Below are 64,834 nucleotides of genomic sequence, written 5' to 3' on the forward strand. Positions count from 1 at the left end.
AACTGAGGGAGACTGTTAAAGAAAAGCATAAAGAAGGCCAGGCTCAGCTGCTCTGCTCAGTTGTCCTTGATGAGTTTGATGGTGGGGATTTGGTTACTGAGGTAATCTCTATTAGGATTGTTCATGTTTCAGGGAGAATCGCAGGCCCAGTCAGTAAGGAGTCCATAAGCCTCAGGCAAGTTATCTCAGCACTGGAGAGTTACTCAGCCTTCAAGGGAGAGGTCACATGTGCTATATGACTAGCTCATGATCCACCTTGGGCCCCACCCTGACTGCCTAAGGGGAGTTAGCTCCTGTCTCAACATCACAGAGAAGTAAGAGTTTACAAGAAATTATATAAAGGAACAGAAGATCTCTTTAAATCTCACCGCCTGCCCAAAATATGTATGTGAGTGTGTCTGTGTTTTGTTTTGTTTGTTTTGAGACAGGGTCTCATGTAGCCCAGTCTGGCCTTCGATTTACTGCTTAGCCAAGATTGACTTTGAACTTTTGATTCTCTGAGCTCTACTTCCTAAATGCTGGGATTAACTTGCTGTGAACATACAAGGCAAAAAAGGTATTCTAGCAGCTGCAGTCCCAGCTGAGGGTGTGATTGCCTGGATGCCTAGACCCAAAGTGTTTTCTTTTCTACTTTTTTCTCTCTCAGTTCTAGGGATGGAAACTGAGGTGTCTGGCACCCAAAGCAAGTGCTCTAACCCAGGCCTAGGTTCTTTTCTTTCTTTCTTTCTTTCTTTCTTTCTTTCTTTCTTTCTTTCTTTCTTTCTTCCTTCCTTCCTTTCTTCTTTCTTTCTTTTTTTCTTTTCTTCCTTTCTTTCCTTTTTGCCCTAGGTTCTAAAGATTGCAGTTAGTTATGTTCCTTGTGTTACAGTTTGCAAACTTTGTTCGGGGAAGAATACACATGGAAATAAATCCCTGTGCTTTCCCTCTCTACAAATTGTTCCGGTTTTCATCCCACCACAGCAAGCCTACTTTATCTTTCTAGGAATGGATTCCATGTCAGACTGCATTTAAAAATAAAAACAGCTGGTGGTGGCACACGGTTTTAATCTCAGCAGTTGGGAGGAGGAAGCAGAGGCAGGTGAATCTCTGTGAGTTTGAGGCCAGCCTGATCTACAGAGCCAGTTCCAGGACAGCCAGAGCTGTTACATAGAGACCCTGTCTCAAAAAACCAAAATAAGTAAATAATAAATAAATAAAATATTTTTATATATATTTGAATTACAAACAAGATTGATTTTCATGACGATCCCAGTTCCCTTCTCCCTCCCTTCCTCCTCTACCACGCCCCCAACTAAAATCCTGTCATGTCCTTTCTTCTAATCTACACCTGACTCAAAATTTCTGCTTCCTCATGACCTCTGCATCCTTCCTTTTCTTCCCTTCTCACTCTCGTAGCTTCCATAAATAAAAACAGTTTTAGGAAAAAGAAAATAAAAGGCCTCATCCAAAGAAAATGAAGCAAAACAACTTCCTCTCAGAGTCAAATCACTGTGCACCTTAGGACTGCTTATATTCTAGTAATTCTTCAGGTGTTCATGAAGGCTCTATGCTTGGCCAGCACACTTATAAACTCTCTCCCAGTCCTTAATCATTACTGTAAAATCAACTTTTAGCAAAAAGCCCTACCAAGTCAGTTTGGCCAGAACCCTTTGTCCTTGACCCCTGGTTATCTTTAGCACCTGATCGGGCTTTCTTGTCTGCCTTCATTCCCTAGGCTGATGTCTGGCTGATACCTTGTCTGTCTTCAGCAAGAATGCTGTTGGGTCAGTATAGCCCGAGTTCTCCCTTACCCCTGCGGTTTTCTCTTAGGAATTTTCCATCCTCTGATCTCCACCCTCCTATGTACTCCCACTGGCCCAGGCTGTCTGTTTGAAATTGAGCCCATCCTCTGTTCCCTGCTGCAAAGTGCCATTGCAGTGGTCCTTAGCACCTCCTGTGACTGACTTCCCAAATGAAGTCTGCCTCACTATGCTGCAGTAAAAAAAATATTATTTGGGGTTGGCAAAATGGCTCTGCTGGTAAAGGCACTTGTCACTGAGACTGATAACCAGAGTTCAATCCTCCCTGGAATCCACATAGTAGAAGGAAAGAATTGACTCCTACAAGTTGGTCTCCACCTTGTGGCATGCATACATCTATCTATCTATCTATCTATCTATCTATAGATATAGATGTGTGTGTGTTTTGAGACAGAGTCTCTGTGTAGTCCTACCCATCCTGGAACTCTCTCTGCAGACCAGGCTGGCCTCAAACTCACAGAGATCCACCTGCCTCTGCCTCCTGAGTGCTGGGATCAAAGGAGTGCTCCATCATTGCCCAGCTGTATTTTTAAAGTATTGATTTCTTTTCTGTTACAGAATTACCCATGAGGTTTTATTGGTTTTTTTTTTTAATGAAGATTCTTATTCAGTGGTCTGGAACAGGACCTAAGATTGTACATTTCCAGTAAACTTCTTGGTTCCAAAGCCTGAATGTTCTTTGAGTAGCAAGAAACAGAAAGTTCTCAGAACTATATTAGCTTTTCTATCCACCCAACAGACCTCTATTACCTGAGCTAGACCTGGACCCAAAGATTCCCTCTGCAGCTCATGTTGGCCATGTTCATCCCTGGCTTCAGCCTCCCAGTATGAATAGGATTATGAGTGTGAGCCACCACATCCAACCAATTGTGTGATGGGTATTTGTGTGTATGTATGTACATATATGTGTGCTCATGGAGCCTAGAGGCATTGGATACCCCTGGAGCTGGAGTTGCAGCCAGTTAAGAGTTACCTGGCATGGATTCTGGAGAATGGAATTTGGGTTCTCTGCAAGAGCAGCAAATGCTCTTAACCACTGCACCATCGCTCCAGGCCCCTGAACAGACATTTGAATGAAATATTTCCCCCACAATGATTTTATGTCAAAAAACTGATGAATTCTAGACTTCATGGTATTCCCACACTCTGAAGTCTCAGGCTTTATTTACATCTGTTTGTCTCGTTGTCTTGGTCTATCTCTGTCTCTCTAAGTAATATTTAAACTTTGGGGTATTTAAGAATACTTCATGTAAGGCAGACCTTGTGCCTTGGCCAGTCCATCTTGGTAAGAGCCAACCACAGAGGGATTGCAAAATTTGCCATGAATGAATGATTTAAAGGTGGTTAAGGTGACAGGTTCCCCTAAATTTAGCATCTTGATGAATATCTCCATATTACACCCTTCTACACTTTGTGTAAAATCTCAGTTCACACTTGAGATAATTTTCTTCTCTATGTTAGGACTTTCAAACAGCTCCTTTCTCGGAGTTCAGACTGCCCAGCTGACTTCCCCCTGAGTCTCTAAGTGTGTTCATTCATACCTCCACACTCAACTATCCTAAGGAAGGGCTCAGCCAACTTGCAAAGGCCTAGGTAACCATTTTGGTCTGTAGTTTTCTTTGTTGCAGTTACCCAGCTATGTCTTTGTAATTTGTAAATAGCCTTAGACAACTTGCAAATACATAAGCACAATCATGATCCATTAAAGCAGCGGTTCTCAACCTTCCTAACGCTCTGACCCTTTAATACATGTTGTAGTGACCCCCAACCATAAAATTATTTTGTTGCTTCATTATAACTGTAACTATATTACTGCTATGAATCATAATGGAAATATCTAATATTCAGGATATCTGATAGGAGATGCCTGTGAAAGGGTTGTTCAGCCCCCAAAAGGGTCACAACCTACAGGCTGCGAACCACTGCATTCAAGTTTCATTTGTAGTCCAGGGAGATGGCTCTACTCATAAAGACACTTTGCTGCCAAGCCTGATGAGCAACCAGAGGTTGATCCTGAGGACTCATGCCACAGTAGAAGAGAGCTGACTTTTGCACTTACGAGTTCACTCACTTCTATACTTGTCCTGTGGCACATGCCTCCCCACCCCCCACCCCAAAGCAAATTTTAAAACATGTGAAAACATTTGTAATTTAATTTACAGGAAACAGGCAAGGTATAGCTATTAGGGCATCTGTTAGTACTTAGAAGTACAGTGGACTGATTACAACTCCTAGTGGGCCATGAGACCCAGTCAGGTAGGTAATGACTGGTAGACTGGCTAGGCAAACTGGGTAGAAATGGAATGCCGATGCTGTTATTTAGGGCAGCTTTATTAGGCCACATAAAAGCAGATAGTGAGCAAAGATACCCGTCTGCAAGAGGGAAGCAAGCTCACAAACAAATGTCAAGACTAACCTGATGAGGAGAGAGAGAGGCAAGTTCTTGCAACTTTAGCTGAGCTTCCCGGGCCTGGCTCTCACATAATCCCTGCCTATTTTTGTACCAGATAGCTCTTGTGAAGCCAATTGGCTTGCATTTCTGTTTCTTGACACCGGATAACTTGAGCAACATTTTCTGTGCAACTTTGCAAATGACTGGCTGTTCGCTGTAAACAGCCATGTATCCACACCGTTGGGTTTTGCTAGGTGTGGTTCCTTCTCGATTCTATTTCGTAGGCCCCCTCCCCACCTCCATTTGTGTTCAATGATTCTTTCTCTCTTCCTTTTTGCTTAAGAAGCATATTTGTTTGTTTGTTTTCCGAGACAGGGTTTCTCTCTGTGTAGCTTTGGAGCCTATCCTGGCACTTGCTCTGGAGACCAGGCTGGCCTCAAACTCACAGAGAATCACCTGCCTCTCCCAAGTACTGGGATTAAAGGCATGTGCCACCAACGCCCGGCTAATAGATATTTTTGTATATGCTGAAGCATGAAAGTTAAGAGAAAAAGAGTTGGTTGGAAGACAGCAAAATGGGCCTGGAGGGATGGCTCAGTGGTTAAGAGCACTGGCTGCTCTCCCAGGAGACCTGAGATTGATTTCCAGTACCTCCAAGGCGGCTCACAGATGTCTGTAACTCCAGTTGCAGGGTTCCAAATGCCATTTCTATTCTCTGTGGACCCCAGGTACTCAACCAGTGCACATATACAAAGGCAAAGTACCCATATGCATAAAATTAAAACATGAAAAAAGTACTATATATGCAAGTGTTGGCACAGGCTTCTTAGGGGGCAGTGACTTCCAATACCTGTCTCTACCCCTGAATATGCTCTATTTTACATTACTGAAGCTATTACAGATTTGCTTTCCTGCCTCTTTTCTACTGCTTCTGATTTTTTTTTTTTTTTGAGACAGTTTCTCTGTGTAGCCCTGTCTTAGAACTCCTCTGTAGACCAGGCTGGTCTCTAACCCACAGAGATCCACCTGCCTCTACCTCCTGAGTGAGTCCTGGGGTTAAAGGCGTTAAAGGCGTGCTCTATCACCACCTGGCAGATTTTGTTTTTTAACTACAAGACTTCCTGTTGTTGTAGACCAGACTGATCTCAAACTTTTTGTTGTTGTTTTGTCTTTTGAGACAGGGTTTCTTTGTATATGTAGCCTTGGCTGTGCAGGAACTGTCTCTGAACTCCAGCTGGCCTAACTGTAATCTTAGTACTCTGGAGGTGGAAGCAGGAGGATCGAGAGTTCAAGGTTATCCTTAGCTACTTAGAGAGTTCAGCTACACAAGACCATGATGAACAAATAAGAACTTTAGAAAAAGTACATTGCGAAATTTTTATTGGCAATTCTAACATTTTAGCCCAAGTGGCATGCCAGTATTCCGGCTACTGCATTCCAGTCTTGGCATCATGTACTTTGAGGGGTTATTGCTTTTATACAAGTGTTATTGCTCACTATCTCTGAAACATTAGCTGCTCTAAGGAACTGGATCACAATAATGAAAAAGATGTTACTAAAAGTCAAAACCTTTTGTCAAAAACTTTTTAGAATCATTTGTCCTCGATTACAATGATTTTTGTGGAATCCATGTAGTAACATGCTGATGAACACACCTTGGACAGAAATAGCTATATTTTTATTTCTCCTACTCTTCAGGGTAAATGTGGAGTACATTTATTATTTAAAACATTTTAAGTGTATGAATGTTTGTCTGCATGTGTACTGCTTGTATACCAGGTGCTCTTGGAGATAGGATGACGTCATCTCCCTTAGAACTGGAGTTACATGTGGTTGTGAGCCACCATGTGGGTGCTGGGAACTGAAACCAGGTGCTCTGCAAGATCAGCAAATGGTCTTAACCACCGAGTCACCTCTCCAGCCTTTCATTTTACTTTGTCTTTTGAGACAGGGTTTCTTTGTATATGTAGCCTTGGCTGTGCAGGAACTGTCTCTTTATTTACTTTATTGTTGTTGTTGTTTTTTTTTCTTTTTGAGATCGTATCTCTCTATGTAGCCATTGGCTAGCCAGGACCTCACCATGTCTGCTCCCAAATGCTGGGATTACAGGTGTTGTACCATGCTTGGTGCCCCTATTTATTTATTTATTTATTTGATAATTTATTTATTCTTATTTTATATTCACTGGTGTTTCGTCTGCATGTGAGGGTATCAGATCCCCTGGAACTGGAGTTACAGCAGCTGTTAGCTGCCATTGTGGGTGTTGGGAATTGAGCCTGGGTCCTCTCTTTATCTACATTTTGCCTTGGGGCCTTTTACTTTTCTGTACGTCCTACTCTGTTGGCTGACAACTGCCTGGCTGCCCCCCCCCCAGTGTCTCCCTTTCTTTCTCCCTCATTTCTCTCCTCTCATCTTCTCAGGCTAAATTTTCCCTCCTGTTTATTCTCTCTGCCAGCCAGCCCTGCCTATCCCTCTTCTGCCTAGCTATTGGCCGTTCAGCTTTTTATTAGAGCAATCAGGTGCCTTAGGCAGGCAAAATGAAACAATAACACAGCTTTTCATAATTAAACAAATGCAGCATAAACAAATATAACCCATACATTAAGCAAATGTAGCACACCTTTACAGTTAAAGTAATGTTCCACAGCATAAACAAATGTAACATCTTTACATAAATATTCCACGACAAACCCCCTTACCTGATAGGGGTGGCTCCAGTAACCTAGACTTATCAGCTCAGCTACCACCCAGGCCCACAGCCAGGCCTTGGGTTGGCCCACCTAACTTCCATCTAGGACCCGCTGGAGCTCTTGAAGGGAATGGTTCTGTGAAACAATACCTGAAATATCTCCATGACTGGGGCAGCAGTGCTGATATCCCAGAGGAATTCCAGTGAGGATCCAGTGATGATGGTGTACCAGAAACCAGAGGCCTTGGACCAGACCAGTGACTCATTGCAACATTTGTTAGTAAAACTGTTTGGACAAAAGGGTATACTATGTAACACACCACTTCCAATGCCACCAGGATGAATGAAGAGGTGTTAGAGAGAAGGGAAGGAGAGGCAAATAGGGTTTTTGTTTGTTTTGTACTTGTTTATGCTTGTTTGCTTGATTTTTAAAGATTTTCTTTTCTGGCGGAGCACTGCAGGGGTGTGAGGATAAGAGGGATGGGGATGGAAGGGGGTGTGTGTTTGAATTTGTGGACTAAAGGAATTAGGGTGCAGGATGTGAAATTCCCAAAGATTCAATAAAGAAATTGTGTTTTAAAAATGCACATGGAAAAAAAAAAGTATTCTGGAGAAAGAATAAAGCTCCACAAATATTGATGCCCAGGGCTGTTTTTTGTAAAGAGTTAAAGTGCTGTTCTTTCAGACTGCTTATTTTGGTAAACTCAAGGGAAAAGCTGTTCCCTCTGGATCATCATTATCTTTCATCAGGGCTTTTCCTTGGTGGGTGGGTGTTCAAAGTCCTCTCAATTAGCTGCTCCCTATATAAGCCTCCCCGGACTTTGAGCTGGGTATAACAGATTGTACCAGTCTTGAGTTTTACCCGCTGGGGTTGTGTAGATGTGTCAGCCTTCCTGAGTGGGACCAGTTCCTGCAGAAGCCCAGCAGAGAAGGCTTTATGGATGTTGATGCACAAGACACATTCCTTGACCTTGGACAAGGTGTATACTTTTTGGGGGGCTTACTTATTTTATGGTAGCTGACTCCTAAGGTGATTTATCTCTGAACTATCTTCTAGCTTTCAAATTCTGATTCAGGAAGAGTGTTTAGCTACTTGAATTTAAAAAAGACGAAGGAGGAATGAATGAAAAAAAAAAAACCTAAAATTCATTCTATATATCAAATACCGTATTAGTCCCTATCTGTCAGGAGCAGATTACCATGACTGAGGGGCTGAAGTTGTAGCTTTGTTTGCTTGGTTGGTTTCGTTTTTGTTTTTAGAGAGAGGAAACCTTCTCTGTGTAACAAGCCTGGCTGTCCTGGAACTCACTTTATAGACCAGGCTGGCCTCAAACTCACAGATATCCCCCTGCCTCTGCCTCCCAAGTGCTGGGACTAAAGGCATGTGCCACCACCACTGGCTAAAGTTGTGGCTTTTTAAAAGCCACCTTTCCCCAACCTTTCCTTCCTTCTTCCCTATGCTTTCTCAACTTTTTCCAGGAACTTCTTTCAGTTTGTCCACATGAGGGGGCAGCAGTGATGGCTATGAAAGGAGATTTTCAGTAAATGTTGCTCCAACTGAAGCACATTTTACATTTGCCTGTGGCTTCTTACTCTGAAAAAACCTGGGGCTCTCTAGAACATTGTAAGGGGTAGTGTGGGAGGAACTGGTAGATGACTCTAATAGTATGTATGAATGGTGTTTTCATCTGTGGAATGAGGGGATCAAATACTCCCGTTTTTGTTTTTCTTTATCAGGATGCCTGTAATTATTCTGTTTCTCTGTCATCCCCACAGCTAGGTAGCCTGCTTCATATTCAGCTCAAATATATGCAAAGCCTGAGACATACTGAATATTTATCTAGTCAACATTCATTCATCGGGAACCAAATGAAGTTCTATTGAGCATACAGAGGCAGGCAATGTCTCTGTTTCTGATACTTATTCTCCTCAACCACTTAATATCTGTGTGAAATGGGTATCAGTAGTGAAGTTTTTGAAGAAGTATAGAAATTGAACGATTTAATTCCCAGGTTCATAATAACAACAGTAAGTTGAAGTCACAATTTTGCTTGTTTTTTTGTTTTTCGAGACAGGTTTTCTCTGTATAGCTTTGGAGCCTCTCCTGGCACTGCTCTGTAGAGCAGGTTGGCCTGGAACTCAGAGATCTGCCTGCCTCTGCCTCCCAAGTGCGTGGATAAATAGCGTGCACCACCACCTTACAGATCGTTTTGCTTCTTCTTCTTAAGGCATATATTTTATGTTATGACTATTCTTAAAAAAACAAAAAACACCTTAGTTCTGTATGTAGATGGCCTTAAACATCTGACTCTCCTATGTCCCCTTCCAAATTGTGGGATTACAGGTGTGAGGCACTATACTAGGCTTTCTCTTTGAGGCAGAAGCTCCATACAAAACCCAGGCTGTTCTTGAAATCATGGCAATCCTCCGGCCTCACCCGACCCAGTACTGGAATATAAAACTGCGCCACCTCGGGTGATTTGATAGGCTACTTTTCTAGGCTTCAGTTTCCTTCTCTGTAAGTAGAATTCCTTAAAAGTATAGAATTGGCAGATTCACCAAAGACCCGGAAAACCAGGAAGTAAATTTCAAAGTTAATGTCCTTAATATTAAAAGTTATCCTACTGTTGTCTGAAATTCAAATTTAACTGAGCACTCCCGTTTGACCTAGCAGCACGGTACCTGTAAAGGCAATACATGTACAAGTAAAGTCCTCATTACTATCCAAAGCAAGTAGTGAGGACTCTAAATTTTACGTTTTGCTTTTTGTTACTATTTCCTTATTATTTGCGAGACAAGGCCCATGATAAATGTTACTTTAGTAAAAACTGGAGCTGATTCCAAAGCCCCCCGCCCTCCAAACAAACAAAACGCGCTACAAGAGTTTGCACTGCGTTTCGGGGAGACGAGGGTAGCGCTATCTCCAATAAAGCTTTACGGTCCCTGCAACGCTTTCAAAGCCTGACCAATGGTGGCAAGCCTTCGGGGGATGGAACGAACCCAGGACCGCGCTGTCCGTCGCGGCAGGCCCGGCACACGCCTCGCGGGAGGACACCCTCTCTCGTCCCGCGCCAGCTTGTCCACTCAGCAGCCGCGCCGCGCCTCTGCCGCCCTCCCATAGGTCCTTCCGGGGACAGGCGAAGGCTTTTCATTTTCCCGCCTGCTTCGCCCGGCTCCGGGCCCTCGGCGTCCCCCACCCGGCCTTCCGAGCCCGCCCCGCCCTTCCGGACGCCACCTTCCCCCACCCGCCTTCGGGATAGCCCGGAGGGGGCGGCCGCCGCCCTGCGAGCAGGCAGGAGGGAGGCCTGGGCGAGCCACGGGAGGCGGGGCGGAAGGAGGGGGCGGGGCCAAGCGCCTTGGCGCCGCGTTGCCATGGCAGCGGGGCGGGGAGGAGGGAGGAAGCGGGCGAGCGGGAGGGGGATGTGGTGCTGCGGCGGCCGCCACCGCAGCTGCCGCTGCCTGCTCGCGGCTGGGTGTCCCGGAGGCGGCTTCTGCGAGCCGCGGGAGCAGCTGCGGTGCTCTGCCATATTGTGTGTGGCCCGGCCCGAGCCCGGCCCTCTCCTCCCCTTCGCGGCGGCTGGAGCTGACGGTGAGTCCCCGGGGCCGAGCGGCGCGGGCGCGGAGGGAGGCAGCGCGTGCGGCCGGCGGCGCAGGGCGTGGGGCGCGGAGGCGGCTGTCCCGTGACGCGCCGGGACATTTTTTTTTTTTTTTTGTCCCGTGAAGAACTGACTGGCGCCCGGCGCGGGGGTGTTCCCGGCGCGCGGCTCGGGCGGAGCGTGGGTTCCCCGGGGGTGTGGAACTGAGGCGAGCACGGCCCCCGTGAGGAGTTAGGAGTTTCTCCCGAGGTAATGACCGCCCGGAGGGGGCGTCGCGCGGCCCGAGCCACGGTGGGCACGGCCGGGCAGAGCTCGCCTGAAACCTGCGACCCGAGAGTTGCTCTAAGCGCCCGGGGAGCCCGCGCCACGTCGCCGCTCGGGTTCCGATCCGAGCGGGACGCGCGCGGCGTGGAGTCCCGGTCCGCTCCGGCCCGGGGCGAGAGGGCGGGATGGCCGGGCCCGGAGAAGTAGTGCCCCGGAGGCGCCGCGCGCGACCCGCGTGAACTTCGGGCGCGGGGCCCGGATGTGGGGTAGTGGTGGCCGACCCCGGCCCCGCTCCTCGCCCTGGTGCCCCCCGAGGGGAGCCGGCCACCGGCTGGCTTGGGACTCGGGCTGCTGCTGGAGCGTTGCAATATGGACACTTCCTGTTCGCCTTCTCCCGAGCCGAGGCTGCTTCTGCCCCTGCCCTGGGGTCGTCGGCCCCTCCGGGAGGGTCCGCGGTGGTCGACGGCCTTGAGCTTGGGAGCCGGCCCGAGTGCAGCGGCCGGCGGCCTGCGGCCCCGCGCCGGGTGGGAGCAGGGGGTAGGTAGTCCATGTGCGAGGTGCTAGCTCTTCACTCCAAACTCCGCCCCCGACTACCCTCTTGCAAAAAAAAAAAAAAAAATGCCACTGTTGCGACTGCACCTCACGCGACTTGGGGGGCTGTTTCATTGGGAAACCACACTCCTCTTGCAATTCTTTTCTGCTTTAAAGCCTTCCTTTTCACCTTATAAGTGGTGCGCGGTGGGACGGGGGGAGCCCTAAGTGCGGAGAAATGACAGACTTTTTTTTCTTCCCTACTTGCAACTCCGATGTGTGCGGTTAATTATTTCCAGGTTAGTTGGTGCTCTTTCTCCTGTCTTCTGATTGTGACAGCCACGTGGCCGGCTGAGTGCAATAGAGTGCTCTAGCGGCCAGAGGGCTTGAGGCTTCTCCGGTAGCAGGGGCTTGTAATGGTTTAGTCTTGGGTTCTGCTGCATGCAGACTTCTCTCGGTGCGCTCTGATACGGGGTAGTAGAAAAAGCCGAACCGATTGTTTGTAGGTGTTTCACCTGAATCCTGTAGGGGCTTTGCTTGCATTTCCTCTGGTTAAGGTGTGTATTAACATATCTGCCGTTCTCTGCAGCTTTGATGATTCGTCTTAAAATTTTAGCAGTGTTAGGTATCATCAAAGAGTGATGGGGAGTAGTAGAGCAGTGTCTTTATAGAATTACCTGACTCTGAAGTTATTTGAATTTCAGAACCATTAACGGGAGATTCTAATGAATGTGAAATGATCACATTCCGGTGTTTTGAGTTTGTGAAAAAAAATCATTTTTTTTCTTTTTACATAGATTAGCGATGAGATACCTTTTTAGGGATAAATACCAGTTTGATTTGTATACAATCAAATTTGAGATGTCAGTTAATATGAAAATAGTTCATTTTAAATGGAAAATTGTCTTTTAGAATATATAAAGGTGAAAGTGAAAATAAAGATAAATAAACTTTTGGAGAGTAAATTTTTAGAATGTCTACATTTCTAGATACCAATATGTCAGTTTTTGATTGCTTTGACAGTTTGATTTGTTTCTGTAACATGTTTCTTTTATACTTAGTTTTACTTGATTGCTGACCCATAGGAAGGAAGCACCTTAGATTTGTGCAGAATTGTGGAGGGAAATCATTCCAACTCCGTATACTGGAATTTCGACTATCCTGTAATGTTTGTGCGGAGTGAAGTTAATGAAGGTATTGAAGAGGTGCTGTAGGGCTTGCCCCTGTAGAAAACAAAGTAGGATTGAAAAATGAGTGTGTGCTGACCTCTGAGAGCAGTGCTTAGTTGAGAAAGAAAACTAAATGAAGAGATATTTATGTAAAGACTGAAAACATGCTGCAAGGTAGAACTTATATCATTTGTGATTTGATATAATATGAATCTAAAATGAAACTTAAAAATATCACTCAAACTGGAAGTGGTCTCTCTCTCTCTCTCTCTCTCTCTCTCTCTCTCTGTGTGTGTGTGTGTGTGTGTGTGTGTGTGTGTGTGTGTGTGTGTGTGTGTTGAAAAGACTGACTATATGGTACTGTCTGGCATTGAATTTGGAGTGACTCTCCTGCATCTTTTTTGTTTGTTTGTTTGTTTTTCTGGCATGGTTTCTCTGTGGCTTTGGAGGCTGTAGACCAGGCTGGTCTCAAACTCACAGAGATCCCCCTGCCTCTGACTCCTGAGTGGTGGGACTAAAGGCTTGCTCCTGCATCTTTTGTGTTATTCTGAGACAAGATCTCAGTATGTGGCTCTGGCTGGCCTGGAACTTGCTATGTAGATCAGGCTGGCCTGCCACTCTCAGAGAGATCCATCTGCCTCTGCATCTTGAATGCTGGGATTAATAGTGTGCACCACCAAGGATGGCTGTATGTGGTTTTGTTTTGATTGTTTGAGACAGGATCTTATATAGCCCAGGCTAGCCTCAAACCTGCTGTGTAGATAAGAACAACTTTAAACTCCAGGTCCACCTGCCTGTTTCCCAAGAGCTGGTTTTACAAGTGCACACCACCACACTTGGCTTGTATATGTTTTGTTGCAGTTTGTTTCAGCAATTAAAAAGAATAGTTATTTTTGAAATAATATTTTTATTCTTTAAGAATAAAACGAAACTCCCCAAATCCAACCCCCACCTCTATACCCACTCAAATTCAAATACTCTTTTTTTAAGCCCAAGAATGATTTTGAGTTTTGTTTGTTTGTTTGGTTTCTCAGTATCTAACTCAGAGTTGTACCTGCCTCTGCCTCCAGAGTGCTGGGATTAAAGGTGTTTTTTTTTTTTTTTTAAATGTCTATTTTGTTGTTGCTTTTAGATTGTGTAATTTAATAACTGGGTTTTATGTAAATGCAAAGGTCTTCCAAAAATAGCTTTGAGAGCTCAGGACTTTACTGATTAGAGAAGAAAAAAGATACCTAGATGTAATCTTTTTCTTGGGTTGAAGAAATTCAACACAAGCGAGGAAAGTTTACAGCTGAGACTGGGTATAGGTAGAAGCTGTGGAGGTAAATGGAGAAGGAGACTGTAGAAGGCTTGGGTGGGTAGGAGAGGCTTCCTGGAGAAGCGGAACTTCCGTGCTATCTCCATCATCTTCCTATAAAGTCACCCAAATGGCCACACCCCTTTTTAAAAATCTACCATGAGGTTTTTTCTTTCACATTTTGGCTCCAGTCTTCTTCCATTTTCATCTTCCACTGTGCTGTAGAAATGGTTAATTATTTACATCTCAGCACTGCACTACAGTGTTGACAATACCTGTTTATCTGTTGGAAATACACTTGGACATTCGAGCTTTGGGCCTGGTTGAAATGCTGATTGCTCTGTGAGCAGTGGAATCAAAGACTTTTAGACCCATCTTTACTTTCAACTGTAATTTCTTTTGCTTCTGTGAGAGCATGTAATTCTACAGACTGTAGCATTCTCTGCTGCCTTTTGACTAAACAAAACAAATAAATATTGAGTACTTAAGCATGTGCCAGCCTGTATTATAGGAGCAGCGAATAGTATTAAACAGAGGAATTCCTTCATGTTTTATTACCTTTTAGGTTTTATCATCCTAATTAGATTATATGCTTTGACCACTTATTAGGGCCTTATTTAGATCTGTACTCTCTGCCTAGTCTGAATGAAGAAAAAGTAGGATTTGGGTGTGAGATGTGAAGATAAATAGATCTGTCTTTATAAGTAAAGGTGGGAAAAAAACCACTTCTGAATTTAAATGTGGTCTCATTTCCTCCAGAAGGAGCTGGAGGAAATCCTCCTGAGGAAGACTCATTTGAATGCAGTGTGGTGCAGCCCTCAGAGGAAATGGGAGGAGCTGGAAAGAGTATTATTGAAGGAAAAAGTTATAATGGGGTGAAGTTAGGGAGGTTGTTTATTGGCAGAACTGGTGGCTTTAGTCAGCTGAAAGAGTGGGAGATAGATGTCAGGGTGAACATGACCTGTGTGTAGGAATGGCCCGTAGGGTGTGGGGTAATACAGATGTGGCAGCTAGTGGTAGGACTTTTCATAAGAGGTAGTAGGTGAAGTGTTGAGGACTAAGAATGTTGCTTGGGAAACTAGAATGTTGTGGGCTTTGCTTTGGTGGCATAGAGGTTTGTAATGAATACTGTATCAAGACTTGTATCCTGCCTATGGTATTACTTTACGGATACTTTTAGTTCCACTAAGCAGAATACTGTCACTGTCTTACCACCAAACAGAGACCAAAAGAACATTCATCCTCATTTAATTTTTATTTAAACAGACTTGGTTTTAGAATAGTTTTTTATTTTTTCCCTGAGACAAGGTTTCTCTGTAGCTTTGGAGCCTGTCCTGGAACTCACCGAGATCCACCTGTCTCTCTCTCTGCTTCCCAAGTGCTGGGATTAAAGGCCGGCACTACCACCTCCTGGCCTTCTTGAATTTTTTATCTTTTATTTTTTTCATAGAATAGTTTTGCGTGTGCAGAAAACCTGCAAAAACCTCACCCAGTTTCCTTGATTGTTAGTGTCTTCCTTACTCTGGTACAGTGTCACAATTAAGAAGCAGGATTCCTATATGAGTATTAAATATGTCATTCAGATTTCTCTAATTTTTCTCTGATGTCTCCTTTTATCCCATAACTACAGTTTTTCAGACTTTGGTGACATGAGCGCTTTGAGATCTAATCAGAAATTTTGTAAAATATCCCTCAATTGAGATTTACCTGATGTTATTCTCATGATGAGACCTGGTTTGTGGGTCTAGGGAGGAAGATAAAAGGTAAAGTGCCTTTTGAGTGTATTAAGGCTACATGCCAACATACCATAGAACAGATAACCTTCATCATTGTTAATCTATGCTTGCCAGATTTGTGTGTGTGTGTGTGTGTGTGTGTGTGTGTGTGTGTGTGTGTGTGTGTGTGTGTCTTATCCACTTCTCCATACCAGAGCTACTTCGGAAGCAAAGTATTAAGTACAGCCCATGGTCACAGGCCTTGACACAATTTTGATCGATTTATTTTTTTAAATTTCCTTCAACCTAATTTTCTTTTACAGCTTAAAAAAAAAAATTAAACCTGGACCAATGCTTTTGAGCATCTACTAAATTTAGGTGTTAAGACTGGGGTTTTTGATTAAGAAAGACACTGTTCTGCCCCAAGAGTAGGCCTGAATTCATCAGAAAGTAGGATCTGCTGCCTTACTGTGTGTTCTGATTTCATTAGCATTTATAAATACAATGTTATGGAAGCCCTAAAAGGCTAAATAAAGCTCTTTAAGTGGCCGTTTGTAACCTACTGTGCCATAAAAATAGCTGCCCTTTTGCTATCAGCTTCCCAAATAGTTACATTACTGATAGGTTAGCAGAATAGTTTAACTTTTGTCAGCTATCCTGTGGCTTTTCATTCTTCCCAAGTAGTTACATTACTAATAGGTTAGCAGAATAGTTTAACCATTGTCAACTATTCAATTTCAAAGCTTTGTTGTTTGTGTTTGTGTTTTTGAAAAGGCTCTTACTGTGTGGTTCCAGTTGGCTTTGAAATTGGAGTGACCCTTCCTGCCTCTGCATCTTTTGTTGTTGTTTTGAGACAAGGTGTCCGTTTGTAGCTCTGGCTGGAACTTGCTATGTAGATCAGGCTGGCCTGGAACTCCTAGAGATCCTTTTTTGTGTATCCCAAGATGGCCTTGGGCTCTTGATCTTCCTGCCTCTATATGCTGAGTGCTGGGATTATGCGTGTGTGCTACCATACCAGAATAGAGTTTCCAGGTGTTAAAGAAGGTAAGGATTTTCTTGCCTTTTAAAAATTTTATTGTGTATATGTGTGTGTTTCTGATCGTATATGTACACATCACTTGTGTAAAAGTGCTTGAGGAGGCCAGAAGAGGGTGTCAGATGACCTGGACCTGGAGTTAGAAGTAATTGTGAGCTGCTCAGTGTGGTTGCTGAGAATTGAACCTTGCTCTTCTGCAAGAGTAGCAGAGACTTCTAATTACTGAACCATCTCTCTAGCAATTCTTGCCTTCCTGATTGATAATGCATTGGGTTATTTTTACCCCCAGAAGTCTGTTTGGTTTGTTTGAAAAGGGCTTCTAAATGATATGTGAAACTATGTGTCTAGGAAAACACATTGGGAAAAGGACAGGAACACATGTACAGACAGAGGTCAGAGGACAACCTGTGGGAGTGGGTTTTCAAGAATCAGACTCAAGTTATCAAGACTGTGGCATGCAGGTGCTTTCACTTGATGAGCCCTCTTGATTTCTTAAGACAAGATCTAGTTGTGAGTCCAAACTGGCCTCAAATTTACTATTTTGATCTGGTCTCAAACTATTGGTTCTCGTGCTCCAGTCTTCTGAGTGTTGGAATCACCCAGCTTTGAAGTTCTTTCTTCAAGCTGTGGATTCATTGAATCAAATTTAATCTTAGATTTTGCTGTGTTGCGGTGCTAATAGATAATCCCCCACCCCTTCCCTGAATCAGGCTTTCTCTGCATAGCCCTGGCTGTCCAGATTTTCATTGTTTTGTTTTTGAAACAGGGTCTCACTGAAGCTCCAGCTAGCCTGGAATTCTACCTCACCTCCTAAGTACTAAGAATAAAAGTGTGTGTTACCATGGGTGGCTAATGTAGTTAGTTTTAATTTTAAACATAACCTTAGAGGTAAGGAATTTAGGAGACTGATAAAAAACATGCCCTTGTGGTTTATTTTAAAAGAAATAGAAATAAAAGGGAGAAGTTTCTTTTAAATTAAGATTTTACTGCTGTGTGGCTTTGTTTCGTGCTTAAGCATTCACTTGAATGGTATCCTCCAACCCCGACAAGCACACACATTAAATCAGAGTGTGGATAATGTGGCTCTGGATGAGCCACCTGATGTGGGAATTGAACTCGTATTGTCTGGAAGAGTTGTATGAACTCAAAAACTACTGAGCATGTCTCTCCAGTCTAAATGCTTCTTTTCTTTATGCTGGTTGGACATTTATTAATAATCATAGCAAGGATTTCTACCTCTTATTTGTCTGCTGTGTTCTGGCATGGTGTTATGCTACTAGACACATAAGTATATAATTCTCAGCAACAGCCCTGCAGAGAGCATTATATTTTTGCATATGTAAAAAAAACAAATAATGAGAAATTATGTAAGTGTAGTACTGGGTATTTGAACACAAATCTGTCATAGTAAAAATTCATGGTTTCTTTATATTACAGTCTGAAATCTTTCAAGAAAATGGGTTATTTGTCAGAATGAAATGCTTACATATCGATCTGTTCCAAGCAGGAGCAGTAGAGAATGCTTGATAGAGATAGGCATGTTATTTACATGCCTATGCTGGCTGGAATACAGCCACTTTTCTTGTTCTTGTGTGTTAAATAATGGGTGCTGTTCCCTGGGATTTGGGGAGGTTCAGCTATCTGTCAGGCTGTGTAGGTGAGTTGGTGGCTGGTGGGTTTGCTTGACTCCAAATCTCTCTTTCCAGATACCTGGCATGACATTCTGCTATAATTATTTTTTTAATATTTGCTTACTCCATTACAGTTACAGTTTTTGATGGAACATAAAAATGAATGCATTGTATCCTGCCTACAGTGATTTATAACTTAATGTCTGACTGCCTATCCACACACATTTCTCCTTCCCAAATTCTGTATTTTTTGAGGCAGGGTGTCATATAGCCCAGGCTGGCCTTGAACTCTTGCCATGCAGGGAAGGGTTGACCTTAAACTTGTGTTTTTCCAGTGTTAACTTGCACATGGTGGGATTCTAGCCCTGAACCACACTCCCAGCCTCAGTTGCTGCTTCTCTGTGATGATTGAAGAATCAGAAATTTGCTGTACTGGGTGCTATCTTGTATAGTCCTCTGGGATCATTTTAACTTTTGGAATGATCACATCATTTTATCCTAAAATCTTGGTGAGTACTTTTCCCCTAAAATTATTACCGTTTAATGTTTTTACAGTAGTTATATATCAAAAAGCCCAAATTAGTTATTTTTCTGTTTCTTAGTTAGAGCTTTTGAGAAAATCTAGTAAAGGGTTCTTTGGAGAGTGACTCTAGGGTTATTTTTTGTTTCAGATGTTTTCTTGACTGCTCTAGTTATTTTGTTTGTTTGTTTGTCCTGCTTTCCTGTAGATCATGCTGGCTTCAGACTCTGCCTGGCTCTTGAGTGCTGGGGTTTAAGGTGTGTGCCATCACCGCCTAGCTGCCCTAGTTCTAATACTATTTAATAGCTAACCCTCATTGTATAAAGCTAGGCACATTCTAAACTTTTACACAGAAATAATTATATTTAAGTAGCTCAATATAGATGGGACAGTGTTTGGGGAACTTGGAATTTATTTATTTAGAGATCATTTGATTCATACATGCTTGCATATCCTCTTAGATATTTAAGATGCTGAGGCAGGGAAGATCACTTAAGTCCAACAGCTGGAGGCTAGCCAGAGCAGCATATTGAGACCCTATCTTAAAATAACTAGAGACTGGAGAGATAACTCAGTGATTAAGACCACTTACTGCTCTTGCAAAGGACCAAAGTTTGATTTCTCAGCACCCACCTCAGGCGGCCCACAACTATCTGTAACTCCAGCATCCAGAGCTGTGATGCTTCTGGCCTCAATGGATACCAGTACACATAATACATAACTCATACACAGACACATAATTTAAAATGAGATAGATCCTTAAGGGTAAATAATAGTATGAAAATATGAATTAAATGATTAGAAAGCTAATGGGTAATTTTTTGTTCATCTCTTTGTGTAGTCCTGGCTGTCTTAGAACTCTCTCTAGACCAAGCTAGCTTTGAGCTCAGAGATCCACCTGCCTCTGCCTCCTGAGTCCTAGGATTAAAGGTGTGAACCAGCACTGCCAGGTTTGGGAAATCTAATTTAAAAAAAAAAAAAAACAAAAGTTCTTGCGGGGCAATGGTGGCACACATCTTTAATCCCAGAATTCAGACATGTGCACACACACAGAATAATTTGTTGTTTTTGCAAGATAGGGATTTTTCTCTGTGTAACAGCCCTGGCTGTCCTGGAACTGGAGTCGTAGGTGTTTGTCAGCTACTTGACATGGATGCTGGGAACCACTCACTCCTAAGAGCAGCATGTGGTCTTAACCACTGAGTTGTCTTTCTAGCCCAGTGGAGAGTTCTTATGTTCAGAAGAACATAGAGGTTAAATTGTGTACTGATTACCTAAAATGGCAGATGCTTGCTGTAGATTAGGAAATGAGTTATATGTAAGCAATTGTAGCATAAAACAGCCTCTGTACTCCATCCCCAGCTCCACAATGGAAAAGGGGGAGCATAGATTCATGGTTACAGAGGGAATGTGGGGACTAGTGACTGGCTTTCCTTAGGAGGTAAAGGGATCTACTAACTCAAGCAATCTGGCTTGGCAGAAATGAGCCTTTACACCCTGAACCATCTTGGGAGAGTCCAGTTCTATTTGAAAATATATTCCAGTCATCTGCCTGCTAGCCTGCCCTCCCTCCCTCCTACCTCTTGATACATTTTCCAAGTGTTACTTAGTATTGCAGCGCAGTGCTGTGGTAGAGCACTTGGCTCCACAAGAAACCTTGACCAGAATACCTCTTAAAAGAGAAGAGAAATTTAGCAAGTGCCATCACAAAGCAGAATGGGGAACAGTGCCAAGTGTAATGTTCTGTACTTGGACAGCAAATTGCTCAGTAAATGTAGAGACTGTGTTTCAGCCTTGACTTTTGTTTCACAGTTTGATTAATATATTGCCTTTGTTTAGCCAAAATAAAAGGTAAAGTGACATAATTTGGATATGCCTTTCCCTTTGTGCTTCTCACCTAGTTTGACAGCAGGTTATACTTGAGGAATTCTGCTTAGGGATGTTGAGTCTATTGTTTTCAGATTTCTTTCCTGATTGTAGCGATTTGTCTGACTTTATCTGAATTAAGTACCTTGTAGGGTATAGAACTTTAGTTTTTATAAAATAATTCAGTGTCTGTTGTTTCTTTTGAACTACTTACACTAATAACCCATAGAGGAATATAGTAGGAGAGATTGGAAGTCTGTCATAGTTGAGGTAGGAATTATAAGGAGTTGTCATTGTTATTCTTCTGTGAATTATGTCTACATGTGTGTACTGGTCTCTACATCCAGAGGCCAAAGGAGGGTGTTGGGTATCTCATTCTATCACTTCTTCCATATTATTTTGAATCATCCTGGGACTAGGTTGGCAGCCAGAGAACCCTTTTGATTCTCTGTCCAATACAGTTCTGAGGTTGTAGGCTTGTGTGGTTATACCAGCCTTTCTTTACACGAAAGCTAGGGATTTGAACTCAGGCCATCATGTTTGCGTCGAGTGTAACCACTCTTAACAGTTGAACCATCTCCCCAGGACTGTGTCTCATGTTGCTCAGACTGGCCCTGAATCACGAATCCTCCTGCCTCTACTTGAGTGCTGGATTACAGGTATGTGCCATAATGCCCAACTATTTATTAGGCTGGAGCGTTGAAAGATGGTAGGGAAAGTAGACAACCCAGCTGTTAAAAGTTGTAGTAGCAACCTTACAGAGAAGTGTAATATATAATATAGTTTGAATTTACTTCAGGAAGAGAGAAGCATTATCCTAAGGATGTAGATACTGAGTTGGGTATTTTGATGACAGCATGTACTCTCCCCCCCCCCCCAGCCTTTTGCATTGACAAAGTAGTGAAAGCAGGATGGCACCTAGGGCAGAAGCAAGCGTGGGCTCTGTAGTGGCACTTCAGTGAGTTGCATACCACTTAATCACCCTGTATCTGTCTCCACATAAAAAACAGAACCCAATAATAGTAACCATCTGATAGGGTTGTCACAAAGATGGCGAGTTAGTTTTAGTAAAGATTTTTAAATGATAACTGTTATTAATGACCATCTACAAGTGTTCTCTATTCTCTCTCGTAGTACATGCACACATGTACATTTATCTACAGGAAAGTCAGTTAATATTTGGATTTGAGTATATGTGTTTAAAGACAACATCTTGCTTTGTTAAGCCTGCTCTCAACTCTTCTGCTCCGGTCTCTTAAGTGCTGCAATAAAAGGTAGCATGTACCACCTGAATTTGTTTTGATTGTTATTCTAGAAAAATTAAATCATACCATTTCTGAGATACCAAAGCAACATAATAGCAGAACTGTTGGAAAGATGTCTGTTAGACCATTGGGTGTGCTGGGGTTTGTGTGTGTGTGGGGGGGGGGAGGTCTGAAGGGTCTCTTCCAAGTCTGGTCATTAGAATGTTCTCAGTTTTTAAGCTGACATGTGAAGGGTAAGAATTAGAAGACAAGGTTAGAGTTGGGTGTGCTGTGAATGGTTTAAAGCATAGAAATTCAGGGAAACTTAGTTTACCATTATCTTAGTTCCTGTGTATTGGAGTTTACATTTAAATAAACTACATTTTTAGCTGTCTAGGTAATAAACACTTAAATTAGTCCCATTGTTTAGACTATAGTAAACCTTTTCAAATTGTTTTGTTTTCAACTTAAAAAAATCAACTTTCTTTGTTGGGGGGTTTCATTCAATTGAGGGTTTTTGTGGTATTCTTAAGTGTGTATCTATGTGGGGGGAGGGGGTTGTGCACAAACCAGAAGACTGTATAGAATCCCGCTGAAGCTGCCTAATGTGGGTGCTGGGAATCAGACTCCTTCGTCTGGAGGAGCAGTATAACTGCTGAGCTATCTCTCTGGCCCTGTGATAGTGTTAGTTTTTGAGACAGGGTCTCTCTGTGTAGCCTGACTGGCCTGGAACTCGCATACATCTGCTCACCTCTCCCTCCTGGCAGTGGGTTTAAAGGGGTTAAAGACATGTACCATCATAATGGGACCCTGTAGTATTGTTTTTTGAAATCATTATTTATGGGTAAATCAGGGATTTCTTGTGGTGAAATGTTGTGGGATTTCCCATTTAAATAGATTAAATACTTACAGCTCTTAATGTTTTTATTTTAAGAACATTTTTAATTAAAAATTTTGCTTTATGTTTATGGGTGTTTTGCCTTCAGGAATGTCTATGGATCATTGTGTACCTGGTACCTACTGGAGTCAGAAAAGGGCATCAGATGTCCTTTCTTTAAAAACTTACCTTTCATTGTTAAATGTTTTTAAAGCAGAAAATAATAGGTTGGCTTGCTGTTTGTTAGAGGTGTTTCATGATTTACCTTAACTTCCCCACTAGACTAACAACTATCACATGGTTTTGGAGATATCCTGAATCCATGTATAGGAATACCATACCGTGTGCAAATTATTTACGTAGAACTGGAATATAAACTCAAGGTTACAAGCTGTATCTGGGTGAATTAGGGAGGGAGAAAGGTGGATTTAGAGAGAAGTTGTCATATAGCTTTTTCCTTTTTCAGTTTTAGTGCTTTCTGCTTTTAGCATTGTTGACAGTGGTTTTATTTTACCCTCATTGCAAAAATAGTTTGAAGCTAGCTTGAACTCACAGAAATCCTCCTGCCTCTGCCTCCTGAGTGCTGGCATTAAAGCTGTGTACCCCCACTACCTGGCCTTAAGTATCTTGATAATAGACATGTAGTTGGTTGTTTTGTGGTTTATTTTTTGCTCTTTACTCTTTTGGGGGCCCACCACCTAGCTCCCAAGTACATAACACATGAAAGCTTACAAATACTTGTAAATGCCTGGCCTTAGCTTGGTTTATTTCTACCCAGCTTTCCTTAACTTAAATTATCCTATCTACCTTTTGCCTATGGGCTTTTTCCTTTTCTTCTGTAATCTTTCACTTGTGGCTGGCTGGCTGGCTGGCTGGCCCACCCCTAGTGTCCTCCCCTTGTTCTCTTGCTCTTTGATCCCTCCTCCCCCCCATTTCTCCTCTTATTTGTTCCCCCTGCATTCCAGCCCTGCCTATCCTTTCTCCTGCCTTGCTGTTGGCCATTCAGCTCTTTATTAGATCAAATTAGGTGTTTTAGACAGGCAGACTAACACAACACAGCTTCACAAAGTTAAAAGAATGCAACACATTTTTACATCATTAAACAAGTATTTCACAACATAAACAAATATAACATAACTTAAAATAATATTCCACAGCTGGGCAGTAGTGGTACATACCTTTAATCCCTGTACTTGAGAGGCAGAGGCAGGCAGATATCTGTGAGTTCGAGGCCAGCCTGGCAGTAGATTCTGAGTTGAATGTGAATGAATAAAATTCTGCACATTTTTATATAACTGTTTTCATTATATATCTATTGTATTTGTTGATTTATCTTCTTACTGAGAATGGTGTTAATAAATAAAAACTCAACCTTTTTTTCTAAATGTCCTAGGTTGTCTTTTTTTTAAAGACTTATTTTATATGTATAAAGGTTTGCCTTTGTGGTTGGTTGGTGTGTGTGTGTGTGTGTGTGTGTGTGTGTGTGTGTGTGTGTGTGTCTGCAACTGGAGCTATAGGTGGTTGTGAGCCACCATGTGTCTTCTAGGAACAGAACCTGTCTTCTGAAAAACAGCAAGTGCTCTCCACTGAGCTGTCTCTCCAGCCTCTTTTTAAAAAAATTCTTTTATGCCTGAGAATGTTGACATCGGGCAGAGCTGTTAAGGCATTAATAACAAAATACTGAAATTCTGAGATTTAAATTTTTTTAAAAATTGCTTTAATCCCAGCCATCAGGAGGATTCTATTGAGTGATAGGATTGACAGAGTCCAATCATAAGTGCAGTGAATGAGACAAACAAAATGAGGAAGTTAATGTTGCATTATGAGGATGATGGGGAAACAATTATTGTGGAACTCTTCTGAGAAGTCCTGTGGTCATGGCTGCCATACTGGGGGTGGGGGGGTGTCACTGGTTCTGAGGGAGAGGCATACTTACATGAATCTTTTTTATGATTTCAAAACAAAAAATCATCTATCAGTTGAGGAACTAATTCATGTTATAGAAAAAGCTTTGTGATAGAATAAGAGGTAGCTTTTGTTTTGTCCTTGAGTTTTCTGTAAGTCCATGAACTGACCGTGACTAAAACTAGAAATAATCTAGCACAGCATTTTCCTCAGAACTTTGAGCTTAAGTTTAAACAATAAAGATAAAGAAAAACTGGAAAAACTAAAAAAGGCCAAAACCAAGTCTGTAATATAAACAGCTTTTAAGGTGCACCTCCCTTCAGTTTTTACAAGTTCTTTTGTTCATTTCATACTGTTTTAGATGTTCAATTTCAGTGGCTACTGAATAGTAGCCTGAGTAGGTAACTTTGCAGGATACACAATTTAGTCGTTTCCCAATCTTTAATGACTCTTTAGATATTTGTGGGGAAGGAGGAGGAAGAAGGAGGCTGTAGAAGGGTTATAGTTGTATATGGTATAATTTCATATATTTTGGGGCAGAAATAAATGTTGATTTTTTTGATTACTAATATCTATGCTTGTATATACCATGGACTGCCATGAAATATTTAGCATTAGATTTAGTTTTGTTTTCATTCCCTCAATTATTAATGAAGTTGAATATTTTCTCACATATTTCTGCTATTGACACTTCTATCTACTGTGGCAGACTTAGTACTTGGGTAGAGAGTGATTGTGAGTACTCTAAAATGATTGTTTAGAACAGTTCTGTTTCTCCTTGAAAATACAATGACTGCCAGTCTTGCTAAGAAAATTCTAGTCTTCAGTGTCATCCTTGCCTTTTCTGCTTTGCTTGCAATGTACTTCCTGTAATGCTCTAGCATGTTTGCGGCCATTTATACTCCGTTCCAAGATAATGGTCTTTTAAAATTCGTATCCATGTGGTAATAATGCCAGCATTGTAGCAAGTTTGAGGGATACACATGTCACGATACAATGTGAATACCAGACATCATGTTTATGAACCAAAAAAGGACCTAATAAAGGAATTTTTATGAAGGTGCTTTGAAAGAAAATCATATTTTCCCTGTCTAAATTAGTTTCTGAAATGTTTAGCAAGTTTTGATTTTTGAGTGCCTGAATTAATGAACTTGTGTTACCTGTGGCAGAGAGGCCCAGGCCCACCTCACAGTAGCCCCGGGAGGGAGTTCCTTTTCTGCTTGCTGGCCTCCACTCTCAGGTAAAGACTGGTGGGTTGTGGTGAAGGAATGGTTTACAGGGAGATCAGACACGGAGAGTCACAGCTTGTACCCCCTGAGTTTGATAACAAGTTCATTAAATATTAAGACAGAGGTGTGGGGTGAGGAAGAGGCAGTAAACTATCCCAAAACTTCTTGAAAGAGTCACTTTTAGGTGTCTTTACAATGCCTGTTCATACAATCCTGTGGCTCAAATGATGTAGTTTACAACAAGATTTAAAGATTAATTGATGCTCAGACTTGAGGTTTAAATATTAAGTAGAAATGTATGAGCTGACCAACTTTCTTTCATAATTTTCTTTGTAATTGAAATTGTAAGTTGATTTTATCTTCTTCATTGTTAGTTTTAAAAATGAGAGAGGAGTGTTAATGTGAAAGTCTGGGCTACAAACACTTGGGGATGTGACTGACTTGGTGGAGTGCCTGCCTGCCTAGGTTACCCAAAGCTCTGGGCTTGGTCCCCAGCTCCTCATAAGCCAGGTGTTACTACAGGCATAGATAGGCCTGTGAATTCCAGCACTCAGAAGGCTGAAGCTGCATGTTCTGGCCTTGAGTGAGCAGAGTTCGTTTAGTACCGTAGCACTCTTGCTTGAGATGTTTGTAGGAAAACTTCCCGTTCTCTCTATGCAAGTTTGGCTTTATTGATTGTATTGAAGTTTCTTGACTGGAGTCAGCTGGAAAGACAAACTAGGTACCGGGGTGAGGGGATTGGTACCCACAGGTGATGTTTATACACTGTTATCATGGTACATTGTGGTTGGAGTTTTGGTTCTGAGTTTGCCTGCATGGACATTCACTTTGTTTTCCCACATCAGTCAGAATGCTTAGTCCGAGCCCTTTTCCTCATCTATAAAATACATTCACAATTGTCTCAGTGTTAATTGATGACTGGCTGACAAGGTGTCTATATAATGTCTGGCCCCGAAAATATCGGCTGGTATTATCACTGATGGAGAAATTTAGGATCCAAATAGACAAGTTCTGCACTTCTCTAGCCCACTGACTGCTCTAAGCAGAATGAGCTCTGCAGGTTCTCCTCCCTGTTTCAGTTAACTGAGCACGAGCCAGTGGAATGGGTAATACACTTCATTGGCTTTAGAAATAAGACATCCTTGTGTACACTGAAAATGAGTTACTTCCCTCTGGTCACTTATCCTGTGGGAGGAGTAATTTTTTTTAAGTATATTTAAAAAGCAAAACAAAAAGTCGTTTGAGAAACTAGAAATAAATGCAAAAGGGTAGTTGAGGAGCTGCTTTATTAGTAATACAGTGGCAGTTCAAACTCCTATGATAAAGTGATGAGACTTGCTGAGGGTGAGATGATTTTGGGATGCAGAGTTAAAATACCGGATTTATATTTTTTCTTTCTTTCTTTCTTTCTTTTTCTTTTCTTTCTTTTTTTTTTTTTAAGAAACAGCAAATGTTTACTGAATTTAACTTAGCTGATAGTAAATTTAGGGAATAAGAAATGTTATTTTGTTGAACTTGTAGAAGGAAAAAAGTGGTTACCAGGTATTGTAGCAGGGGAAGGGACAGGAATATTAGTCAGAGGGTGAAGAGTTGCAGTTACACAGGTTCTCTATCATGCAGCATTGTGATTGTAGTTAACAAAAATACGTCTCAAAAAAAATCTCAAAATTGCTAAAACAGTAGTATTAAATATGTTCTTACCACAAAGAGAGATAAGTATGTGAGGTGATTTATTTATGTTGGCATGTGCATGTGTGTATATTTTGTGGCATGGTTTTATTACATAGTCCTGGCTGTCTTAGTGACCACGGCAGATGTTATAAAGGAAAACATTTAATTTTTCATTTAAACATTTAATTTAACATTTAAATTAATTTAAACATTTACAGTTTAGAGGTTCAGTCCATTATCTTCATGGTGGGACATGGTGGCATGCAGGCAGACATGGTGCTGGAAAGGTAACTGAGAGTTCCACATCTTTGTGGGGGGTCACAGGAAGTAGTCTGAGATACTAGGTATGGCTTTAGCATGTGTGACGCCAAAGCCTGCCTCCACAGTAACACATTTCCTCCAACAAGGCAGCATCTACTCCAACAAAGTCACACTTCCTAATAGTGCCACTCCCTGTGACCTTATGGGGGCCAATTACATTCAAATACCACACTGGCTGATCTATATAGACCAAGTTGTCCTTGAACCTGGAGTTATTGTACTACCCCTACCCCCTGAATGGTGAGATTATGGGGATGTACCACCATGCTCAACTATTTAGCCTGTTTTAATCATTCCGCAATGTATAAATATACAAGTTATGTGATTATTCTTTGTCAATTAAAATTAATTTGAATTGTTTTTTTTTCTTTAGTATGGTATGAAAACAAAACTAATTTACTTTTTAAAAATTTATTTTATATGTGCCAATGTTTTGTTTGGCGTATGCATGTGTGTGTGCCACAAGTGTTTTCTTATAAGAAGCCATCTCTCTAGTCCTAGAAGTATTTTTTTTTTTATGGTGAATATTTAAGATTTGGAGATTTACCTGGACTTATTGTTTCAAATTTGAGTATTTTAAAGATTAAGCAGTATGTATGGACTATTATAGTAAAATACAGATACTTAGGATAAGTATCTATAAGTATATAGTATAAGTCATGATATAGTCTGTTCATTACATTTATTTGTGTGTTAGAACAGCTACATAACACTTGCACTGTATGAATGTAGAGGTCCAAAGACAACTTACAGGCATTGGTTCTCTTCTATCTGATGGGTTGGTTCTCAGAATTGAACTCAGGTTCTCAGGCTTGGAGTTAGCAATCTTTTATCTACCAAGCTATCTTACCAGCCCCATTATGTTTAATAATAGCTGTATTGTTTAATTTTTTCATTATCACCTATTGTTTCAAATAATAGAATGCAACTACATCATTGTATGCATTATAACTGTCAAAACTATTTTGTTTTTAAATATTATATGGGGAGCTGGGCATGGTGGTACATACCTTCATTCCCAGTACATAGGAGGCAGAGGCAGGAGGGTCTCTGAGTTTGAGGCCAGCCTGATCTACATAGTGAGTTCCAGGACAGCCAGAACTACAAAGAGAGACCCTGCCTCAAAAATAAATAAATGGATGTGTGTGTGTGTGTGTGTGTGTGTGTGTGTGTGTGTGTGTGTGTGTGTGTAGTTTGTATGGCATAGTCAGTTGCAAATTTGTCTTGATTTGGATGTGTATATGTAAATGTTTATTTGCTTTTTCCAGAATTTAAGATTTAATTGATAACTTGTTTTTTTATTTTTGTTTTTTATTGCAGAACTATACTAGTAAATGGGTCCAGTAATTGGAATGACTCCAGATAAGAAAGCTGAGACCCCAGGAGCTGAGAAGGTTGCAGGACTAAGTCAGATTTACAAAATGGGAAGCCTGCCTGAAGTTGGAGATGCTGCAAGGCCAAAGGCCACCCTAGTGGGCAGTGACTCAGCAGATGACGAACTAACGAATTTGAACTGGCTTCATGAAAGCAGTAATCTTCTGACAAACTTCAGGCTTGGAACTGAAGGTCTTCCCATGGTTAGTCCATTGTATGACATAGAGGGAGATGACATGCCGGCCTTTGGACCATCCTACTGCCAGAACCCAGAACAGCAGTCAGCAACTTCAAAGCCCCCATACTCCTTTAGTCTTCTCATTTACATGGCTATTGAACACTCTCCAAATAAATGTTTGCCTGTCAAAGACATTTATAGCTGGATCCTGGACCGCTTCCCATACTTTGCCACTGCACCCACCGGCTGGAAGAATTCTGTTCGGCATAATCTGTCCCTGAATAAATGTTTTCAGAAAGTAGAAAGGAGCCATGGCAAGGTCAGTGTTTATAAAACATTGCTGTGTGGTGGGGGAATTAGTACAGGTCCTTAAGATGCTGGGAAGCCAGGGGAGCAAAGCCAAGTCAGATTAGCTTGAGATTAATTATGTTCATCATTTGCTTTAATTTATGATGCTTTGAAATTCCTTAGTGTTGAGAGAAACTTACTAGAGTCACATTCAGTCTGCCTTTGTCACCTGGATGATTCTTCTTAATGCTCCTTCTCCATGCCATTATCCACCCCCCACCCTGGCCAGGGGTTGAAACCTGCTAGTTAGGCAAGCACTCCCGTGCACTGTATCTGCAGACCACCTAAAGTGTTCTTCTTTCTTTTTGGGGTGTGTGTGTGTCTTATTTTTAAAAAGATTTTATCTATCAAGCATCCATCTGTTTTGGCTGTTTTTGAGACAGGGCTTCTCTGTGTAACAGCCCTGGCTGTCCTGGAACTCTAGACCAGTCTGACCTCAAACTTACAGAGATCCGCCAGCCTCTGCCTCCCAAGTACTGGGATAAAAGGTGTGCATCATCACCACCTGGCAAGATTTTGTTTATTTTTAATTGTGTGAGTGTTTCTGTATGAGTACAGAATCACAATAGGATGTTGGATTGTCTAGAGCTAGAGTTACCGGCATTTATGAACTGCCTAATGTGGGTGCTAGGAACTGAACTTGGGTTCTCTGTGAGGGGCAATGCATGCTTTTAACCACTGATCCATCTCTCTAGTCCCATGGAGTGGACCCCCACCCCCAATTTCTATGTCTGTGGGTGTGTCTGTCTGTCTGTCTGCCTGTATCCTGTTTATTCAGTAGAACAGTCTTATAATGAAAGTGTACCTCATTTATACTAAAGAATATGACAGGAATTTTCTTTTTAATTTGCCTTTTCTCTGTTGTATTTTTTAAATTTGCTTTTTAAATGTGCTTTAAAAAATAGGTTTTCTGTAGATATAGAAAGCATGAGTTAGAAATGTAGGCAGGCAGGGTGGAAAGGAACAATGATTGTAAAGGCTAGTGACCATCAGAATGAGTTACTTGGCCTTCAGTTCCAAACGAGGGTATGATCATTTGTGACATGTGCATTGTTGTCCTAAACATGTCTGGATTCCCTTAGTACTTAGTACTGCACGTGGATACAGTTTCCATAAAGACACAGGTTTGCATAGTCTAATACCTGCCTTCTGTCTGAGTCTGCTGACTTGTTTTGACATTGTGTTGTAAGGTAAGATTAGCTTTAGGAATTTCGTTTTCCTTGATTTACAGACTACGTAATACTGTGTTCATACTTGTCTGGATTGTTTTTTCCTTACAGTTAACTTTTTAAACATTTTTAAAGGTTTGTTCACTGTTGTCTTTCTCGGTTAGTGTTTCCTTGGGTAATGTCAACCATTCATTCATTCCCAGGGCTTCACTTAGCATCTGGATACTAATGACTCTCCAGGTGGTCTCCTAAAAGCCAGACTTCATTTGCTACTAACAGTTTAATAGAGAGTTATGTCTGATAAAATTTATATGAGTTGGACTTTATGTCTCCCTCTTCTAGGATCCAAGATTTTTTTTTTTTTTTTCCAAGACAGGCATTGGAGGATGTCCTGGAACTAGCTCTTGTAGACTAGGCTGATCTCCAATTCACAGAGATCCGCCTGCCTCTGCCTCCCGAGTACTGGGATTAAAGGCATGTGCCACCACCGCCCGGCTAGGATCCAAGATTCTAACTTGATGTTTGTTCTTTATGATGCCTATTTACTTGTATATAAAATTTGAAGGGAGTTTATATGTTACCCTGATGAACTCTTATTTCATAACCAGGACAATGTCATTTGACCATGACTGCAAAAACCAGCGTTAAAATGTAGGAAATAAAATACCTATAAATTCTCAGTGTTCTTTCAATTTGATCTGTTTTGATGCTTTTTAAAAAATTACTCCATGAACTCCCGACCCCTCCCCATACACACACACACACACACACACACACACACACACACACACACACACACACTCGCTATTCTAGTGTATTGTGTTCTTTATCTTCTCCCATCTATTGGATTTTCCTATTCTCTGTGGAGAAACCACTTCCTAAGTCCCCCTTGGGCACTTGCTGCTTTAGTATATCTCTGTTCTGGGCTCCTATGACCTTTTGTTGTTTGTTGTTTCTGTATACATATGGATGGGACCAACTTCTCAGCAAAAAGGTGATTTATTTGCCCCAGAGAGACAAAGGGCAGGGATTAAAAGACAAAGACAGGTGATAGAGCATTGAGGAATTGCTTTGGAGCCTTTCCTGGCACTCACTCTTTAGACCAGGCTGGCCTCGAACTCACAGCACCCGCCTGCCTCTGCCTCCCAAGTGCTCGGGATTAAATGCCACCAATGCCTGAGGAGTGCTTTTGATTGTGGGACTTCAATACTTTGCTAGATGGACCTTGGTACTCTCAGGAGGAGAAAGAAGCCAAGTAAGGTTAGCTTTAGGAATGTAATCTAACGGTTTAGCAAGGCAGAGGGAACTGGGGAGAAGGGCAAGGCCTGCAAGAACCTTGTTTGCCATGCTCGGGCTAGCCAGAGTCCCTTCACGTATTTTAGCTACGTACAGGGTTTTTTTTGTTTGTTTGTTTTTGTTTTTTTTTTTTTGTTTTTTTTTTGTTTTTTTTGTACCCCACCACAGTGGGTATAAATGCTCTGTGGTCAAAAAACTTAGTGCTGTAACACAGAGTTATCTACCTACTTATCCCTTGCCTTACTCGGTGATTGGTAAGGGGCCATGATTCAAACAACTTCAACTGTGGGTAAATGGTCCAAAAGGTAGACAAAGATAGTCAGGCTCTTGTTCCCTGAAATTAGAGGGGGGGAGAAGAAATTGAAGTGTGTGTGGGGGGGGGGAGTAGTATTCTGCAGCCTTTAAAAAGTTCAGCATTTCCCATTTTAATGAATAATTTATTTACCTTATTTAATAGTACACTATAAACGGAGATTCACCAATATTAAGCAGATAGGGTTCGGGTATATTTATTAGGTAAAAATGCCTTACTTACAGTGCACCTAGCCAACCAGTGGGAAAGCAGAGCAAGTGGACATAGCAGCTAGAAGAGAGCTACCAAGTGCGTTCCCTGTCTCTTTAAACCTTTGCCACGTCACCCTGACATCACCCTTAAGAGGCGTGGTTACGGTGTCTCCCTACAATTGCCCTTTTAGTCTAAAAGAGGATTAAAACGTAGCAGTGTAAGGTATCCATAATTAACAATCATAAAGGTGAAATACAAGAAGATACAATAATCTGCTATGTCACATCCTAACTATGTCTGTATAACTAAAGCCTAAAGTCATCTGAAAGAGGTGTCTAAGCCTGAACACCCCCTTCCAATCCCTTATCAATAGGAAACTATCCCTAACCAGGTGTACATTATCCTTAGTAGCAATGATGGGAGGAAGGGGGCCGTAGCATCTTCCAAGTTACTACCTGCTGAAATGGGACGGCAGCTGAAATGGGTAGCCTCATGGGGGTCCTGTAGGAAGAAAATGTTAGTATAGTATAGTGAAAGTCTCAAATGGATTGTACCCAGTCCATGTTAGATGGGATTTGCTTGATTGAAGATCTAGATTGAAGTACTCAACTTGACTGAAGTTCTTGTGTTGACTGAAATCAGTACCTGAAGCTCTGGCTGGAGTGTCAGTTGAAATGGAGCAAGTTGGATCCGGAGTAGCCGAGGAGATGTGGTCCATTTTCTTTCTGGAGTGTCCAAGGATTGCTGTCAGGCGGGTCTTCATTGGCTGTGTGGGACTCAAACATAAGTGTTACCAGAGAAACGTTTGTTTGTATATGTATGCATACTGGGAAAGGCGACCTTGGGAAAATAACAATTATGAGAGGGTGTACACCTTGAAACAAAGAGCCAAGAAAAGACAAAAGACAGTCCCCAAATTTTCTCTTATTCTGTGTTACATCAATTATCTTCTTGATATAATACAGAAACTCTGGGATTATTTTAACAACATGCTTGGATTTAGAGGAGGAAAGCCAAATCCAACTCTAAATCAGCATTGATTTAATTGAATGGGGATTAGGAGACGAAGAGAAATAGGCGTAGTGGAAATTGTCTCATGACCAGTTTTCTTTTGCTTGATGGGTATAGTTACCTCCTCTTTTACCCATGTAGTGTCCTTTGACTTCTGGAAATGAGTTTTCCTATGAAAAGAAAAACAAAACACTTCCCTTTCCTTTATGAGGTTTTTATTCAGTTTGAGATATACCTTGGTAGAATACCTGTCATTTCTCCTCATTGAGAGGTTTTTTCTTTTCAACTTGAATCTTGATCAACTTTGATGGTATCCAAAGTTTTTCTTCTCCTGTGGAAACAAATGCAAAACCCCTTCCCCAATGTAACACATGTCCTGGTTTCCATACAGAGGTCAATTCATCTTTGAAGTATACTGGCTGATTTCAGTTCAGCAGTTTTTTCCGTAGTCCAGTTTCCACAGCTGTTTGTCCTTTCTCATTGGCATTAAAAAAGTTTAGTGTTAATAAAGCATATGTAATCTATGTTTGGGGGGTCTTGTTCCCCCAGCCTGTTTATGGGGCATCTCCTTTAGTGTTCTATTAGATCTCTCAACCACTGCGTGTCCTGTAGGATTGTGTGGTATACTGGTTACGTGCTTTATGTTATAATTGAAAAACTGTTCCAATTTAGTGGAGACATATGCTGGAGCATTGTCAGTTTTTATTTGTGCAGGTATACCCATAACAGCCATCACCTCTAGCAGGTGTGTAATAACAGAATCAGCTTTTTCAGAGTTAAGAGCAGTAGTCCATTGGAACCCTAAGAATGTGTCTATAGAATGATGCACATATTTCAAATTTCCAAATTCTGCAAAGTGAAAGACATCCATCTGCCAAACCTCATTTCTACAAATGCCCTTACGGTTACAGCCTGCTGGCAATGGAGTTTGATTATAAAAAGAACAAGTAGGACAGTTTCTCACTATCTCCTTGGCTTGTTGCCAAGTGATGGAGAAGCCCTTTTTCAAACCTTTCCTATTTAAATGATGTTTCTTATGAAATTCTGAGGCTTCTAGCACACTTACAATTAATAGACGATCAATCTCATCATTGCTTTGTGCTTGTGGGCCTGGCAGACCCATATGGGATCAGATATGAGTTATATATAAGGGGTTAGTTCTGATAGTGTTCCTGATAGTGTCCTGCAATCATATAAACAGTGAAGTTAATTCTGTATTATCAGGAACGAATTCTTCAGTCTCAATGTGTAACAGATTCTCTGCATATTGAGAATCTGTAACTATATTGAGAGGCTCTGTAAAATCCATGAGTACCATGAGAATCGAGTATAATTCTGCCTTCTGTACAGATGTACAAGGACTTTGAACTACTTTACTTACCTCACCTGCTTTATAACCTGCCTTACCTGATTTGTTGGTATCAGTGTAGAAGGTAAGAACTCCAGAAATGGGAGTTTGTCTTACAATATGTGGAAGAATCCAAATTGTCTTTTTTATGAATTTAATTCTGTCAGTTTTGGGATAATTGTTGCTAATCGTTCCCAAAAAGTCAGTGGGAGCTATTTGCCAATATTCATTATCCTTCCACAAGGAGGAAACTTCCTCATTAGTTAAAGGTACTATAATTTCTGCTGGATCTTTTCCAGTCAGTTGACGGAGTCTTAATTTGCCCTTTAGAATCAAATCAGAAATCTTTTCTATATATATCTTAAGCTTTTTATTCTGTTTATGTGGCAGAAATATCCACTCCAATATGGTGTCTTCCCTCTGCATCAGAATCCCAGAGGGGTATTCTCTGGATGCCAAGATAACCAGAATACGGTCTAAATTAGGGTTTATCCGATCTACATGGGCATCCAATATTTTGTTTTCTACCCATTGTAATTCTTTTTCCACCTCAGAGGATAATATTTGAGGACTGTTTAGGTCCTTATCACCTTTAAGGGCCATTTTTAAATGCTTTAAGTCATGTCCTTCTACCCCAATAATTGTCTGTAATTGAGAAATTTCACCTTATAGTTTTTGAAGAGAATTAAGAGTTTGATAACCATCTCTCCTAATTTGTACCTTCTGTGACCTGATTCTTTGTAAGTCTATCTTGTAACCTAAATAATTAATAGAATCTTTTCTTTGTATCTTTTCTGGGGCAATCTTTAACGCCCAACAAGGCAGAACTTCCTTCCTTCACCATTTCAAACATACGTTCCAAAGTTTCCTTATTAGGGTCTGATAAAAGAATGTCATCCATGTAATGGTAAATAAGAGATTGTGGAAATTTCTTACGAATTATTTCCAAAGGTTGCTATACAAAGTGCTGAAAAAAAGTAGGACTATTTAGCATTCCTTGTGGCAAAACCTTCCACTGATATCTCCTAACTGGCTTTGAATTATTAAGAGGTGGTACAGTAAATGCAAATTTTTCTCTATCATTTTCTTGTAATGGTATTGTGAAAAAACAGTCTTTCAGATCAATGACTATGATCGGCCATCCCTTAGGAATCAAGGAAGGCAATGGCATTCCAGGCTGTAGAGAGCCCATAGGTTGAATGACTTTATTGATTCATTCTCCATTTCCCTGATTTCTTTTTAATAACAAATACAGGAGAATTCCAAGGGCTGGTAGATCCCTCTATATATCCAGCATCTAGCTGTTCCTGAACTAGTCTTTCCAAAGCCTCTAGAGGTCATAGGTCATTGTCCTACCCAAATAGGTTCATTTATAAGCCACTTTAATGGTAGGGCCCTTGGCTCCTCTGAAGGTCTATCATTTGTACTTAGTTTCTATACAGCCTGGATGGTTGGTAACCGTTTTCCATAGTGTCTTACCAGATCTTTTCTACTATCTAAAGATTGTACATAATTCATATCCGATACTGGGTGAATCGGGGCCTAGGCTTGCAACATGCCATTTCTGACAACCAGATATAAACAGAGATTCACCAATACATAAGCAGATAGGGTTCGGGTATATTTATTAAGTAAAAATACCTTACAGTGCACCTAGCCAACCAGCAGGAAAGCAGAGCAAGTGGACGAAGCAGCTAGAAGAGAGCTACCATGTGCATTCCCTATCTTTAAACTTTTACCACGTCACTCTGACATCACCTTGACCACACCCTGACAGTCGTGGTCGGGCACACCTGTAGCCAGCCCTTAGGAGGTGTGGTTATGGTATCTCCCTACAGTACACTGCTTCAGTGAAAGTATATATATATATATATAAATTTTATTTTTTTTTACTTGTTTGATTTTTTTTATATGAGTTTGCTCACCCTTCCCTCCCTCCCCTGAGATAGGGTTTCATGTAGCCCAGCTGAGCTCAAGCTCAATGTGCAGCTGAGAATGGCTGTCATAGTTACTTTTAAATTGCTGCGATAAGATACCATGACCAAGACAGCTTACAGGAGAGAGTTTATTGAGGAGTTTACAGTTCCAGAGGGTGATTCCATAACCACCATAGTAGGGAATGGCAGTAGACAGGCAGGTGTGGTGCTGAAGTAATAACCGAGACACAAGCATGAGCAGAGAGAGAGCTGAGAATGGCATGGGCTTTTGAAACCTCAAAACAGGCCCCAGTGACGCATTTTCCTCCAATTCCTAACCCTTCCTGAACAGTTTGACCACTGGGGACCATGTATTTAAAGATAGGAGCTTGTTGTTGAAGCTATTCTCTTTCATATAACCACAATGGCATGGAAGTCATTAAAGATTTCCTTTTCTTTATTCTTTTTTAAACTTTTGAAACAATGTTTCAGAATTTAAATTCAAATCATGACTGGTCTGGAACTCAGAGATCGGCCTGCCTTTGTCATCACTGCCCAGGCTGTGTATGTGTGCGCTGTGTACATGTAGGGGTGTGCAGAGGCCAGAAGGCGTTAAATACCTGGAACTGGAGTTAAAGTGGTTGTGAGCCACCATGAAGGGTGCTGGGAAGTGAACCCAGGTCCTCTGCAAGTGCAGCCAGTACTCTTAACCTCTGCACCAACTTTCCAGTCCCAGGCTTGAACTCTTGCTCTTGATCCGCCTGCCTGTTTCCTTAAATGCTAGTGTTTCAAGTCTGTGCTGCTGTACTTGCTAATCTGAGTAATTGCAATGTTCAGAGAAAGGAATAAGGAGGTGAGAGGTAGAGAATGAGAAAGAATATTGTCTTAAGTTTAGGTAGAATTTGAGAAAGCGAAACATCTGTCCATGAAAAACAAGATAGAAATTGTAACACTGGAGCAAAAATTGGCAAGCTGTCACAAGTAAGAATAAGAGAGAAGAAGCTACGAGTACAAATACCACCGAAGTCCAACTTGGTGAACCATTGATACAGGAGTCAAAATGAGTCAAAGACAGCAGCATCACCAAAGCCCATCCCAGCACAGGTGACAGCTCACAAAGCTGGGAGCCTGCAGTCAGCTCAGCCGGTCAGAGAGTGTCCTTTCCAGGTGCCTCAGTCGGGCTATACCTCTTCAGGGCAGTCAGCTCTGTTGGTCTCTGCTGCTTGCATGGTTCTTGGCTGGTCTCTGCTTCCTCCAGACATGGGACTCTGCTGTTCTTCTTGTCTAAGGGGAAGGGCTCAGAATTCTGTTTGCCCTAGAAGAGAAGGGCCTAGTGAATCTATATGTTTCATGGGTTTCCTGAAGCTGTTTGAATTGTTTACTTTCTGCTTGAGCTTCTCCGAAGGATGGAGTGTTTCAATCTCAGAGGAACTTTGCCTTGATGTTGCTGAAAACTAGTAGAACACTGTACTTAATAGTTTGAGATTTGGGGGTGGGGGTGGGTTGTTACATCCAGGGGCAGAGGGTAAGTGCATATATAAGGCTTTGTTTGTTTGTTTGCTTGAGGCAGATCTCACTGTAGCTCAGGCTGGCCTCCAGTGGAACTTGATTTGCAGCTAAGGAGGACTGATAGGCAGCTGTGGTGTTCCTGCTACCACCTCTCAAGTGTTAGAAGTACAGTTTCACCACCACACCACCTTGGCCTTTTGTTTTGTTTTGTTTGAATTTATGAACCCTCTTTTGAGTCAGTGTCTCAGTGTGGCTTTTCTTCCATAAAGTTGGATTTGGTGGATGTGATCTAGAGATGGCAGTTCTCCTCACAGAAGACAGGGTCTATACTCTGTCCCTTTGTATGCTCTGTACTACTTCAGAAAAATTAGATTTGAAGGGAGAAGTCTGTTTCTCCTCCAGGTCTGGGGACCAAACTCACGGCCACTGCACATGTTTGGCAAGCCACTGAGTTACACTCTCAGCCAACATCCAGTCTTAAGTTTCTCTGTATTTTTATTAAATGGAAGTGAGTGAATGTTATAACTGAGATTTTAGTCTGTAAATAGAATTAAATTTTGCCTAGTTTTAATGTTTTGTAATTTGGTGATTCTACAGATACATGAAGAGATTAGACAAGACAGAGAACTCTTAAAATGTATAAGGCAAGAACATAACATTTCAGAAGTAATATTGTATCTTTTCTGAATTTATTAAAGAATTTTATTAAGATGAATCTTTGCAATGTAGCCCTTAATATATTCCTTTCTACAAAACCTTCAGTTGGTTTTTCTGCCAGTCTTAAGAGTTTTAAAATTCATGATAGTAAATGAGAGAATATATATTTTCTGTTTTCCAGTCAGTGTCCAGGCACTTTATCTCTTATAGGCAGTTTTCATTTTAGAACAGTATTTCGAAAACTAATCATTTGTGCTTCATCAATTAAGCAAATTTTAAGTGACAGTTAATTCTTTTTCAGACTCTAAAATATAGTTCAGCAAGTTGATAGTTTCTCTCTTGTTACTGATGGCTCCTAAGCAGACGGGGGAAGGAAGTGCTGCCATGGCAACCTAAGCCAGACGGTTTTTTTGAAACTGTACTGAAACTGCAAGTTCTCAGCTTTTACAATTTGCTGTTTCAAGGAAATAGCTTTTTCTACTGTGATGAAAAACAATTTTCAGACTTCCTACCATAGAATTTGAAAACAAATCTTAAACCAGTTTGTAGGAGCTATCCCTGGAATGCCAAGGTACATGAGTGGTTATTGACAAAATTGTCCTGGTCAGTGTATGAAAAATTACTTGTGTATATGAAACATAATTGAAACAAAAGATGTGTGTTGACAGTTTTATTTCCCAGTTGTCAAAACACATCTATCATTTTGTCTAAATGACTGAACAATGATCTAAGTTTAGTTTTTATCACTAAATCTAAAATTACATTTGTAAATCTTGACAAATTCTTGGAAAAACTTGTCAGTTGTTTTTTTTTTTTCCTTAGTTATTTTTGTTTGTTAGTTTTTGAGAAAGGGTGAGCACCGCGTGTGTGTGTGTGTGTGTGTGTGTGTGTGTGTGTGTGTGTGTGTGTGTGTGTGTAAATTATACAATGCACAGAACTCACTATGTAGACAAGGCTGACCTCGAACTTAAAGACAGTCCTCCTGCCTCTGCCTCCCAAGTACTTGGATCACACTACACTGGCCCTAATGCTTACTATCATTTCTGTGGTGCCTTGCCACTGAATGCCAGAGTGATGTCTTTCCTGATACCTCTGACCAGTCCTCCCTATGTGACTATGTAAGAGACATGCTTGATTTTCCTTTTTCTGCATGTCTCAGTTGCCAAGGTGTTGAAAATTGTTCTGTGTGTAGTGGGTGGGCTTTTCCATGGAAAAGTTTTTCCCCCTTTGTTAGTGTTTTGTTGTTGTTGTTGTTGTTGTTTGACACGGGGTTTCTCTGTGGCTTTGGAGACTGTCCTGGCACTCACTCTGTAGACCAGGCTGGTCTTGAACTCACAGAGATCCATCTGCCTCTGCCTCTCAAGTGCTAGGATTAAAGGCATGCTCCAGAAACACCCAGCCCCCTTTGTTAATTTTATCCCTTACTGCTTATCACCTAAACTTTTGTTAAATTTTACTTTTGTTCTTACTGGTTTGTTGTTGTTGTTTATGGGTTTTCAAGACAGGGTTTCTCAGTATAGCCTTGGCTGTCCTGGAACTCATTCTGTAGACCAGGCTGGCCTACTCACAGAGATCCTCCTGCCTCTGCCTCCTGAGTGCTTGGATTAAAGGTGTCCATCACCACTCAAACAGCATTCAATAAACATCCTGTGCCAATTTCAAAATATCCAGTTAATGTTCATTTATTTTGAACTGTGTCACTTGGATATGAATTACTATATTTAAATCTCATTACAACTCACCAAAGTGACATTGGATCTTTGTTTTACGTGTAAAATGTCTGACTCTCACATAACATGATTTGTCCAGTTCCACATGATCAGTCAGCAGTGATGAGTATCTTTTTTAAAAAAATTACTTATTATGTGTGTGAGTATATATACCTGTGTGAATACCAACAGACCGTGGTCAAAAAGGGTGGCATATCCCCCTGAACTGTAGTTATATGTGGTTGTGCACATGCAGTGCAAGTGCAGTACAGTACACTGTTAACTGCTAAACTGTCTGTCTCTCCAACCCCAGATCTTAAGTTTAAACTTGTGAAACAATATTTTTCATCATGCCATTTTATAAAAATGAGACTGTATTCAAAGATAAAAGATCTTAATAGTAGACTAATATTGTGTGGCAAAGAATTTAGGAATTAGAAGCAGTGTGGAGATAATCACATTAAAACAAGATTTTATGCCAGGGAGGGGCATGGGAAAAGGAAATAGTAAATTATAAAGAGCCTAGGATCAGTGAGATGGCTTAGAAGGAAAAGGCACTTCCTGCCGAGTCTGGGGGACCTGACTCTTGAGTTCTGAGATCCACTCAGTACAAGGAGAGGACGGATTCCTGCAAGCTTTTCTTCAACCCACACTCATGACTTCCCCCTCCCCCCCCAAAAAAAGCTTAAGTGTTATATAAACCTGGGTGTAATTAAGTTTGAACCTTTCTCATCTTGTGGTTAGAGCAAGTTTTCTGTGTTTCATGGTGACTACAATCAATCATGTATAGCAGGCTCACTTCCACTTTGGGGGGATGGGGAAGCAGGTATGGGTTTTGCAGCCGGCTAGCACTGTGCTGCATCTTCAGCCTTGGCATGTACTCAAAGGTGTGTGTGTGTGGGGGGGGGGTCCCCATATACTTTCAGAGCAGTCTGATAGATTGTGATGCATAGAAGTTCCAGGCTTTTAATTCTTGTACTCCCCCCCCCCCTTAGGTGAATGGAAAAGGTTCCTTATGGTGTGTTGATCCAGAATATAAGCCCAACCTTATGCAGGCCTTGAAGAAGCAACCTTTTTCCTCTCCACAAAGGTAAGGGCTCTTGTGTGATTTAGATTTATTGTGTGTAAGATGGAGAAAACAAAGTTGTAGGGCCTTGTTTTATTTGTGTGTTTATTTAATTGTATAGAGAAGTATTTACAGCTAACTTTAACCTAAGGTATTTTCCTCTTGTTTAATTATTTTTTTCTAGAAAATAAAATGTTGGGAGATATTTGATTACACTGTGTAAAGCTAGGTCACTGTGATTGGTTCAATAAAAAAACTAAATGGCCAATAGTGAGGCAGGACATCCGGAGCCCTGGAAAGAAGGGAAGTCACCAGCAGATGCCTAAAAGGAATCAGAACATGCAGGAGGAGAGAGAGAGAGAGAGGTAACAGCCATAAGCTGTTATAAGATCTAGTTAGAAACAAGCCTAAGCTTTCTACTGAGCTTTCATAATTAACAAGAAGTCTCTGTTGTTATTTGGGAGCTGGCTGGTGAGACAAGAAAAAGACTCATTACACATGGTGCCCAACGTTGGGCACCAGATGTACCTAATATCTAAATTTTTCCAGTATAATAAAAACTTAGGAGTCAGAAATTGAGATAAAGACTTGGTAAATCAAAGGTCAGCAGAAAGTTAATTGACTGACCCTCCAGAAATCCTTTCTTCCCTTTTCCTGTTCTCTCTAACACACCTCCGAAATCTTCAAAGAACTCTGTGGCTAATCTCAGTCAGCCAATTGCTGACTCTGTCCTTTATTGGCACAGTGGGATGACTGTATGAACAGTTATCCCACAACAATAAAATGCTGGATGGTTGAATATAAATTCTCAGTACAGTATAAGTAAGCTAAATAAATTATATGACTTCAGTTTCAAAAGTACTAACTCATTTTAATTGTTTGCATGCTAATGTGACTTACACAATAAATTAAATGCAAATCTAAATTTTTAAAATAGGATGATTCACAGTGTGTAATCATACCATTTTTGATACACTGTTTAAGGTTTCTTTTTCTATTATGTTTTGCTTCATTTCATTTTGGTGAGATGTGTCTCATGTTGTCTTAGTTATTGTTCTATTTCTATGAAGAGGCACCATGCCCAAGGCAACTCTTGTAAAAGAAAACATTTAATTTGGGGCTTGCTTATACTTTCTGAGAGTTAATGTATTATCATCATGGCAGGAAGTATTGCACTTGATCGGTAGCTTAGATCTTTATGCCCTTATTATCCATAGGCAGCAGGCAAAGAGAAAGACTGTGCCTGGAATGAGCTTTTGAACATGAAAGCCCACTCTTAGTGACACTCCTCTTTCCAACAAGCCTCCTATGGGGCCCAAAAATCATCACACAGCCCAGGCTAGCCTGAAGCTCAGTGTAACCCAGGCCAGCCTTAAACTCATTGGAATCCTGTCTAACCTTCCCAGATTGAGGAATCTTTTTTGTAAGGAAATCTTAAGAATCTTAAAATTCAAAAAGAAAAAAAAAAAAAAAGGCCCTTCGGTGGTGGCGCATTTCTTTAATCCCAGCATTTGGGAGGCAGAGGCAGGCAGATCTCTGAGTTCTAGACCAGCCTGGTCTACAAGAGCAAGTTCCAGGACAGCCTCCAAAGCCACAGGAAAACCCTGTCTCTTTAAAAAAAAAAAAAAAAAATTCATTTGTGTTGGAATTTGCCTTGTTTGATGCTTAATTTGTTTTTCAAAAGTCTGAAAGGTTATTAATAACTTTCAAATACATACATGAGGAGAAAATTAAAATAAATTTAAAAAAATTTGACTGCAACAAATTCAGAATTTCACATTGTAGTTCATTTGAATTCTTGAATCGTTATTAATGAAAGATTGTAATTGAATGTAGTTAAAGACCAAGAAAGTGAGATTGAAATGTCAGTAGTATTACCTTTTTGGACATTATATCAGTATATATCAGTCATTGTAAAAGGAACCAGTAGGTAGGTAATGTATCCTTATGAAACAGAATTTTAAAAGAAATGATTGATTGCAGCCAAGCATAGTGTTACACACCTTTAATCGAAGAACAAGAAAGCAGAGGGAGGCAGGTATCTATGAGTTCAAGGCCAGCCTAATCTACATGGTGAAACCCTATCTCAAAAAAAGAAGGAAAAAAAGAACAGAAAAAGTCGGTTTCTTAGTTAATGTTGGTGCTTATGAGATATTCTATTTAAATAATACTAGAGAGAGAAAGGACATATCTTTAACATTTACTTACATGACTTAATTTAGCTATGCTCTTAATTAAGGATGAAATGGGGGATTGGCACTGTCCTTTGTAAGCCCCCACAAAGCACATTTCACTGTATCTTTATGCTATGCATTCACATTTGTATCTTTAGGCTTACTATAACTTAAGGTGTTAGAAGGGATTTTACAGGTTTTTTTCTTTTTGTTTTTTTAGTAAATAACAGCATGAGGGTTATCAGTTGTTGGCTTTAAAACCTTAATAAATTGAAAACATTATGTTCATTTTGTTGACTCCTGACATGTTTTAGTGTAACCCTCCTATAATTTGTAAGTCTGGGGAAAAGAATGTAGAATATGTAAAAACTGGATAGGAAATAAGCTTTCTAATTTCATTCTAAAAGATTTTTCCTACTCTCACAAATAGAATTGCTCCCCCCAAAAAAGTTTTACTTTTTGTACTTAAAAAAACCTGGAAACTTAACTCTGTGGCATTATTATATAAAATTTTTCCTTAAATGTTTTTGATAAATTCTTAGTGTTAAACTAACAGCTATTAGTATTGTATCATATTTAAATAATTCTTAAACATTTATTGTTCAAGGCATTTAAAATACATTATATAACTGGTGCAAAAATACTATATAAGAATATAAGTTTCTGTTTTACAAGTGAAGAAATTAAGAGATAAATAATTATTTTTAATTATCTTGACCCTTGCTCACTTTATACTTTAGCAGCTCTTTCTAACCTGAGTGCTATTAGCAAAGAAAACAAGGTAACCCTCATTTGTTGTGCTTTTGGGGTACATACTACAGATGTGCTTTTGGCTGGGGTCTATAGAAACGGATTTGATAAGCGTCTGTCTTCCCTCCCTGTTTTTTAGTGGCTCTTTATCGCCTCACTACCTGAACTCTGTTCTCAAGCAAAGTCAAGTGCAAACTCTTAAAGGTATGTATAAAGACCATTCTACTGAATCATGATCTCCTGTCATTGAAGACTTAAGGAATAGGTTTCTAAAGAGAAAGTTATCATCTACCAACATTTGGTGTGATGAATATTTGCATGTTTTTCTTTAGTGACTCTGTGTAGGCATTTTATGTGCCTCTTCATTGCTCTATGTGTTAATTCTTTATGTGTATCCTTCCTTGAAATCTCATTTAATTTCTTAGTAATATCATTGAAGTTACTCTTGCCTGTTATTATGTGGCCCATGATAACTTTACATTTATGAAATGAAGAGAAAATAAAACTAACAATATTTTGAGACATAGTGTCTGCTGAATAGCAGTAGGATCTGCTACAGCAGCAACTACATATCCTCCTTTGGTTTTGCTCATGGCTCTTTGCTAAAGAATTTTGCCATCCCTTAGATTAGGATGTAGTTCAGAATATTTTCATAGGTTATGTCTGAAAGGCTTTACTTTAGACTGATGACTTCTTTTAAAGGAGTCTCCCCTTAATGTTTATGGCGTTTTCATATTTTAGTGGTTTTTGGTTAATCTTCCCTTTTATTTGCCTTTGTCCCCCATCCACTTAAACTCTTCCATCCTTGGTGTTCCCCTTTTCTTCTTTTTGTGTTTTGTTTGTTTGTTTTTTTGAGACAGAATCTCTCTATGTGGCCCTGCTGGCCTGGAACTCATGGAGACTCACCAACTTCTTCTGCCTCCGCAGAGGTGGGATTAAGGCTGTGCCACCGTGCCCTCCCTGCATCTCCACCTTTGTGTCAACATCACGTTTGTTACTCCCTCCATCGTTCTCTCTCACAGCCACTTTCACCTTCTCCTGGGGCCTTTCCAGTGTCCAGGCATCTACACTGTCATTCACACAGGTACACACAACACAGATGAACATGCTCTGTTTCATTCTTCTCAACCTGGGTTACCTCACTTAATACAGTATTTTCCACTTCCATCTGTTTTCCACAAGTTGCATCATTTTATTTTTCTTCGCTGCTGAGTTGTGTATATGTACCTCATTTTCATTGTCCATTCATCTGCTGCTGGTAGACAGATGTCTAGCTGATTCTGTTTCTTTGCCATTGTGAATACAGCAGCAATGACATAGTTGTATAGGTATTTTAGTAGTAAAATATGGGGTCCATTGGGTATCTACCCAGGATGTGAAAGCTGGGTCATACAAATTTCTCTCTCTAGTCTTTTGGGAAATTCCTACACTGATCTCCATAGTAGCTGCAGGGATTTATACTCTTAACCAATAGTGAATAATGGTTATACTTTCTCCTCGTCCACCAACATTAGCTTCTGATCCTTCCACTTCCACCTCCAAAGTTCTGGGATGACAGATGTGCACCACCTTGCCAAGTCTATTTTGTTCTGAGGCTTCATTCCTGCTGGGCAAATATTGTGCCAGTTGATCTAGATTCCCAGTCTTCCTGGCTCATTTTCTGATTTGGTTGGTTGTTAGCCTTATCTGCTGTGGGTGGAGAAGTTGTTTAATTTCCAGAGTTGCCCTGTGTTGGTTGTTGGTCTTCTTCCCTTGACTGGAGTCCTGTTCAGAAAGTCCCCAGCTGTGCTTGCATCTCCAGGTGTTTGTTGCCCTAGTCTCTCCTCCAGCAGCTCAGGATTGTCTCTTTTCTGAAAGTGCTGAGGGCTAAAGCCTTATGCATGTTGGCCAGCTCCATACCAGAGTAACACCCCCCACCCTCAACTCTTAATTAGTGGATTATCTCCTTGCTCATAATCAATAGGTAAATTAGCACACTGAGTTTCTGTAGTGTTGTTATTTCAATTCTTAAAACATTTCCATGTGCTTCAAAAATGTAAAACCTCACAGTAAATCCTTGTGCTTGTTAGATATTTTGGTTCCTGGAAGCTTACAAAGCTGAGCTTTGGGGTTACTGTTCTTCCAAAAAAATAAGGGAGGGAGAAGCTTCTGGGGAAACTTTGCAGAGAAATTTAGTGGATGGGAATGGGTTGCCTCCAGGAAAGCCGGAGTCTGTTTTCTGCTGCATGCATGAGAAGATGGCCTCTCCCTTACCTTTAGGCCTTGCTGAGACACTTTTGTCTTTCTGTATCCCAAGTAACTTGTGAATCTTACCCTTGATCTCACGTCCTGTAGATTGGGAGACATGCTCTGTGAGTTCTGAGATTTCTTAGACTCTCTTCTTGCTCTTACTTCAGTGCATCCAGATTTGGTTGCTTCCTATGGAGACATTCCCTAGTTCCGGCCTGTTTTCTGTTCCTTCCTGTGATTGATGGCCTGTTTATCATGTCTCATCTCTTGCTACCATCAGCTTCCTTTTATCCCTTGCTTAGGAATTATGAGGCCTATTCCCCTAGCCACAGTGAGTTAGGTGAGGAGGATCGATATTCTAGATGAAAATGGTTCTAGGCCTGTTCTGGACTTTAACACAAAATTCTCCTGAATTTTAGGAGTCAAAACATAAGAACTTTTTAAAGTTCATATTTAAATTTGGTTGGTTAGGGCATATTTATAAACTGAGAAAATTTGCCCCCCCAATTGTTTCTGGAGAGGTTTGAAAAATAACCAAGTAGGTGAAACATTGATCACAAGTGATTAATGAATTCCTATATTGTGCCAGTACTGCCCAAGGTGCCTTGAGATCTGGGAAGGTGAGATTCGGGCTGACCTGCTCCCAGAAATGTTTCTCCAGAGATGTTGCTTGGTAATAGAGTGTTTGCTTCACATGGAAAGAGCCCTAAAAAAAGAGAAAGAAAAAAGTAGGTGAACTGAAAAAGGTTGACTTTTGGGATTATGCAGAGGAAGGAGATAGTGAGTATGGCATTAATCTGGGCAGAAAGGCTCTTTTAAGAAAGAAATGAGCTCGTGGTGGTGGTGCACATCTTTAATCCCAGCACTCAGGAGGCAGAGGCAGACAGATCTCTGTGAGTTCAAGGCCAGCCAGGTCTAATACAGAGAGACAAGTCCCAAACAAACAAGAAAAAAAGAATGAGTGAGCCTGTGCTCGAATGATGCACAGGCTCCTCAGGTATTCCATCTTCAGAAAGGAACTGAGCCTCACAAACAAGGTTGCTTCATCTCTGAGGATGGGTTGATGCAGAACATGCAGAGTTATAGGACAGGATGCTAGCATTAAGGAAGTTGTCTGGTCATTGCTAGGCATCTGGCAAGCCTACTGATGAGTGTGACTGCAGCCTCAGTGTGTAGGAGAGGACTATGCACATACCATTGTTTGTCTCTTATGTGGACAAAGGGAAACAGAGGCATCAGGTGTGTGTGGGAACAGCTGCTTTCAGTGCTCACTGTGGTACCTGCAGCATCCTCATTCAACCCTTTGAGATGTTTCTACACTTTAAAAAGTAAACAGATACGGGGAGTAAACTTTGGAGAGATTTTAAAGTGGTAAGTGGCATAGAGGGATTCAGATCCGAGGTTAGAAGCTTGTGGCCTGTGCTTCTTCCTTCCAGCTGAGAGGCACTGAAGAAGCTGCTGAAGGCTTCAAATAATGAGGTTAAAATACTAGTTTTGTTTTACATCCTGTTAGGCTCTAGAATTAAAACACATTCATCTGGCCCTTCATAGAATCACTTTCCTGACCGTTATATTAAGCTACCATTAGACATGTAAGGGCAGAGGTTAGTTGTGGGAACCTTAAAAGCTCTAATCAGCAGAACTGGGGCAGCATAGTGAAAAGCACTGCTGAGCTACACACAGACAGTGAGGAAAACAGAAATGAACTCATTCTGGTTACCAAGTTTCAGTGTTTATTTTACTACACATAAGTATGTCATTTGGCAGTTGGTGCTGATGTTAAAGGTTAAGTGCATTCTAATTACAAATTGATGGTTGCAGATTGGCATCTTTTTAAGGTTAAAAATGAAAGTAAACCAGTGGACCAGGTAAATTAAAATATCAGTAGTTCTAATGAGTTTGCTGCCTTGCTTAAAGAGTTCTTTCTAAAGAGGCAGCTTCTCCTTTTGGATAACTTGTAAGTGTATGTGTTCATTTAGATAGAGGGGGTAACTTCTTCTATAATTATTACTAAGCCCAGAGCCATTTAAATATGATTTGATTATTCTTATATTTAAGCATATGGACTGAGAATCAGACAAATATTGCTAATAATTTCCCAAAATGAAGAAAATTAAGAAAGCATAACTCAAGAGAAGAAGTTAGCAGTGTGGCCAGGCAAAGTGTTTCATACTTGTAATCTCATCAGTTGGAAGCCTGAGGCTAGAGAATTGCTGAAAAATTGAAGTTAGCTTAGGCTATACAGTAAGACTGTTTTGAAAGACATAAAGAAAGGGGCAGGGAGTAGAGAAAGGAAATAAACTGTTTTGATGGATTGCTATTTGACCCAGTTATGAAATCAGTAGTATGTCTTGATTATAAGTGATTTGAGCATCAAATTGTGGTTTACCAATAAGCTAGACATGCTGCTGTATAATGTAGCTAACGGCATTGCAGCTTTTCAGAAACGCCACCTTTTAAGTAATGTAAGCACTCTGAAGGAAAAAATAACATTATAAAGTATTTTCAGTTGTCACAAACAAATACAGTCATATATTCTGTTTAAATTTAACACCAAAACTGACTAATTGTACCATCAATAAAAATTGTCTGTAGTTGTTAAAAGAAGTTCAAGATTCTACTCTGGGCAAATCCCTGCTAAATGTGTTCTTGGATTCCATGTTTTGGACTTTTAATGTTGAAATTAAATTGTTTCAGAATTAATTATCAAAATATGACAGGAAACCTTTTTTCTTAAAGAGTGATTGCTGCTCTTTTGTGGACCCAAGTTTAGTTTTCATCAACCATCAGATAGCTCACGATCACCTGAAATTCCAGTGCTAAAGATCCAACACCCTCCTCTGGCTTCAGCAGGCACCCTTGTACATGTGTGCATACATAAATAAAAATAATATTTTTAAAAAGAAATGCAAATACACACTAACTTTAAATGAGAAACATTTTAGGTGTCTTCTTCATAGATGATAAAATCCCTGTAATTTTTCTTTCACTTTTAAATAAAATTGGAAACAAGATTAGATCCTCTCTTATGGAGAGAAATTATTTATGAAATAGTAGTCCTGCTAAATTGTAACTTGTGCCAGGACACGTGGCTGGGATGAGTGGGCTTTGAAATACAGCCCACTTACCTTCTTTGAACTGTTGTCTACAGTTGGGAGCATTCACTTGGAAAACTGCTTCCCTTTTCCCATTTCACAGTATGATAATATGTAGTAGCTGCATTTTTTCTTTTTTCTAAAAACATGTTGAACTCTATCAAATTGTCTCAAGAGATAGGAATTGGAGACCTGTTTTCCCATCTTCTCCGTTGTGACCAGTGGCCTATCGGTTCATTTTCTGTGCTTGTCCTTTGGACATCCCCAACCTCCCTGAGTGCTCCATTCAGCTCTTAACCTTCTCCACTTTTCCTCCCTTGTACTTGTCACTGCTGAAATGTTTTGTGTCCCTATGGTCTGAGAGGTGACAGTTGTTTCTTTTGTCTGCGGTATTTTCAGTCTGGAATAGTGTTAGGGTTACAGTAGGGCACGCAGCTTATTGGATGAATAACAGAAGGGAGACTGCATTGTTGTATTCTACAATTTCCGCTGTAATCCTGGACACTTATTGAGGAGGAGTGCTAACCCTTAACACTTGCATTCCAGGGGCCCATCGCTGAAACACAAATCCCACATGATATTTAGGGAGCCCCTCCGTTTGTTTGTTTGTTTTTGAGACAAGGTCTCTGGGCTAGAACTCATCTTCTCTGCCTTTGGAAGACTAGAATTGCAGGCAGGCACTATAGCTCCTGACATGGGGGACATCCATGAACTTGTTATTAAAACCCAACGTGTTAATATAGGCCAGGTCTGGTGGTTCATGTCTTTAATTCCCAGTATTCAGGAAGTTGGGGCTGGAGGAACGCTAGTGCAAGGCCAGTCTGGGATTTATATATAGACTTTTGTCTCCCAAAACAAGTAACAACAGACCTGTAATATTGCAGAATGTTGGGGAGAAAACAAGTCGGTATCTGCAATGTTCATTGTCTATAGTAACAGAAAGTCAGTTAAAACAAGGAAGTCAGCATTTTCAAGGTTTATTGTAGTAGTAATAGAAAGTCAGCTAAAGCAAGGAAGTTGGAAAGCTTTCTAGTGTAAACATTTCCAATTTTAAGATATAATGGATGGAAACTTCATGTCTAGATCATGTTTTAAGTTTATCTTTAAGCTAAAGTTTATAATCATTGTTTGCACCATTTTGTTTCTTCGAGTAGTTATTTGGATGAGTATCACCAAGAGGAAGAAAAACTTCCCTGTGTAGATGTGATAGCCTGGAGGGTTTATCTGGGTAGAATCTTCTGGTTACCATATTTGTTTGTATATGCTGTGTGGTCGTGGGCTCAGTCAGAGAACAGTTTACAGGAGTTGCTTCTCTCCTTACTTACCACATGGGATCCTGTGATGTGACTTAGTCAGACTTGGCAGCAAGCAAGTTTTACTTTACCTTCTGAGCTGTCTTGAGATCTTATTTATGCATTTGTGAGACAAGATTTCTCATTGTATCCCAGGCTAGTCTGGAATTCATGATTCTTGTGCCCCTGTCAGAACACCCAGCTTGAGGTCATTCTGTAAACCCTGGGTAGAGGCATACCCCTTAATCCTAAACCCCAGAGGCAGAGGACCAGGGCTCTTAGGCTAGCCTGTGTGACATGGTGATGTCCTGTCTCCAGACAGACAGACCAAGTTTATAGTACTGAAGCTGAGAGAAAAGAGGGTGTGTAGGGTGCTTTCTTAAAAGGACAGAGCATGAGCCCCAGAATCTACTGGAAAAGCCAGGTGCTTGTAATTCAGGTTCTAGGGAGGTGGAGGCAGAATTACTGGGGCTGCCTTACTAATCGGGCTAGCCTGCTTGGCAAGTTCCAGACAAATGAGATACTCTGTTTCAACCCCCAACCCAAAAAAATACCCCAGAGAATCTAATGGCCTTGAATGGAACGGTCTCTGCAGGCATCAGACACATGCATGTAGGCAGAACAAACACACACACAAGATAAAATACTTGCTCAAAAATTGTTGATAACAGCTCTTTGGTTTTGGTTGTGAGCTTTAATGACTGAGCCATCTCTCCAGCCCCAGGTTGGTTTTGAACTCACAGCACCACTATCGGCCTCTGCTTCCTAAATACTGGGAAGGAAGGGGTCTGTTACAACTCTAGGCCACCTAAGTCCTATTGCTGACATTTTTGATACTAATGCTACCTCTCTTCTCTGTTTTCAGAATCTGATATTGATGCTGCCACTGCAATGATACTTTTAAATACTTCAATAGAACAAGAGATTTTAGAATGTAAGCAATCATCATTTTCTTTTTAAAATAAATTTTATAAGTGCCTTTCCAAGCTAATGATTTCAAATACAAGATGGCTAAATGACATAGCAGAATTACTTCTTTTCCACTAAATGGTGTTTTAATCAGAATGACTCAGTTTCTGTTGTATTGTATTTCTATTTATATAATCATTTGAAAAAATGAAGGCAATGTTGTGGAAGATTGTTGTGTTGATTCAAGAAGTGGAGGGGAAAATATTCTTCACAAGTAAGGTTGTGAAGAGCTAAAAGTAAAGTGAGAGTTACAGACTCACTGTGGGACGTTTATCATTTGGACTAGTGGGATGGGTAAACGTGGGTAAAAGTGCTTGCCATCAAGCCGGATCCTGGTTCAGGTCCTGGGACCTGTGCAGTAGACTAGGAGAGCTGATTCTCAGGGGTTGTCCTCTGACTTCCATACACAGGCCCGGAGTATACAAGACATATACACAAAATAATTTTTAAAGGATATTTGGAGTTTGGAATAGGAAAAGTGTTAAGCTACAAATTACAAACTCCATAAGGAAAAGGTGGACAGATTCAATTATAAAGTTCTTTGATTGGGGCTATACTCCTATAATCTCAGCACCTGGGATGTAGGGCAAGAAGACCAAGGGTCATCCTTGGCTAGATAGCAAGTTTGAGACCAGCCTGGGATACAACGATCTTGTTTCAAAACAATGTGGTCAGTAAGAGGTTGGGAGGCTGGGGCTTTAGCATGTGTAGGAAGGCTTGCCTAGCATGTGCTAGGTCCTGGGCAAGTTTGACCCTAAGATCTTGTTTCAAAACAATGTGGTCAGTAAGAGGTTGGGAGGCTGGGGCTTTAGCATGTGTAGGAAGGCTTGCCTAGCATGTGCAAGGTCCTGGGCAAGTTTGACCCTAAGCACCACAGAAAAGATAAGAGAAGTAATGCAGAATACTGGGAGAATTTTTTAACTATGTTTAATAGATAAAGGATTAATATCATGTCTGTAAAAGGCCTAACAAGTAAGAAATAAGCAAACAGGACCCACAGCTGCCACACTAGTCAGGAATTCAGTCTCCAGGATCTGTGGGGAAGAGAGAGCAGAGCGTCTGAGGTAGAGGTAGTTGAAGTCATTGGTTTTCAGGTAACAGTATTGAGACAGATATGAACTTAAAAGAGACTGGCAACATGCTTGACTGATTCAAAACAGACAGAATCCCAGCACCAAGGGGAAGTGGGCACAGAGTTCCCCCAACTGAAAAGCCATCGGCAGTTGATACTTGCTGAAAAAGGAAAAGCTGTCTCTTCAGTCCTAGGCTCCATGTCCAGGAGTAGTGCTTTTACTTTTTTATTTTAATTTTATTTTTTTTTCTTACTGGATTTGTTTGGTTTAGTCAGACCATTTTGATTTTAGTTTTTTGTATTTTGTTTTTATGGTTTGAGAGAGAGAGAGAGAGAGAGAATTTAAGGCTAAATTAAATTGGGTGGAGAGGAATTAGGAGAGGGGAAAGAATGTGATAAATGTGTATTGTACTAAAAATATTTAAATTAAAATCATTTTAAAGTAAAAAAATTAAGAACAGGGGAGCAGAAAAGTCAGCAAAATATATGGAAGTGATTCTCAGAAATATGGGGAGATGCAAAGTAAATTTAAGATACTGCCTTTAGTTTAGGAAACAAAAAATGTAAATGATAGCCAGTGTAGTGTGAAAGTAGGTCCATTGTTACCTACTGTTGATCAGTTGTTACGGCCCCCAGGGTAATTTGAGCGCACTTGAATTTAAAAAAGATTTACCTTGTTACTCAGCCTTTATATTTCTTACCATCCCTCCTACAAAGAGTGTGTGAATGTGAGTGTGAGTGAGTGTGACTGTGTGTGGAGGGGGTATCCACATTTCATTGCTGCAGCATTACATGGACCACTACAAACTTGGGAACAATGTAAATACCCCCAAGGAAATTGTCAAGCATTCGTGCAGTCATACTGAGACATTCTTTGCAAATAGTGCAGAGTAGCTTTTATGTTCCATGGAAAGACAGGCTATCTTTCCAGTGGTTTTTGAATATTTTAAAGTCTATAGATGAAAAATATATGAGGGAAATCCTACAACACTACAAATTCCAAGCTCTTAGTACTCGAAAGTGAGAGTTTTGGAGGGTGATCTGCTTTTGCAGTAAATACCTTTGACTTGTTGATATGAGTTCTGTTTCCCACAGGTGATAAGCCTCTGCCTCTTAAACCGTCACTGCAGAAGAAGAGGGGTTACGGCATTGCGTTCAGTGCCCCCGGCGCTGTGCAGCTACAGGAGAGCCATTCTCCAGCAGCCAGCATCGACCCGAAAGCAGACCATAATTACAGCGCCAGTAGCATGGCAGCTCAGCGCTGTGCATCCAGGGCCAGTGTGTCTTCCCTGTCTTCTGTGGATGAGGTGTATGAATTCATCCCAAAGAGCAGCCACGTGGGAAGTGATGGCAGCGAGGGTTTCCACAGTGAAGAAGACACAGATGCCGATGAGGAGGACGATCCTCTTGGAGACAGTGGCTATGCAACACAAGCTCACGAAGTCAACGCTCCAAAAGGACAGCCAGGCAAAAAAATGCGAAAACAGTCCTGTCAAGAAATTGATGAGGAACTCAAAGAAGCAGCTGGGTCACTTCTCCACCTTGCTGGAATCCGTACCTGCCTTGGTTCCCTTATAAGTACTGCAAAGGCACAAAGTCACAAACACCGGAAAAAGTAGTACTTACTAGTGTGAAGTTACTTTAAAGTGTGGCAATACTCTTCTACTTAACTCTTTACAAGGGATGTCAGAGCCATAGAGGACCTCTTTAGCTTGACAAAGATGGGTGGGGGAGGAGTGCCACTTGTTTCCTCCTAAATACTTTTTGGTTGCTTTTCTTTTCTGTTTTTTGTTTTGTTGAACAGTTGCTCTTAGGATCATGCCTAATTGTATAAATCTGATACAAAGGCCCCCAAAACATAATTTCTGTGAATAAGCGTCTCTCAGATTTGGAAATTTTTGTCTAAGAAAATTCTCGGCCTCTGTCTTAAACTTGTAGGAAAAAAAAAGATCAATCTCTTGTTAATTGGTCAAAAATATAAAAATTAGTAACTCAGTATTTTCATTTTTCTCCCCATTCTGTAATTACCTGTAGTTACTCATGTAACTAAGCATATACTGGCATCTTTCTCTGTCTTAAACTTGTAGGGGGAAAAAAAAAGATCAATCTCTTGTTAACTGGTCAAAAATAGAAAAATTGGTAACTCAGTATTTTCCTTTTTTTTTCTCCCCATGTAATTACCTGTAGTTACTCATGTGACTACACATAATGCTGGCATCTTTCTCATGTGCTCCTCTCCTGACACAATCCAGAGGTGAAATGCACATCTTTTGTCTTATTCTTGTTTTAAATTATTCTTCGTTGCAGCATGAGCTTGGCCAAATATAAATGGGAAAGCTGCCTAGAAGGTTCTCTGGTTTGTAGAGAATACAGCTGTAAGGTTTGGGAAAGGCCATTGGGGGTGGTGGTGTGTGGCTCATCTCAAGACTCCAATTCCTGTTGCAATAGTATCTTTGAAATGTTTTTACCTCACAGTTATTGCATAGCATCACTGGGGCCTTTACCCTTTTCCATCGTACTTTGCAAATGTTTAAGTTTTAGCAGCTAGCTGTCTTGGTTAAGTAAAGATTCTCCAGCAAGAGGATACAGCCAGAAAGAGCCTCTTGCATTGGTTTTCTAAGCATAGTGTAATGAGATGTTGTGAAGATACATTATGACATCATAAGTAAAAGTAGGTCATTGAGGACAAAACTTTCCAAGCTTTGTATAAATTAAAATTATATGTGTAATGAATTAGATTTAAAACATTTGATAGACAACTGTAGAGATCAATATCTTCAGGGATTTCAAACTATGTATAAAAATTAGATCTTACACAAATCTTTTTGAGAGGCATTGTAATACCTATATGTGCCATTAATCCATACTAAAAGATTTTATATTACTATTCCAAAAGTGCATTGGCTAAGATATTTTAAGTATTTAAACAAAACTGCTTATAGGAGACAGTTTTCATATCACAGTTTGACTATAGTGTTCAGAACAGAAATACTAATACTGTAACTCACAAATATATTTTTTTACAGTGGTGCGAGAAACTTTGGGAAAGTTTAGTCTTATTTCATGATACAACCTGTATCCTAGGCAGTGACCTTTTTTGCATTTTTCTAATTTATATGCATATATACACTTGCTGTATGCACACATACACAGGCTCAGGTCACTTTCTTGCTTTCAAATGTTTTTATGACTATAAAGCATTTTCTTGGGATTTTTTTAATGTTTACTTTTAATTTTATTTGGGCAAAACTGTCAAATGAGAAGAAAAACTAAAGCATGTTTCTTAATTGACCACAGTTTAAGCTATAGCAGCATTGATACACTCCTGTTTCCATGTTAGTTGCAATTAAATCTGGTTAGCCGCATTAATGAAATGGGTGCTAATAAAATATTGACATTTTTCTTTTATTGATAATTCAGGATGAGGAATTTGAAATTTTTCTAACTCAAAATGTCATCTCTCCAAGAAAACAGCCAAGTGAAGTTAGTCTCTTACTGCAGTGAATAAGACACCAAATAAAAGTATGGTTTTACCATGGTGTATATCATAAAGAGATTACAAAGCTCAGTTGAATAGCACAGTATTTTGAAGCTAATCACCATGGCCCTCTGGATTGGCCTTGCACAGTATCCAGGACCAGGTCATTGCACCCTGCTCTGAATTTCCTACCACAAGTGTTTCTCTAAGTTCCTGTCTATTAGCTGTTCTGTAAGTAGAAGCAATGATCTGAAGTAGGAGGAAAGCGTTATTCCTAGCTATAAGAGATCTCCTCAGATGCCTATTAGGCAGTAACTTAAATTCTTTTTTTTCCCCCCTCTCTTCAGTGGACTATTATTTAAAGCTGTAGCCATTAGCAAGGATGATACCTGGCCTGTGCACCTACAGCAGAGTTCCCCAGCATTTTGCACTTAGTTCTTGTATGGATTTCGGTGCCTCGATTTCCATGTGCTCTTGTGTCTGGGCATCTATTTCAAGAGGAGAGCCTTCTTCATTCTGGCCCCTTGTGATGTCCTCGGGACCATGCTCCTGCTTGAAATGCTCAGATGGGAGATGTAGCTGGAAGCTTCCAGTTAAGGAAGTCCTTCTAAACCTCATGGGCTGGAAATTCCCAATAATTAACACACTTCGTGTAATAAACATGACCTAGAAACCCAGGGACAACATACATGTTTCAGCATATTAAACGTGTTTTAGCTAAGGTATACTTCGTCTTACATCAAAATAAGAATTTGGTTGCAACCTGTTCCAGTTTTAATGGGTCCCCCCCATAAAAGCTGTATCTTGGCACTATTATCTTTATTTTCCACATCGCCGAGAGAATCAGTGTTTCTTGAATACATCTTTGAAATTTGTGCAATATATTACTAAATTAGTTGATCTTTTGCTTTTTAATTCAGAAAGAAAACATTGCCTAGATCAATAGAAAAGCAAAGGGTATGTCACTCCCTTCTCACCTAGTACCCTTGCCTGTTCTCTCTTAACCTTTGTATATTGTAAAGTTCAGCGCATTTTTTTTTTTTCACTGTTTGCTGAGGCATTTGTAAAGGGTTCATACTAGATAGTCAGTTAAACACACGTTACGCAGTTGAAAGCTAGAGCAAGTGTTAAGGGAATGTTGTGTCTCTGCAGACTGAGAGGCCTTTCAGAACAACTTGGGCTGCAGGTGGGAGTGTTCCACAGAGCCTCAAGACTGTTAGCCAAAATAGAAGACTACTTTAATACCCTTTGAAAACGAGCATTTTCTAAAGCAACTTCTGAGGCTTTCCAGTTTACATGTATGTCATAGGTTTTTGGTTGTTTTTTTTTTCCCCCCCCTTTGAAATGTAAGTTTACTCCAATGTGTTAATGATGTAGTCAAATATTTATTGAAAGGCAAAATAGAGTATTTTAATGTTATACCTGCCATTTTTCAAGAACATTCTTTGCATCTAACTGCCAGTGCCATTGTCAACCTTGTTTTCAAAATTGTACTTTTTTATTAAACAAAGTGCTTAATTTTAAAAGTATTATGTGGCCATCATATAGTGTATAAAATGTATAATTGCCAATTCATTGTAACTTATTTATTTTTAAACAAAAGTATAAGAATACTTTTTGATTAATTAAAGAAATTTGTTATTAAATTGTTTCCTCTTTTCTAATGTAGCATAAAAACTTATGAGTTTAACTGCCAATAGATGACCAGCCATGAGTAAGTCACTTCTCAGTTGCCAGTCTTTGCTCTTAGTAAAACAACTTACAAATGTTTAGTTTTTGTATCTAATCTGACTATTAAAATGTTTATAAAGTTTATTTTTACCAAAGAGATGCAATTCATTATGATAAAGTTGCAAAGTAAACGTCATTTTGTAACATGTTTTTTTGTGCTTTCTCTGTTCTTTTATTCGAGGCCTGGTGTAGGTGAAACCTTTCCATTTCAAGCATTTTTTAAAAGTTTTGATTTTTAAAAGATTTGTGTGTATGTGAAATTATTGATGCTTGCTTGTATGAGGAAACTGGAGGTCTTGAGTAGTTCAAAATTGGTTTTAGCCACTTTTGAAAAGCAACATGGACATTTCTCAAGAAAGGTAAAATAAGGTTATTGTAAGAATTGGAATTTCTCAAGTTATGGGTACAGCCATGAAGGAGATAAAAAGATGCCCATCACTAGCCTGGCCAATTTCATTTTGCTCTTCTCTGGTTGTTCTTTATTTACTGCCTTTTCATTTGCTTAGTTTGCTTGGCTTCTTCATGGCCAGGGACTCACTAAGCCTGACAGGTCAAATCACCCCCAAATGAGAACAATCAACCTCCGTGCTGCCCTCAGAGCAAGGGTTATCTTCTTATGGTAATTGGTCCCCTTTGTGATACCAGCTTTGCCAGATCACTTTGCAAGATCAATGTCCACCAGGGATGCCTGATCCATCCCCCTTTGTCCCCCTTTCCTATAGAATCTATCAGTTTCTGTTAGCACCTTTAAGACAGACTGGGGATGTCACTAAACCCCTTAACCTGTTTTTCCTAACCTGACCACACAGTGTGCCCTTCACTGCTCTCATGACTGATGAGGACTGGGACAAGTATCTAGGAACTTAACCTGTTGAAACTGGAAGAGCCAGGACTTCTGTCCTGAGACACTGGTAACATTGACAGCAACATTATTCACCAGAGCCAGAGCTACATAGCGACAGATGAATAAATAGGGAAAATAAGAAACATTCCGTTAAGCATTCTTAGCAAGGTAGGAAATGTGATTCTTGGCCACTTAGAGAAGTCATGCCAAATTGAACTTGCAAGCTGTAACATAAAATACTGAATATTTCCACCTGGACAGTGTACCTATAGTAATGGTTGCTAAGAGATTGGAGATGGGGATGGAATTGTTTAATATGCACAGAGCTTGGGTTTTGGCAAAGTTGATTTTTTTTTTTTAATGTAATAGCCCTGAAAAGACAGGAGGAAAAACAGATGTATCTTAGTAAGTAAAGGAAACCAATGTGAAACATGCAGTGGTGGTGCACACTTTAGTCCCAGCATTCAGGAAGCAAAGACAGGTGCATCTCATTGAGTTTGAGGCCAAACTGGTCTACAGAGTGAGTTCTAGGACAGCCAGAACTACACAGAGAAACCCTGTCTTAAAAAACAACAAAATGCAGAGGCAGGCAGATCTCTGTGAGTTCAAGGCCAGCCTGGTCTCCAGAGTGAGTGCCAGGATAGGCTCCAAAGCTACACAGAGAAACCAAGAAAAAATCAAAATACATGAGGGATAGTCTCCCAGCCTAAACACACGGGGTGGGGGTTGTCTAGGCCCTGTTGCAAATGATACGACATCCATGGGGGCCAGTGGGGGGCAGGGGAGATTGACATGTAAAAGAAGCTTGTTTCAAACTTAAAAAACAAAAACAATCTGGACAGGTGAGTATTGTGATTCCAACAATACGACATTCTGGGAAAAGCAAAACTAAGTAGATGGTTGTAAGATCAGTGGTTGAGGGAGGGAAGGAATATAAATGAGTATCCGGTGAGTTCATCTGAAATAAACAGTCAATTAACTGACCAGTGAGGATAAGGGGTAAATTTATCCCAGGACTTCCAAATGAACTGTGTGACTACTCCATCCCAGGGGAACAGAAGGAGCGCTTCCAGTTTTCTGAGTGGGTCATGCTGGGCAAGGGACCCCGGTGGGGTGGGGTGGGGTGGGGGATGGAACTCTAAGTCTGCTTCAGACAGGCTATCTTAGACATACATACCTCAACAGTCAGCCACATTCATAACACCAACAGTTGATATGACGTGAACACGAAATTCGTATCCTTTTCTTCCCAAACCCATAATCTAATCATAAACAATAACCAGCCAGGCTGTGTAATAGGCCTTAGGGAGGCTAGTACAGGAGGATGAGAAGTTCAAGTCCTACCCAGGCTACAGGGTGAGTTCAGAGCAGCCTGGGAAACAGACCATTAAAGCAAAACAAAAAACAGACTCGGGTAGAGCTCAGTGATGGGCCCCTGGTTCAAGTCCCATTATGGAAAGAGAAAATGATGGAAAGGAAAGGAGGACAATGTGGGGTAGAGAGTGGAAAAAGAAAAGCTAAACTGGTGATTTTAAGAGTGCATAAAGCCATTCTTCACACACACACACACACACACACACACACACACACACACACACACACAATCCCATTTGCATGGTGTCATGGTTACTTTTCTATTGCTATAAGACACCATGACCTAGGTAACTTATAGAAGGAAGCATTTATTTGGGACTTAGGGTTTCAGAGGGTTAATACCATGATGATCAAGCAAAGGCGTGGTGGCTGGAACAGCTGAGAGCTTACAAGCTCACATCTTGATCTGCAAATAGAAGGCAGAGCAAGAGCATGCTGAGAATGGTTCCGGTTTTGTAAAACCTGCCCCCAGTTACACACCTCCTTCAACATGGCTAGATCTTGTAGGCAGAATTTCTATAACCATTCTGAGACTCAGTGTTAATCACAAATGCTTGCCTGGTAGCTCAGGCTTGTTATTAACTAGCTCTTACAACTTAACCCATTTCTATTCATCTATGTGCTCCCCTGAAGCTCATGGCTTTTACCTCTATCCCATTTTGTGTGTTTTACTCATTCTTCATCTGGCTGTCAACTCCAGACTCTGCCCTTCTTCCAGCATTCTCCTAGTCTGGCTCTCCTACCTAACTTTATCCTGTTCCACTATTGGCCAGCCAGCTTGTTTATTAAACCAATCATAGTGACATATACTTACACAGTATAAGGGAATATTCCCCAGTGTCTCCTGCCTTCACAAACAGTTTCACTACCTGGGTACTAAGTATCCAAGCATATGAGTATATGGGTATCACTCTCATTGAAACCATCCCAGGTGGGATTTTTAAAGAGACAAATCTAGTCCTCTGAATACAGCAGAAACCAGATGGGCAATTGTCCAGGGCCTGAGGGGTGCAGGAGGGTGAAGGAACACACGTACTTAGAAGGAAGAAAGCTTTCTAGGATTCTGTCTTGTTTACTTATTTTCAATTTTCTAACATTTATTTTTTTATTGTATGTATGTGGGTGTTTTGCCTGCACGTTATGTCCATGTACACTCCATGCATGCAGTTCCCAAGGAGGCCAGAAGAGGGCGTGAGGACCCCCTGCCACTGAAGTTATGAGTGGTTGTATGGAACCAGACTTGCATTCCATGGGAGAGCAGTACACACACTTGTAACTGCTGAGCCATCTCTCCAGCCTTTCTTCTCTCTTTTTTTAGATTTACACTATGTGTATGAGTGTTTTGTCTACACATGTATGAATGTACACCACATGTATGTTTGGGGCCCGTGAAGATCAGAAGAGAGTGTCAGACCCCCTGGAACTGGAGTTAAGGGTGGTTGTGAGCCACCTTTTGGGCGCTGGGAGCTGAACCCGGGTCCTCTGGAATACAGCAAGTATTCTTAACTTCTGTGCCATCTCTCCAGCACCCCCCCCCTTTTTAAAGATTTTTTTTATTTATGTATGTGTGTATACGCACATACATACATATGTAGATATGTATGAGTGTGCTCACTGCAGGTCAGAAGAGGGCTCTACCTCTTGTGGGGGTGGGTAACAGGTGTTCTGTGAGCTGGAAACTAGGGGAGTGCTGGGAACTGAACCAGCGTCCTCTGGTAGTGCTCTTAACCACCGAGGCATTGCTTCAGCTCCCAATCTGAATCCTTTTTTTTTTTTTTTTTCACCAATCTGAATTTGTCCCAAAGAAATACATGACCAGCTTTAATTCACTCTCATGACACGCTGCTTATTCAAGCAAGAAATAATGATGTTCAGCTCTTTGCAGCCAGCTTCAGGGAGAGGCAGCATGGCCGCCCAGGTTTCACCTGATACATGTATGTCGTTATCAGTGGATGTTATAATCAGGACCATATAGAATATATTCATATTCTCTCTCTCTCTCTCTCTCTCTCTCTCTCTCTCTCTCTCTCTCTCTCTGTGTGTGTGTGTGTGTGTGTGTGTGTGTGTGTGTGTGTGTGTGTGCGCGCGCGCGCGCGCGCGTGTGTCCTTTGCTTTCCATCAGGATCACAGAAAAGAATTCACTCTCTACAGTTTCCCATGAGGGTCTGCCTTTGTTGCAGCTCAGCTCAGCTTCCTATGGAGTTGTAGCTTTTGAAATAGAACATTAATTGGAAGCAATTATCCAATTACACCAGGAGTGATGATGCCATATACTAAATATTTACCCAGAAAAGAGAGCATTTAACTGAGGGTTTAATTCAGCAGCTAAGCACAATGAGGCTGCAAGCAACCTGGCAATCGCCCAGAGGGTGTCTTCAATGTTTGAAATAGTCAGGAGTGTACATGGTGCAAGTTGCAGAATAAAACAAGCACTGTGAGACTTGGTTCTCAAAGCAGGGCCAACATGCGCAATGTCAATTGCAGAAACAATCAAAGAGCTGTTTATTATCTAAACTGTGTGAGATTTCTCCAACTGCTTGACTTTAAAAGCAGATTGGCTTTTAGCTTTAATCACTATTTTTTCATCCACTTCCTTCCTTTGGTGCCTTCTGTGTGTGCCCTGCATCGTAGTCTGAAGCCGTCCTTGAGATGGATGCTTCAGAAGTGCTTTAGGTACTTCTCAGATAAGCACCAGGAGACTTGCCTTGCAGAACGCAGAAAGGCAGAACGCAGCAGCGCTGCAGCCCAGGGTGTGATAATGAGCTGCGGGTAGTCATTTGCTGCCTGCAATCTGCAGCTTCCCCAGTGCTGGCCAAGTCCTTGGCAGGGAAGGTTTTGGCTGGGCTACTGGCATTGATTAAATGGTGTGAAGAGAATCCACACGGTGTCAAGGAATATTTATACGGGCAAAAATCCATCAACGACACCTGCAACACTGGCCCTCCAAGAAATGGAGGAGAATGTCCATTGAATTTGTTAGCTCGGTGTGAAAGACACTAAAACAAAGAAAACTGAACACGTTGCCACCAACTCTTGGGTCATCTTATTGGTGGCTGTCTTGACAAAGCAATGTAATTCCTTCTCCCTGCTATGATGTCACCTTTGTCCAATCAGAACCTTCCTTGGGAGAGTAAAGGATAACTCTGAAGACAAGGTGAGTGACAGCAGGAAGCCACGCAGCAGTCACTAGGCAACAAGAGCCAGCCTTCACTGGATGAGAATTTTAAAGAGTTTAACCCTTGCACAGGCTGACTTCTTGATGCTGAACTGGTGGGAATGTAGGGACAAAAGCCCAATAGGAATACTAACTGTTTGTTTCTACAGCTGTGCTCCTCCATGCAACGTGGGAAAATGCCCTTCTCAATCTGAAAAGCTTGGGGAAAGTAGAAATTTCTCACCTCCCCTCCCCTTTTTCCCACAAGAGTAGCAGTGTAAACCAGCTAGAACCTCCTTGGTGTTTTATGATGGCTTTTCAGTTGTTCTGCATAAGTAGGTCACAAAAGGGAGTGTCTCTGAAACCACTGCATTCCCTCTCGAAGATACACCGCAGTTAGGGCAGTGTGGACAATGGTGTTTATCCAGTGCACAGTCTTCCTGGGCACCTGAGTAGTTTGTCTAGTAAGAGTAGGTGCTTTTTCATCATGTGCTCAAAATTGCTTCATGGGCATGGGGGTCAAGGTACCACAAGAAAATCTGTCTGTCTATCTGTCTGTCTATCTATCTATCATGTACCTATTATCTGTCTATCTTTTTTTAAAAAAAAATTCTAACTAAACAAAAGTTCTGTAAAATTGTCCCTCCTTCCTCCTCTGCTGTTGAATGTTGCAGAGGCCTAGACAGGCCCAGAATACACTAATGATCTTGCTTTCAAACTGGGGTTCCTGAATTACCTTATTCAGATGATTTTGGTTAGGGTTAGAAATTCCAGGGAAAGCTGGGTGTTGGTGGTGCGTGCCTTTAATCCCAGCACTTTAGAGGCAGAGGCAGG

The 64,834-nt window shown here is 40.9% G+C and overlaps 1 protein-coding gene and 1 non-coding gene across 4 annotated transcripts; one reads left to right on the plus strand and one right to left on the minus strand.

The window, feature by feature from the left end:
* Positions 1-10,331: 10,331 nt before the first annotated feature.
* On the plus strand, positions 10,332-58,776 carry Foxn2 (forkhead box N2). Of its 3 annotated transcripts, XM_027418001.2 has the most exons (7): positions 10,332-10,469; positions 18,455-18,628; positions 29,073-29,623; positions 41,768-41,862; positions 44,902-44,966; positions 52,244-52,312; positions 54,515-58,776. In XM_027418001.2, the coding sequence occupies exons 3-7, from the start codon at positions 29,087-29,089 to the stop codon at positions 55,036-55,038; spliced, it is 1,290 nt and encodes a 429-aa protein (XP_027273802.1). In that variant the 5' UTR covers positions 10,332-10,469; positions 18,455-18,628; positions 29,073-29,086; the 3' UTR covers positions 55,039-58,776. The 3 variants fall into 3 exon arrangements, with proteins under 3 accessions (XP_027273802.1, XP_027273800.1, XP_027273801.1); XM_027417999.2 differs by lacking the exon at positions 18,455-18,628 and having other exon boundaries at positions 10,333-10,469; XM_027418000.1 differs by lacking the exons at positions 10,332-10,469; positions 18,455-18,628 and adding an exon at positions 10,599-10,725.
* On the minus strand, positions 25,466-25,568 carry LOC113835966. Its single transcript, XR_003485869.1, has one exon. It is a non-coding gene; the product is annotated as a small nucleolar RNA U13 (small nucleolar RNA).
* Positions 58,777-64,834: the final 6,058 nt, after the last annotated feature.

This window comes from Cricetulus griseus, chromosome 5, assembly GCF_003668045.3.
Source record: "Cricetulus griseus strain 17A/GY chromosome 5, alternate assembly CriGri-PICRH-1.0, whole genome shotgun sequence".
NCBI classification, from domain to species: domain Eukaryota; kingdom Metazoa; phylum Chordata; class Mammalia; order Rodentia; family Cricetidae; genus Cricetulus; species Cricetulus griseus.

Bases quoted from the DNA above. Each gene is read 5' to 3' on its own strand.
- Foxn2 (XM_027418001.2), top strand. From the start codon at position 29,087: ATGGGTCCAGTAATTGGAATGACTCCAGATAAGAAAGCTGAGACCCCA. The intron at 29,624-41,767 runs GTCAGTGTTTAT...CCCCCCCCTTAG, and splicing joins TAGAAAGGAGCCATGGCAAG to GTGAATGGAAAAGGTTCCTT. The intron at 41,863-44,901 runs GTAAGGGCTCTT...CCTGTTTTTTAG, and splicing joins CCTTTTTCCTCTCCACAAAG to TGGCTCTTTATCGCCTCACT.